The sequence below is a fragment of the Castor canadensis genome, chromosome 5 (assembly GCF_047511655.1).
Source record: "Castor canadensis chromosome 5, mCasCan1.hap1v2, whole genome shotgun sequence".
In the NCBI taxonomy this organism is placed as follows: domain Eukaryota; kingdom Metazoa; phylum Chordata; class Mammalia; order Rodentia; family Castoridae; genus Castor; species Castor canadensis.
In genome coordinates, this window is record NC_133390.1 from 7,915,611 (window position 1) to 7,987,086 (window position 71,476).

General features: G+C 46.6%; 1 protein-coding gene and 2 long non-coding RNA genes across 5 annotated transcripts in view; 2 read left to right on the forward strand and 1 right to left on the reverse strand.

The window, feature by feature from the left end:
* Positions 1-7,290: 7,290 nt before the first annotated feature.
* On the forward strand, positions 7,291-42,521 carry LOC141423027 (uncharacterized). Its single transcript, XR_012447690.1, has 4 exons — positions 7,291-7,592; positions 36,075-36,213; positions 37,803-37,972; positions 41,917-42,521. It is a non-coding gene; the product is annotated as an uncharacterized lncRNA (long non-coding RNA).
* A 7,215-nt stretch (positions 42,522-49,736) lies between these two features.
* Positions 49,737-71,476, reverse strand: part of LOC141423192 (uncharacterized) — a 26,567-nt gene continuing 4,827 nt past the window's right edge. Inside the window, exons 2-3 of one of the 2 annotated variants that reach the window (XR_012447852.1) lie at positions 64,996-65,070; positions 49,737-54,782 (exon numbers count right to left, since the gene is read on the reverse strand). This is a non-coding gene — a long non-coding RNA (uncharacterized lncRNA). Of the gene's footprint in view, positions 54,783-58,108; positions 59,480-64,995; positions 65,071-71,476 lie in introns of those variants that run through there. The other variant, XR_012447853.1, reaches the window with a different exon arrangement.
* The window catches only part of Cldn14 (claudin 14), a 19,782-nt gene continuing 5,932 nt past the window's right edge, over positions 57,627-71,476 (forward strand). Inside the window, exon 1 of one of the 2 annotated variants that reach the window (XM_074072678.1) lies at positions 57,627-58,122. The gene's annotated coding sequence lies outside the window, so the exon portion shown is untranslated. The remainder of the gene's footprint in view (positions 58,123-71,476) is intronic. The other variant, XM_020174729.2, reaches the window with a different exon arrangement.

The window sequence follows — 71,476 nt, forward strand, 5'->3', positions numbered from 1 at the left end:
CTGTGAAACACCTGCTACGTTTTTAAAAGAAAATAGCTTTTAATTCACTGAAATTTAAATATGGGCTGGGATCGCCTAGGCTTTAGGGGCAATTAGGATAGCAATATTTTCAAATGAATCAGGATACCAGGTAGTCAACCTTCCACAGGGCAACCTTGGATGACTTTGGGTCACTTATTCTTTCAGCCAGTCAATAAAAGTCTCTTTTACACTAAGTATAGGCAGGTCCCTGGAACAGAGCAGTGACGAATGCTAGAGGGAATTTCTGTCCTCATAACAGATTGCAGTCTGCAGTGGGGGGAGAGACTCCAGAGAATCCACAATGGTACCAGACTTCAGAGCATCATGTGCACTCAGGAGGAAAACCAGGCATGGATAGGGTAGGAAGGGGAGGGCAGCATGAGGCCAGGGATGACAATTTCAAGTAGGAAGGTGACCAGGGGAGGCATCTCCAAGGAGGTGACACCTGAGTGAAGACCTGTAGTTGGTGAAGTCTTTTATTCAAGTCACTTTTAGCTCAGGTCTTCATCTGGGGACAGGTGACTTGCTCTAGGGCCCTGGAACACAGCTGTGCTGGTCAGCTGTAGTTTTCTGGTCACAGCTCCTTCTCTCTGCTCAGCCTGTGGCTGGTACATCCCCCAGAAGCCATTCCTGTGCCCGCCCCCTTCCTCCCGCAACCAGAGGTCTCTGGTGGAAAGCAAGAAAAGAAAAATGTCTTCCAGGGCCTTTGTGGGGTGTTCTGAGATGGCTGCACACCTGCCAGTCCGTCTGTGTCTCTGTGTGCCCCCTGTGTTGGGGGGGCATTCCTAACCCGGAGCCCTGCTACCTCTCCTCATCAATTTACCCTTCAGCACCAAATACATCTTTCTCGTTTTACAGAGGTTTTTTTTTTAACACATCTACCACTTTTGGCTTCAATAAGGATTCCCAGTAGCTGAGCTGAGCTATGTGTGTATGTGTGCATGTGTGTGTAATGAACACCTGAAGGGGTTGAAGCCCTCTCCTTTTACTCTCCAATTCTGCTCAACTGACAGAAATTGTAGCTAGATGGACAAGTTAAAAACCAAAACCAGACAGGATTGCTTGAGCAGGGTGACACATGAAGTGAGATCCCATTCTGTCCTCCTGTGCTGATTGGCCTGGTCCTTGTGGCATCATGAAGGGCTTGGTGATTAAAAGGAGGGAAAGGAACCAATCACAGGCCCTGCTCTCGGGTGCCATACACCTAGGAAAGCCATAATCATCTCCCACTGTCATGGGAGTCCAGAGAAGGGACATCCAATGCAGGCTGGGGCTGGGGAAGTCTTGCCTTTGTGGAGAGAAGCAGTCCTCATCCTCCTCATGAGTCAGCCCTGAAGGGTTCCCCTGGTCCACACATCATCTTGGAGAGTCTCTTAGCTCTCCTGGGCTGTCCCCTCCACCTGACCAACCCCAGGGACCCTTGACACCTTCACACCAGTGATCTACCTTCCTCCATTGGGTAGGGGGATAGCAGGGAGCACTGAGACTTGGTCTACGTCTGGCAGAGACCTGGCCACATAGCCTTGCAGGGTTACTTGTCCCACATCTCAGGTCCCTCCTCCAGGAGCACCCAGCTGGGCTGGCCCGCCTCTGTTACATATGGGTCCACACAGTAAGCAGATACTGAACCCCACAGGCATGCAACCTGGACACATGGCATGCTTCCTGTCATCCCGCCAGGAGCAGGCACTGCTGTGTAACCACACAGGTCATGCAGAGATGCCTCTCCCCAGGTGCCAGGAGGAAGAGGCCCTGGGCCAGGACAGCCTGTAACAAACAAGGAGATTCAGCCTGCTAAGGAGTTGGGATACTTCCTGGAAAGTGGGGGGAGGGGAGAATAGATGCTAACCAGGCAAAGACCCAAGAAACAGGGTGGGGAAGAGTGTGCCCAGATAAAGGGACCAGCAGGTACAGAGCGCCCAGGTGGAGGAAGCACAGTGAGGAGGACTGGAAAATGGCCCAGGGAGCTGGAGTTGAGCTGGCAGGGGGAGCAGGAGGAAGAGGAGGCTGAGAGGCAGAGAGCCAAACCTACTGCTCCCCTCCTCAATCCATTTTAGGGATGCAAGTGACATGTCAGGTGCCCAGCAGTGAGAACTGCTCTTTTTGAAAGAAGTACTCATTCCCCACTTCTGTCACTGTTTATGACTTGTCAAAGCTGTGTCCTGTGGAAGATCAGACAGAGGCTGAAGGGCCCTGTGGGTGCGTGGCCACCAGTCAGCAGGTACAAGACTCTACCTGGGGTCTCGCACCCGGCCCCACCTACCTGTGGCACTCCCGGCTCTCCTCTGCCCACTGCCACATCTCTGCCTGGTTTGGGAGACCCACAGGGAGCTCATTAGTGTCAGAGGCTGGCCGGGGACTATCTCATTCAGTGTCACGCCCCTGCAAGCCATCTGTCATGTGGGGTCAGCTGCGCCCCTCCACCTGTTTCTAATTCCCTTAAAGGCCCAGGTTCTGCCGAGTGTCCTTGGTGCTTGCCAAGTGACTCTCTTAGCCTCCTCACACAACCATTTGGAAACTTTTTTTCTTAAATTTTTCTGATCCTTGGAAAATTTCATGTGCTCCATGTTATTCAAAGGCACTTTTTTTCCTTCTGTACTTGAGTTTGAAGTGAGGGCTTTGAACTTGCTAGGCAGACACTCTACCTCTTGAGCCACACCCCCAGCCCTTTTTGCTCAGATTGTTTTGGAGCTAGGGTCTCACTTTTTGCCCAGGCCAGCCCAGACCTCGATCCTCCTATCACAAGCTTCTTGTCATAGCTAGGATGACAGGCATGTACCTCCACACCAAGCTCTTCTCCATTGAGATGGGGTCTTGCAAACGTTTTTGCCCAGTTGGTCTGGAACTGCAGTTCTCCCGATTTCAGGCTCCTGCATAGCTGGGATGACAGGGACATGCCATCAAGCCCAGCTATTGGTTGAGACGGGGGTCTCGCTAACTTTTTGCCAGGGCTAGCCTTGAATCTCAATCCTCCCAAGGAATACAGGCATAAGCCACTGGCAGCCGGCTTGAAATGTACTTTCAAGTAAGTAAGACCTGTATGCGTTATAAGATACAAGAGACAGAAATGGATTTACAGTAAAAAGGTGACCCCATTCCCCTTCCCTGGGACAATTTTGGTTCACTAGTCCCTTGATGATATTCTATCGTGGGTACCCTGAATGCAGTATAAACCACAAAATCCATGATACTTAGAACATTTTTCAACTTGAAAACAGGTTTTGCTTCAAAGTCATTTTTCCTAGGAATATTCGTACTTGAAAAACACTCATTTTCACTTAGCACACAACCTTAGCGCCATTGCCAATCAGGGCCAGATCACTCCTGGTGTGGGACCAGCCTGTGCCTTGCAGGATGTGGACAAGTGTGCCTGAATTCACTCACCAGATGCCACCAGCCACACTGTCCCCACTCTGTTGTGATAACCCAAAATGTCTCCAATAGTGTCAAATGTCCTGAGGATGAAAGAGAGGCAAAAATCATCTCCAGATGAGAAAGTCTGGTTTATGGTGGTTATTTATAAAGCCTCTCCACCTCATTAGGAAAAGGGTCAGGGTACTTAACAAAAATCCCAAACTCCAGTGGGATTTAAAATAAGTGTTTGGCTATAAGTTGAAAATTATTGAAGCTTGATGATGGATATAGATGGGGGTTCATTATACTTCATTTGCTATCCTTGTGTGTTTGAAATTTTTTTTTAAATAAAAAGGTGTTTATATTGCTTTTGAAATTTTTCATATAGAGAAGGGAAGTGTTTGTGTTGAGGAAAGTTTGATGGAAGGGGAAGGAAATAAAGACAGTAGCTAGGAGGTGGAAAGAAAATATTTGTGTTAAGATTGGGCACTTTTTTGCTTGGGTGGATTTGAACCTGCAGTTCCTCCAGTCAGAACGCAATTAGTTAGAAGCATCATGGTGTCTCGTGATTAAAAAAAAAAAAAGAATAAATAAGCCAATCACTCAGAACAAGTCCAGCTATTTCTAGTCACAAGCTCTGGAGGAGACATCACAAGGCAATTGCCCTCATGTATAATGTCACACACGACTTTCATTCCTGGAAGTGTTGTACCAGACTCAGTGAGGGGACCAGAGAGGTGACATTCTTGACCAATATTCTTTGCAAGTGGGTCAGTAAGATAAGAGTGGAATACAACTTAGGAAAAGTAACTCTGCAAGGAGTAAAACTAATTCACCCCCAGATGCAGGTCTCTGAGGGCCTGGTTGAATCCAAGAATGAGTGCCTAGAGGTTGGCTGACCTCAAAAGTATTATTTCTTTCTGAACTTTTAACAAGTCTCCAGTTACAGTCTCTGTTTTGGGAAGGCAGCTGTTCAGGGGACTCTGTGGAGTTCTGGCCCTGCTGGCTCCTGTTCCTGCAGCTGGAGGGAGGGTGGAGGACCTCATGGAAAGGCTGACTATCCTTAGCGAGGTCCTGTGTCCACAAAAGCAAGTGCTCCCTTGTACCTCTCCTCCACCCAGCTTCTGCATGGTGCTCCGAGGTATTCCAGCAGAACTTGGCCTTTAAGACTGAATTCCACACTAGGAGAATTTGCAACTTAACATATGACAACGAAGTACTGACAGAGCACGCTTCTCTGATAAGTGCAACTTCCTATTGAGAAATAAACAGTCAAATACAGAGTGGGGGCAGACAGAACTATTTCAAAAGAAATAATGACCTATTTTTTTCTGAGTATCTCAAGGAGGTAGGAATGAGTCTTGAATGGTCCCAATCCTTGCAGACTTGGGCAACTACAGAGAAGTGCAGATACAAAATTGCCCCATTGGTTAGGCAAATGGCACTCCTTTGCAGAGCAGGGGTTAGTGAGGATGTACATTTGATGCTTTCATCTATCTGCTGGAGGGATAAGAGGACCCTTTGGCTCCAAAAATACTGTGTGGACTCATGATGCCTGGGCACGATACCTACTTTATATGGAGGAGGATCTGTAAGGAGCAACCCCAGAAAGATGGGGGCACCATAGACTGAAGGCCCCTTTCCCAAGCCAAGCACGGAGTCTTTGCATGAACCCAGAACCTCATTTCCCATCAACCGTGAAAATCCAAGGTGCTTTAAAAATACTGTTTGGATCTCTATTTGTTAAAAATCAATTCTTAACCCTCCAAAATCTAAGTAACTCCTGTCGCTCTGATGTAAGTGGAGAAAGTGCAAAAAGCAAAGCAAAAGTGCCCTGCCTCCCTCCTCTCTGTGGGTCAGAAATGCTTCAAGTCCCCAGGGCCCCCTGCACTGGCACGAGGCCGTGGAGTCATTTCTTTTTCAATTACAGAGAGCGATGCAAGCTTTTTGCTTTCTATCCACAAACACTACAGCACCGGTCTGATATTTACAGTCCCCCTAGCAAGCAAAAGGCAAACTGGCGCCCGCTGCAGTAGCTGGGATTAATAGCACCGAGCATTGTGGTTTTGTTATTAAGTTACTTTCAGCAATTAGTAAATTTATTGTCCTAATTGTTTTCACATGGCTGCTCTCCCTACTTGTCGGACTTCTCCAATGTCCTTACAGTCTGAGTCTTGTCATCGTATTTCAAGGTGAAGCTACCCATCTCTCAAACCATCCAGCCCCATCAAAAGCTGATTTGCAGTCTGGTGGGTCAGCAGGAAGGAGGAGTGAGAGTTCATTCCAAAGTCCTTGGGATGGTCTGGATAAACACGGGAAGGAGACGTTTTGTTGTGGCTCAGTGAGCGTCTGAGAGTTGCCTGTACTCTGGTCAGTGCGGCAGAGTCGGAGTTTTCCCCAGCCTCAAATTGCCTATCCCTTCCTAAATTCCAGCTCCAGCCTCCCTGACCCTCCTATGGAGACAGGTGGTGGGGACAAAGATGACCTCTGAGGCCTGGGGGATGGGCAGGATTCCCAGGGCATCTGGCTGGCCTCTGTCATACTGCGGATGGGCTCTGGATGCCCTGGAGCCTTGGTTCCCTCTCCCTTAACCTATTCAGGACTCTGCTGGGATCCCTGGCATCCCTCAGCCAGAGAAAGGCCATTGTCCTCACAGATGCTCACCCTGGGAACAGGAGTGATGGCAGCCAAGTGAGGGTCTGACCAGGGTGTAGTGTGACCCGGCCACTTGCCCTGGTTTCTGGAGGACTCCACCTTCCAAGCTGGCAAGCAACACCCTGGTAATAGAAACCTGGGTATGAGGGAGCCAGGAGCCCGCATGACTCCTGGGTTCTCAGGTATCACCCACTGGGTTCCCAAATTGAAACCCAGCCACTAGTGTCCCAGTCAGAGCAGGTGACACGGGCCTCTGACTGCAGGTTCCGGTGACTCAGTTTCTCCAGCTAGTCAACAGTCCCAACAAATCATGCCCTGTCTCTCCTCTGATTCTTTCTCTCTCTTAGATTAAGAATCACCTAAAAACTGAGATGAGAGCTAGGAGAAAGGCCCCAGAATGGGGCTGGTCCTCTGCTTTTCGAGCACACTCTCATGTGTATTAGCTTCTGTTTGGCCTCATCGCACATCTGGAAAGGGGACTAAGGACATAAGCTATAGAGCAGCAGTACAGAGCAGGGTCTTAGAGCCAGGCCCTGGGTTCAAGTCCCAGCTAGACCATTCTTTAGCTTGGCCTCAATTTACTCTTTCATAAAGTGAGCACAATGAGACCAATGTCACTGGATGGCTGTGCGGATCACATACTGCAGAAGCGTTAAAGCTCTTAGCACAGCACCTAGAATACAGCGTTTGATAAGCGTTACAGCGACTAGTTTATTAGATTAGAGGGAGATCACAGACCAGCTCTCTGCCCTTGGCAGTCCTCTGAACACATGTGGTGTATTATTTTTTCTTGCTTGTTTTCTTCAGGGGAGCAAGGACTTGCTCATGGCTGTATCCCACCCACTCCACTCCCACACAGTGCCAGCACATAGTAGATACTCAGTAAGTTGCTGTTGAGAAAAAAAGTGAGTGAAAAGAGCAGAGGGGGGAGGAGCAGCTGGTTGCTTTGAGTGCTTGGGTTTGGAAATCCCGCTCCCTCCCTCAGTGTGTCCCCCTCCCCCAGCTCCTACCCCAGCAGCTGGGGACCTTGCTCTCCCTGGAGTTGGGGAGAATGCTTTCACGCCCCTGCTCCAGGCCCAGGAGGACCCCCTCCAGGTTGTGCTGATTAATCCTGGTGCACTTGAACCTGAAATTGAGTATGTGAATGTGTGCCCAGCAAGAAGGCAGTGCATTGTGTGGTGCTGGCCAGGGTGTCGTTTCTGACATGAGTGACATTCATTCCCCCGGGCAGGAACGGCCACAGCACAGGACAGGGGAGGACAGCCACAGCACAGGACAGGTGCGGCCAGGGAGGGACCGGGACCCACAGCAGTAATTCCACTCCCAGCCTCAATTATTCATCCCAGGCTGCACTGAGCTGAGCACCACTAGGGCGCTGGCTATGCATGGCCACCTGCAGGCCCCCACCTCCCCAGCAATCTGGGGGACTGTGGGGGGAACTCATCGGTCAGGCTGGGGCCTGTCGGAGGAGTAAAGTGGCTGAGAGGATCGAAGGGCGACACTGGCCCCTAACCAGAGGCCCAAAACACAGCCATGACACTGCGTGAAGCCACCCAGGACAGGTGAGTTCCCAGCCAGTGGGGCTTTCTTTTACTCCCAGCCTGGGGGACATTGACAATGGAATGTGGTTCAGGGCCAGCCCCAGGAACCCACAGCACTGCGAAGTAGGTGGTGGCATGAGAGGGGACTCTGGCTGTCAGTCACCAAGGGACATCTGATCAGAGGACAGAAGCAAAGGAGTTTGTGTCTTCCTGTACTTGGGATGTGAAGGTGAAGGGCTTTCTTTCCTCTATAATTCCAGCTGTTCAGGAGGCTGAGGCAGGAGGATGGCAAGTTGGAGCCATAGTGAGACCCATCTCAAAGTAAATAAATAATTAACTAATTAAAATGTGGCACTAACAGGGTATGGTGTGGATGCTCTCATTTGTGAGGCTTCTACTTCCACGGCCAGGAAAGTCAGAACTTCCCTGGCAGGGAGAGGGGCTGAGAGGTTTATTTAAAGCTTGTGGAAAGTCTGCAGCTAACTCTTCAATAGTTCTGACACTACGTGCGTGTGCGTCCACACATACACGCTAGAGAGAGCAGATCACAAGAGATCTGTGGATTAAGATGAAAGAAACTGTAGCTAAGATAGTACATAGCAAGAGAACCACCAAAAAAACACTATTAGAACAAAACCAAGGCCGGGGTGGTGACACATGCCTGTAATCGTAGGCGTGGATCGAATGGTTCAAGGCCAGCGAGGGGAAAAAGTTAGCAAGATGCCTATCTCAACAAATAATCCAGGTGTGGTGGTGTGCGCCTGTAATCCCAGCTACTGGGGAGACGCAGGACTGTGGTCTGAATCTGAAGCTGACCTCAGGCAAGAGTTTGAGACCCTATCTGAAAAATAAACTAAAGCAAAAAGAACTGGGTGGTGTAGCTCAAGTGGTAGAGTGTTTTCAGGGTCCCGAGTTCAAAACTGCAGTACCAAAAACAAAGTGGGAGGCTAGGGGTATAGCTGAGGTAATAGGGTACTTGCCCTGAGTTCAAGTGCAGGCCACGCATCCCCTCATGGCAGACTGTCACTGGTGTCTCCCATAATCCGTTCTGCTGTGCATCTGGAGAACCGTTTGTGAAGTTGTCTGAGAAGGTTTTTGTATTTTGTGTAAAATTGTTATCAACAATGCAATTCCACCATATTGATCATGGGCCCTCAGAGAAACTAAGCTGCAATACAATGCTTTCACAGTAGAGAACAAAGTTTTATTTCTCCAGGTAAGCCACCATGCTTCCTTTTATTAGACAATGAGCATTGTAAAACTCACCTTTCTCTTTTTGCTTTGGCCGCTGGGAAGCTCAGGTTTTTTGCTTGTAATTATAGCGGTTTCTTTTTAAATTATGATTATTTCCATCCCTTTTGTGTATTGACTTTTGAGCTCTCACATACACACCTTTTCAATAGTTTTCTTGACTTTTGTTGCAAATCATTTCAACCATCTTTTAAAAATATGTGCAATCACCTGGGCATCAGTGGCTCATGCCTGTCATCCTAGGTACTTGGGAGGCTGAGATTGGGAGGATTGTGGCTCAAGGCCAGGCCAGTTAAGTAGTTCATGAGACCCCCATCTCCAAAATAACCAGAGCAAAATGGACGGAGGTGTGGCTCAAGCAGTAGAGAGCCTGCTTTGTAAGCACAAAGTCCTGAGTTCAAATCCTTGTCCTACCAAAAAAATAATAGATAATATATACATACACACACACGCTGGAGGTAAACGGTCACAGCTTCATCCATGATGAGGCCTCAGTGAGAAGCAGACTGACTAACCGACCAAGCACAGAGCAAAGCTCTCAGCTTGCGACCTCACTTCTCTCTGGAATGGGAATGGGTGCCGTTGTTTGCTTAAGCCAGGAATCTACAAGTCCCCTAGACTTCCCCTGTCCTCTCAGCCCTCATATCCAACCGTGCACCAAGTGTCGTTTCTACCTGCAAAGTGGATGTGGCATGTGCCCGCCTGTCCCTCTCCACGGCCACCATCCTAGCTTAAGGAGTGCCTGCCTCTCTCAAACCGCCCACTCTAAGCCACTCGTCACACAGCCACCAGGGCAGGCCTCTTGTTCATCCACTTAAAATGAGTCTGTGGCCTTCTGTTCACTGAGAATAAGTGTGCAGCTGCTTGTCACCTCCAACGAGGCGTGACCTCTTGGGTCACTGTGCAGCCCTCCCTCCTCCTGGGCCCACCAGAGCCTCACCTCCCTGGCTCTGAGCCTGGAGCTCTCCTCCCCATGCCCCCCTTCTCTCCTTCAGCACTGGACCTAAAGTCACCAACTCTGAGGTGGCACTGAGCCTCGATCACCTCTTCCTGCAGGAGGGCAGGGTCTCAGGGGTGGGGCTGCCCAGGGCCCAGCATCCAGGAGAGAACGCATCCATTTACTTCCTGTCTGGAGCCAGTCCACTTGTACTTGGTATATGTGTGTGTACACGTGTCAGCGTACACACCGCTGTACACAGGACAGACATGCACCTCACACCCAACACACACCACACACAGCACGTGTACACAACCTTCGTATACACCACACACGCCACACCACACACCACACTCCATAGCGGTTTGTTTGCCTGTTTCATTCCCTGTATCTGATCACACCTTAGACACCCACCCTAACTTATTCCCGGATGTATAGTTTCAGGTCTGTCCCAGGGCCTGTCACATAGTCGGTGTCACTTACAATTGGGTCTTAAATGTCCCCCAAAGGCCATGGTCGAAGGCTTGGCTGCTAGCTGGCAGCGCTGTTGGGAGGCAGTGGGAGCTTTGGGAGGTGGGGCCTAGCGGGAGGAGGTTAGGTCACTGGGGGTGTGTCCCTGCAGCGATGTTGGGACCCAGCCTCTCCCCTCCCTCTGTTGACTTCCTGGCTGCCAGGAGGTGAGCAACCTCGTCCTCCACGCCACCATGGTGCTTCTTCCACGATGTGCTATCCCGTCACAGCCCAACCCAACAGGGCCAAGCGGCCATGAACGGAAACCATGAATCAGAAACCTTTCTTCTCTGAAGGTGATGCTCCCTGGTGTCTCGTCACAGGGGCAGAGAGCGGGCTGACACAGGTCTCAATACATGCTTTGAAAGGAATGAGTAAATGGTTCACAGCGTGTCCTCAGTGTCCCTTAAATCCATGTGGGTAGCAGCACCGGCTTTCCCGTCCACAGGCTTCAGGGGGCCACAAAAGCTGCCCAGCTCAGGGAAGGCTGCCCTTGGTTTTCTTTGTCGTACTATGGATGGAGCACTCAGGGCCTTACGCTTGCTGGGCAAACACTCTCGCACCTGAGCCAGGCCTTCTTCCTTTTGCCTTTAGTTTGCTTTTCAGAGAGAGTCTCATACTAACTGTGCTCGGGCTGGCTTTGGGCCTCAGTGTTCCTACCTCCACCTCCTGAGTGGCTGGGATTATAGGCGTGCACCACCACACCCAACCCTAATACACCTGCCTTGGTTTTTTGTCCAACCGTTTGAAAGTAAACAGTGAGCGATCATGCTATTTCACTATTAATTCTTCGTGAGGTCTGACCCAGGTACATTCCCCCGTATATTCACAGTACCAGAAGTCACTTCAACTCCAGCAACTCTTTAGCTCTTATTCAAAATTTCCCACCCAGTTGCATCAAAAATGTCTTTTTATAGCTTTTTAAATTTTTAGTCACAAAAAGGTAGAGTTTTTTTTTTTTAACACACTCAAAGGTGAGCGTGTTGGTTGTTATGTCTTTTTTGTCTGCTTTAATCTAGAACAGTCTCCCTGACTTTTTTGTTATGTCTCTGGCTTTTGGAAAGGCATGGCCCACTGTCTCACAGTCAGCGCCCGTCCTGCGGGCAGCAGATTTGGTTTTAGTTACGCAATGCTACAACCTTACTTAAGTGAAAGTGGTGCACCTCTGCCAACGGTGAGTTTCGTCAGTTATGCTGCTATGCGGATTTATTTATCTCTTGTACACTTCTAGAAAGGATTTGAGACAATTTATGATAAGATCAAAAGTCCATCGGATAAAAGAGAAAATGTTTTTTAACATGTAGAAAGATAGCAGGTGGAAGGAGGGGATAACTGTGTCACAAATTAATGTCATTAGTGTAACTAAACATGAAATTTAACTGGGTTTTCTGGCTGTCAGAGGAAAGAAATTAAAAAGAAAGTCAAAAACTCATCTTCAGGAAATATAAGCTTTGCTCACATTAGAATTATAAAAATAATTTGTCCTATGTCTCTCAGACAAATGATATCAAAGAGAACAATGAGCAGCTTTTTGGCAGTACCAGCAGTACTTTTTGGCAGTACTAGCGCTTGCTAGGCAGGTGCTCTACCACTAGAGCCATGCTTTAACTGCTTTTTTTTTTTTAAACCTTTAACTGCTTCATAGATGATTTGGGAGGATTCTTCATTAAGCTACTTCCTTAACACAGAAGGTCAAAGGCAAGGATGCAGTGTTAAAATGTAACAGACTGGAGTCACTTTCCATGAGCCTAGCCAAGTGAGCTGATTTCTTCCTCTAACCTTATAGGAACGTTATAGGAGAGTTTTTTTTTTTTTTTTTTTTGTAGTACTGGGGTTTGAACTCAGGTCTCATGCTTGTGAGGCAGGCCCTCTGCCACTTGAGCCACTCCACCAGTCCAGGAGGACAGAACTTGACATGGCTGGATGTGGTAGGCCACCAACCCTAACTCTTGACCTTGGTCTCTGCTGGCCTCTTCTGAATAGGTCCTGGGTTCAGGACCGTGGAAGAGAGCCTGACATGGAAGATTCAAGGCTGGCCCTCAGGAATGGAGCTAAAGCTTGTGCTGCCCCTTCCTCCCCCAACCCAGAGAAACAGCCCCCACCCAGTAACCTCGGTGCACAGAGGGCGACACACTGAATTTCCTGGCTTACGATGACTAAATGATGCCAGCTGTCGGGTGGAGGGGGTGGTGGGGAAGGGGGACGGGGACACACACAAGTGCATTTCCTCTTGCCCTGGCTGGAAAAGCTGCATCCAGCCCATCTGAAGGTCGTGTCGTGGCACTGACCCGTCAGGGGCTGGGGATTGGTCCCTTCTCCCTCCCTGACACCAGCCAGCACCAGCCTCAGGTGTGTGAACAGGGCAGGAATGAACTCAGAGCTGGTGACCTCATGAAGACAGGACACAAGGCTGGCATGTAAGGTGACGTAGAGGCTGCTTGCTGGTGTAGGATGTCAGGGGTGTCAGGCCACAGGCCTGTGCTGTGTTGAGGCGTCTGCGTTGTCATCGTGGTGGAACAGTGGTGTGACATGGTCACCCAGCCTCTCTCCAACACATGTCACCTGAGTACTATGCATGTGATAGGGAAGAGAACGGGAAGGTTCCCTGACTAAGCCACATGAAGACATGCTGCTGAGTGCCACTAGCAGACATCTGTGTCACCCTGAACTCAGAGCCTTGAAGGTCACAACCTTGCTCCCACACAGGAGTCTCCTGCTTCATCATCCATTCTCACAGGGGACGTCTCGATGTCAGCAGATGTCACCCTGGCCTTTGCAGCTTGCCTAGAAAGCAGGGATGGTGCTGTGAGCATCACTCATTGCCCTTGGTCAAGTGGATTTTTTACACTAAGCTAAGCCATTGCAATTTTTGTGTTTGGTTCTGGCTCTTAGCAGCTAATTGGGTCTTATGATTTGTCACCAATCATGTGTTCTGTGTGACAGGTTTCTCTTGCTTAGTCACACCCTTGCTATTTTCCTGGTGGACCCAAGGTCTACCTCACTAATGTTCCTTCCTTCCTTCCTCTCTGTCTCTCTCACTCTCTCCCCCTCCCCCCCTCCCTCTCTCTCTTCCTTGTGGTATCAGGATTTGAACTCAGGGCCTCGCACTTGCAGAAGCTCTACCACTTGAGCCACGAGCCCAGTCCTTTGTGTGCTGGTTATTTTGGAGATAGGGTCTCACTTTTGCGCAGGCTGCCCTGGACCCTAATCCTCTTATTTTAGGTTTCCTGCCATAGCCGGGATGACAGCCATGCACCATTGCAGCAGCTTTTTTCTGTTGAAATGGGATCTCACAAACTTATTTTTTTTTTTTTCTTGCCCAAGCTGGGCAACTGGGATCCTCCCAATCTCAGCCTCCCAGGTAGCTTGGGATGACAGGTGTGTACCACAGCATCCAGCTATTGATTGAGATGAGGGTCTTGTGAAGTTTTTGCCCAGCCTGCCTGGGTGATCTTCCCAATCTCAGCCAAGTGGCTGGGATTACAGTGGGCACCACAGCACTAGCTCAGCTCTCATTTTTAACAACTCTGTGCCACTTCTTACTTTACTTCTTGGTTCTGGACACACAAGCTACATCCTAACTGTAAACCTGAGCATCTGCTGAGCGTGGAGTGATCGGCCCTCAGGATGGGGTGAGTGGGTGCCCAGAAAGTCTCAGCAACATCGTATCCCAGGGGTGCACTGCATGCAGCTCTCTCTCACTGTGTGGCCCTGAGGCCCCCGGCCCAAACAGACCACCCTGCTGCTCTCTGAGCCTCCAGGCTCTGGCTCCAGCACCTAGTCCCACACTTGCCAAGGGAAGGTGCACCCTTCCTGGGCTGATCCCCACTGCATGGCCTCCGCCAGCCCTCCAAATGTGCTCCCTGTAGATGACTTGTTATGCTCTGGGATTTCAGAGCGTGCTGAAATTACTTGTTTTACGGCTAGGAGTTTTTGGTGCAGTACCGCAGATGGTAAGTGAAGTGCAGGGGTCTCTTGGTGATCGTCAAATAAACCCTCCATCAAACAGGAGTGTCGTGACTCAAAGGGGAGATAGCGCTCCTACATGAGGTCAGTCTCCCATACAGATGTTGCCAGTTGAGTCATTTGGCAGCTTAGTAATTTTATAGGGCCAGAGGGCCAGCTGTGGATATTTAAAAGGGGAAAAAACCTTTTTTATCTCAAGACAAATATATTTCTGATCATAACTTAAATATTTTCTTTAGTCAAAATGCTGGTTTTCCTCTCTTGTCAGAGTCTCCATCGAAGCCCTGCCTTTCTTTTTGTTGTTCTACCCTTCCAAGTTAGTTTTCTCATTGGCCATCCTGCAAGCCTTCAAGCTGAATTTCACTTTTGAGATGTTTTGTAAAGCTAGCGTTCTGTCCTCACAGATGAGTCTTCCTGCTTTGTAGAAATAGTTCTCCTGAGGGCTGGGCATTGCTCTGGGGTTGGGACTGACCTATGCCAAGGTCAGGCAGTGGCTTCTGGGTAGAAGGTAAATCTTTGACTCCCAACTTGGTGTTCCTTTGACTATGCCACACTCAGGCCTTGTTTATAAGAGGGTGTTTTGTGGTTGATCGTTTGGGGTTTTTGTTTGCTTTCTCATTGGTTTTTTGTTTGGGCTTTGTTTTGGGTGGCATTGGGGACTGAAGTGAGGGCCAGTTGCTTTACCACTGACGCCACACACCCAGTCCTCTTGCTTTTAGTTTGTTTTTCAGACAGGCAGGGTCTCATGATAACTCCTTCCCACCCCATGGCAAACCTCCATCTCCCAAGTGCTGGGATTATAGGTATGAACCACGATACCTAGCTTGCTTTATTTTTTGAAACTGGGACTTCCAGATTGCCAGTGTGATCTGGAACTCTTGGGTTCAAAAGATCCTCCCATCTCAGACTCCTAAGTGGCTTGGATATAGCCTTGGCTGAATTTTGTTGAAAAAAAGAAAGTACTTCAACATAGTTTTCCATAGTTTCCTGGAAAACTGAAGGTCCACAAGGACTTTTCCATAAACTACTTTATATACTTCTTCCTGTGCCTATCAAAAAAAAGCCCTGAGAAACCACGACATTCCGCATTTGTAAAATGCAGAAATTAGACTGGGTGAGCTCTGGGTTTTATGGATCAGTAACTGTTCTCCAGAATCCACTTGACTTTGAAATACCAAAGCTAGACGCATATAGACATAATTCCCTTATATGTCACATGTTACAATGAAAAGTAAATCAGATCTTAAAATGTATTTTAATTATGTAGTAATACAGAATATATGCTCCTTAATAAAAAAAAAATAAGCATTAAAAAATAAAAGCTGAGAATGTAATTCAGTGCTTGCCATGGAGAAGCTCTGGGTTCAATCTCAGCCCTGAATTACAAAGTTGATTAAAAAAGAAATAAATAAAAAGTAAACAGTGCAGAAAGATAAAGTCCACTTTGCTCTCCAGTCCTGATTCTCTTGTGTCCCAATTATTGGTCTGGGTGTGTGCGTGGAGGCCTTTTCTTAAGGTGCATTGATAGGACTGGGGATGTAGCTCGGTGGTAGAGGACTTGCCTAGCAAGTCCCTGAGTTTGATCCCCAGCACTGCAAGAAGAAGAAGGAGAAGAAGAAGGAAGAGAAGAAGAAGAATGAGAGGGAGAAGGAGAAGAAGGAAGAGGAGAACAAGAGGGAGAAGAAGAAGGAGGAAGAGGAGAGCAAGAAGTAGAAGGAGGAGGAGGAGAATGCAAAGAAGGGGGAGAAGGAAGAGGAGGAAGAGAACGAGAGGGCGAGTGACAAGAAGAAGGAGGAGGAGGAGAATGAGAGGGAGAAGGAGAAGAAGGAGGAGGAGACATCTAGGAAAAGGAGAGGGAGGAGAAGGCAAGACCTTCCCAGGTGTATCTGAAGCATCAGTGCCTCCTGTTACCCTCTCTGCCCTTGACCTCTGTGAGAGTGGACCAATCACACCATGATCTTCTTACCCTGCACTTATACCTGCTATGGCATGGGCTCCCCTAGTTACATTTTAGTCTCCCGTGGCTTTCCCCTGATTCTCTGTGTTCATTTCAGCACCAGTGACTTCTACCAGGCTGCCCCAGTGTGGACAGGGACCTCACTCATGTTTCTGATTACCCTGCACCCTAGCCTTGCACCTGGCACACAGTAGGTGCTTACTAAAGCCTGGTTAGCCTGCCTTGGGCATGGCATGTGAGCTTATCTAAGGAAAGGTGAGGACCTGGCGAAGACAGAGTTGCTGTGGACTGGCCTGTGTTGGGGTCTTGTGCCTTAGTGCTCCCAACACACTCCTTTGCTTAGGGACACCCGGGCTGCTCTTCTGTGACTGAAATGGAATCGTGAAAGCAGTTTCCCACAGCACTTCTGCCCCTGTTAAAAATAAACCAAGCTCTATCAAGGAGGGTTGTTTTTAAAAAAAAAAATAAAGAAAATATTTCACACCCCTCCCACACCTGCTTGTGAGCTGAGAATCTAATGCAAAGACTTAATCTTTAACAGAAAGGCAGGGAAGCATAAACAAATTACAGAAATGCTAGCCATTTTATTTGTCCGGTCTAAACCCATTGCCCAGGAGTTGCCTGCTGGGTCCATGAGAAAAGGAACAGGGACTGTGAGCAGGACAGCTAGCGGTGACATGAATGTCACACAAAACCCACACCGTGGGATCTTGCCTGCATGGCACTTTCCTTTACTACATTTACTTACTATGTTTGATATTGCTGATTTTATTTGACTGACACCTTACAAGAAGAAATAAGTAAAAGATTATAGGGAAATCCACATCGATTTCATGTGTCAGATGATGACAATTTTTTTTCAATTAACAAATATGAGTAAATATTACAGAAAGTTCTCCATAGTGGCTCACTCCCAGAGTGCCGCACAGGTTCCCAAGGAAGGCAGTGATGAAGGACAGGTGTGAGATGAGGACCTGACTTTTTCCCTGCAGGAGGAGCAGGCCAGACAGGAAGAAGCAAAGCAAGCTGTGGACTCTGCGCGTTGGAAACCACCGTCAGACAGAGGCATGCCTGGGCTTTGAGACTTCCGAAAACCTTTTGTATGAAAAGATGGATCCTTTCACACGTGATTCATATGCCTTGCCTGTAGCTTTCTGCTCAAATTCTTTGTAGTTCTAGTGAGGAGGAAGCATTTCTTTCTAGCCAGAACAGCCGTCTGGATGACTGCAAATGAGTTTATGAGAAGCTTGCGTGACTAATGGGTAAACTCAGGGGCAGGTCACCTTCTTCATCTGAGCTCTGTCTCCTCAGCCTGGTGAATGGAGGGCCAGGCAAGGTTGCCGCTCACCCTGCAGCAGACTCTGCCTGTGGTAGAGACCCTGAGAGAAGGAAGGAAGGACCCATTTCCAGAACCTTCTATCATTTCTAGAACTTTCTACAATTCCTCGACTCTTCTGCCTCCAACATGCACATTCTTTCACTGAGTAAAAGCAGCTTGTCAGCAGCCAGTGTGAGGCCCAGGGAGTGTCACTGACCTCCAGGACAGGGACAGATGCCCCAAGCCTAACAACTTACCTCTGTCCTTCTGTGAGAACAAGGTGAGCAGAGACCTATAGCCCCACAGGACAAGCAGTAAGTGGGAAGTAAAACTGGGTTTCCTTCCTTCTGAGAAGGGAAAGATTGGAATCTTCCAGAAAGAAGAATTTCCTAGCCATTGGTTTCCCCAAATTTCAGACGTTAAAAGCGTGGAATGAGAGTCATGGGTTCAAATCCTGCCCGGGCTGTGGGACTTGGAGAACTTCACTTTCCTCATCTGGAAATAGAACAATAAATAATAAATAATAATACAATAGATACAATAGAACAATAAATAATAATAATAAATCAGAACAATAGCACCAGCAGCACAGGGCCTCAGTGACAATCAAATGACATTAACAAGTCGTGCTGCCTGGCACATGTTAAGGATGGGACAATTCATCCTCTATTTATGTTATCATCGTTACTCGCTTATCTTTAACAATAATTACAAGGGAATGGGCAAAAGGTGGTGTTGACGACATTGTGTCAAACATTAAAGAGTGATAACTGCTTTCTAATGTTATTCGTCTGTTTTTGGTGGTGCTGGGAACAGAGCCCAGGTTCTCAAGCAGGTGCTCTACCACTGAGCTATGTCCTCAGCCCTCAGAGAGGGGCTAAAATGACTTTGGACAAGAATTGCGTTTAAGTCCATCCAGAAGATAAAATTGGACTTTTTCTTTTTTAAAATGCTCCTTCATTTCTGTCTTAGATCTGGTGCTTACAAAAGGGACTTTCCAGGTCACCTGACCAAAGCCAAGATTTCCAGGGAGCGTTCTGCCTAAAACCAGAACTCAGATATTTTAAGCAGCCAAAATAAGTTGTTTTATCCTGAGCAACAGAAGAATAAGCAACTGGGAGGAGAGGGGGGTTCGAAATTAAATTTAAATGCCCTGGTGACAATCCCCTTTTCCTGCCAAACACAGTGACCTGCTGTTTCTCCTCTTTTCTCCCTGGAGACTTAGCAAATTACTGCATGGTAAGTCATTTATCTTTAGTGCAGGTACACAAGGACATAACCACGTATTATTCAAAACAGGGAATTCACGTCACATTATTCTCTGTTGGTGAGTAATGAACGGGAAATGGAAAATGTCACTGCAAGGCGGACTGGCCACCTGGTGGAAGTCTCTCTATGGTACACCGGCTGATCTGTGTGGAAGAATTAAACCAACACAGTCCGAGGCTGCTTTGCTCCTCGGGGAACTTCCATTCATGCATGGAAGGAAAGCAATAAAGTCCAATTATTCTGGATGCAGCTACACAAGGCGTATGAAAATTATCTCATGTAGGGTAACTGTGAAGCTAAGTATTTTTTAAAATAGCCATCAGTCACTCCTAGTAACAAAATCAAACAAACTGATCCCCTCTAAGGAACGACCCATTAATCAAAAGATGGCGGTGAGAGGTAGCAATTTTTCATTATTCCACGTGTAATATTTTAAATCCAACATGCTGACAAGGTGGTCGGAGTACTTGCAATGATTGTGTCCAAGAAGGACAGCCAGTCTTCATAGTGTTGGATGTTACCTACTCATCATGGAGCCCTTCTTATTTGGAGAGCGTGGTGCTTATATAGTTGACAAGGACAATGATAAGAGAAATCTTGCCCGTCGATGCCCGGGCAAGGTTGGAAGGTTGGCACACTGGGCCTGCCACACAGAGAAGCAGGTGAGTGGATGACTTCTCCCGGCCACACAGAGCTGCTCCTACAGCAGTGAGGTGGGCTGCACTACTTGACCAGTACTGGTAAGGCCTGGAGGGTAGATAATTACCACTATACAGAGAGAAATTTGTCTTCGGTCTGACTGGCTCAGCCTCATGAGTGTGAAGTGCCAGTGGGTTGCTTGGTGGGATTTCAAGTTTATTTATACAAACACAGCTTTAAAAATAATGATAGTAAGGCCCTTCATCTGTTTTTATTTTCTCCACCTCAGTGAAAACACAAACATCCCAGCAATCCTACTGGACTTCCAGATCCAAGTCAATAAGTGCCAGTCTTTTCCAAAATCCAGCTTTTCCAGGAGCTGTGTGAGAAGTAAAAATAAGAATTCGTGACTGAGACACAGCCTCCCGGGCTCTAGTCTGGTTCCAGTAGCTGGGTAGCCTTGACCCAGCCAGTCCACCTCTCTGGAGCTCAGTTCATGGCAGAGCAGTGTACAATGTTAGATCTTTGATTCTGGGCCAAGCCTGGCCTGCTGCTTGTTTTGTAAATAAAGTTTTATTGGAACACAGCCACGCCCATTCATTCATGTATTCTCCTTGGGGCTATAACAGTGACCAAAGCTAAAAATACCTCCTGTCTGGACCTTTACAGGAAGTTTGCTGACCTGGGCTGATTACCCGGCTCCAGGGTCCTTCTACTCCTGAAATCTGTGACTCTGGAGGGAGGAAAAAGTGTGAGGCTTTGAGGTACCTGAGTGATCCTGGGCTGTGGCCAGGAGCCATGCTTTGGAGGCTCACAGTGGATAGTGTGGTGGGCAGGGAGAGGGGCTCAGCTTATGCCTTAAAGACACCATAACCCTGTAGCAGTAGAGAATTCTCAGTGCTCCCCACCTGGAGGACAGCGGCACAGCTGGTGAAGTCAGATGGTGTCGGGGCTGCTTCCTCAGACAGCCCCGGCTAGGCATCACTCCAGGCATCTGACATGTGCCTCTCACCTGTGGCTGCCCTCTCCAGCCTGCTGTTCCCCAGCTCAGGAAGTCACCATTTGAAGTTTCTGCCAAGTTTACAAAACTATCCCTATCCCTCCAGCCTCTATCAGTGCTGGTCTCCCCAACCTTGGCCTGGGTCTCCTCCACCATCCAGCTGCCCTCACCCAGGAACCTTCTCTTACTCTCTGTTGCCAGCTCCCATCTGCTTCATCTTTAAAGACTTAGTTGGAAGCCAGATGTGGTGGCCCACAACTGTAATCCCAGCTAAGGCCTAAGAATCAAAAGTTCGAGGCCACCCAGGGCTACATATCAAGAGCCTGTCTCAAAAACCAAAGGAAAAGAAAGCAAACCTCAGTTTGGTGTTCACCTTCTTCTCCATGAAGCCTGATGAGGTTGACACCCCTTGTTCTGTGCACTTCCATTTGGGCTGCATGCAAGACCACACATCCCTTTTTTTTTTTTTTTTTTTTTGTCTTCTTTTTGGAGTACTGGGATTTGAACTCAGGCCCTTGGGCTTGCGAGGCAGGGTCTCTAAGGCATGAGCTATGCCCCCAGTCCTTGTTGCTTTTTAAGTTATAGTTTCAGATAAGGTCTTGAGTTTTTTGCCCCCCACTTAGCTGTAATTACAGGCATGCACAACCACACCTGGCAAGGACCGCACATCCTTGAAATCAGAGCCTCTGTCATACTTAAGTTTTGAGTGGGGAGTCAGCATTGACTGGTGACAGTGGTTTGGCCAGCTCCATTGAAACAGGCCTTGGCCTTTAATTCTCTATGAGAGACCATGGACTGTCACAAATCACAGCACCTACATGGGTGTCTGAAGATCAATAGAGCAGCTCCCATGGGCCTCAGGTGATGGAGAAGGGCCCAGAATGTCAAGGACAAGTCAAGGTGGCCCAACAGCTGAGGGTGGGCCAAAGTCACAAGAGCCTTGTACAGATGCACACATCATAGCAGTTACCAGGACACTAGCCTGCCTCCCTGGACCCTCACATATCTTTGTCCCCAGCCCTGTACCTCTGTCACAGCCCAGTGCAGAGGATGTTGGTAGAAGCTCTCCACCCCAGTTTCCTCCTGTCTTCTCAGGTGCCTTCCAGCTCTGCTAGAGAGTGGCCAGTGTCTGCCTCTGAATGTCACACATGAATACCAGATGGCAGCATTTGGCTCAGTGGGCACAAGCCCAGCAGGCCCTGCCTCTGCGATCCTGCCTATCAGGTGACCACACTACTATCCCCTCACTCTGGGCTCCCATCAGGGTCCTGTGTTGCAGAGGCTCCAGGTCTGTGTTACTTGAAGGGAGGGGTCACCTTTCCACTGTGACAGACATCCCTCCTCCCCCCATTTCCCTCACTCAGGTTCAAGTTGGAAGCAGATGAATGTCACCTGCAGCTTGCACAGGTTCCTATGCCTGTGTAGGGCACTCCGTCCCCTGTTGTCACCAGTGTCCTCATTCTGTGTGTGGCACTGGTACTCAGACGGGAGCAAGCAAGGAGACAGAGTCTGCTGTCTGGGACGTTTGCTCAGGAGAGCGGGGCTGTGGCAACAGGCAGGTGGACAAGCACTACTTGCTTCTTGTCGGTGGGGTGCTGCCTAATCTCACTTTCCACCTAGGGGACTTCCTAGATTATCTTCGTAATAATGAGAGTTTAAGTAGTCCCGAGTGCAATCTCTTGTTTGTCAACGTGCAGATCACCTAAACTACTTACCCTAAGGATGTTCCTCCATTCAGGAGCAAGGTGCCTCACGCCTGTAATCCTAGCTATTTGGGAAACTGAAATCAGGAGAATCGTGGTTCAAGCCAGTTTGGATAAATAGTTTGTTAGACCCCGTCTCCAAAATCACCAGAGCAAAAAGCACTGGAAGTATATCTCAAGTGGTACAGTGCCTGCTTTGCAAGGGTGAAGCCGAGTTCAAACCCACCAGTCCCACCAATCAAAAAGAGAGAGAGAGAGAGAGACTGTTCCTTCTCCCATCTCTCTCTCTCTCTCTCTCTCTCTCTGTCTCTGTCTAGAAAATGCGCACAAGAGTGACAGACTGCTGCTCTCCATGTGACATTTCCGTGGGCACTCAGGCTCCTTCACATGCTTCCTGGAGCTGGGAGAGTCAGGAAGAGGAACAGCAGGACAGCAAGCGACGCTGGACAGAACTGGGGTGGGGATGACCAATGCTGAGTGCCTGGTTGGTCTCAGGTTTAGCCTCTGCAGTGACATGACGCTGGCTTGCCTGTGTGCCTGTCATCTTCCTTCTCTTAGAAAAGTCCTCCATTCCTGGGAAAGGCCACAGCCACTGTGAACACGTGGATCTCGGCTGGCTGATGCCAGGGCATTGAAGACAAGGACATGCAATTCTTGCTGCTCTTGCCTTCGTCTGCAGGACAGATACACCGACAGCCAGGCACTCGGCACATGATTTAGGTGAAATGGGAGGAAGTCATCTTCAGGGAAAACCCGCACTCCCCTCAAAATTACCTTGAGCACAAAAAGGCCGAAGTTTGGGAAAAAGAGAAATGTCAGTATTTCCTTCAAATTTGAAATTGTGGCTTTAAATTTATGTGTTGAACTCCAGGGACAGACCGAGGCGTCTTCCTGTGCTGTCCTCGGGTTACCCTCCCTTGAGTGTCTGCATCCCGTTCTCTGGAAGGCGCCATATATCACAGGGTCCTCCAACTAGACAGCAGGGCTGAATGTGGGGACCTTGAGCTGCTCTGGTTCATGGGCTTTGCTGGGCTGTGGGCAGGAATGTTTGCAAACCCCCAGCTCCTCCTGGGGACCCCTCAGGGTCTCCCAAAGTTAGTGAGGGCAAGAAGAACATTTGCACCTTGTCAAGAGACACAATTTGCACTGGAATTTCTCTGAGTGCAAATTTCAAGACAGACTCTGAACCCACCAGGTAGTAACATGCATTTTTGGATACAATGAGGCCTGGATTTTAGCAAAGAAAGGCCGGACTGGCTGCATGTGGGGTGTGGCTGTTCTAATGATATTAGACAGGAAGAAATGATGGATTTTAAGACCAGGCTCAGTGAGACACTGCTGTAATCCCAGCTAGATGGGAGCATAGGCGGGAGGATAGTGGTCTTTGACCAGCCCAGGCAAAAACACTAGACCCTATATTAAAAGCTTTTGAGCTGCTCAGGGATGTTGGTGGTGTGGCTCCGTGGTAGATCACCTGCCTAGAGAGGGCAAAGTCCCCAGTTCAAACCCCAGTACTGCCCCTGCAAAAAAAAGATGCAGTTTGTAAAAAAGAAGTGCCAGGGACTCTGCTGCTATCATTTTGCTAATAGGTTTAATTCACAAAGAAGAAATCAAACAGTATTGCTTGAGAGTTTTGGTCTTTATGATTAAAGTTCAGACTTAAGTAAGCTTCAAATAATAACTCAGTGGGGAATGTTTGGCTCACGTGTTGTCACTGATAAAAAATTCTAGAGACTAAGGACACACTGCCAGCCTCTGGCCTTCTTCTGTAGAACACTAAATGCTTTCCCACACTGTTGTTCTTGGGAAATCACAAGAACACTGCCATTTTCCTTGAGAAGTGAAGGGCAGAGAACTGGGGTAAGGCACACATTCTCCCTCCGCCACAGTGACCACTGGCCTTGGGCCTTGCTCCATCCCTCCCGAGACATCTGCCCACACAGATGTACCTCAGTGTGTACAATACGATTTCCTTGGCAAAAAAATTAAATTTTTTTTTAAATCCCAAGCTGTCTACAGGACTCAATTTCAGGATTTTCCTGAAATGTGAAAATCGGTGTTTTTGCCATGAGACGGTTCAGCAGTGGCTGAAGTTACAAGACTCTATGTCAGAACCCCTATTTGTGAATTAATTGGATATTCAGCAGACACTTAGCTCCCTGAGGGCAAGCAAGGTCAAAGAAGGCCACCTTTATAGGCTTTCCATTGTTCCCTGCCTTCCACTCCATCCCCTAAAGCCAGAAGGAGCCACAGGACACCTCCTGCTTCTCCTGTGGTCACCTCCCTTCTGGCCACTTTGACCTGACAACCCCGATGCTGCCTGATGGTTTAAGAAACGGCCTCTACAAAGCAACCTCCACTTTCAGATATTTTTGTGGCCATGGCCAAGTTTTTAAATCTTCCATACTTATCAAAAATAATAGCTGTTTTTTTTTTCCCTTCCTTTCTAAATTGACAGCTTTTTGAGAAAGTCTGGCTTCTCCCCAAGCCACTGCCATTTTTGGCTGTCTGCTCTGCACTGTTCACAAATTGAAGTGAGCAGCTGCTCCTGGTCCAGTGTCCAGCCTTGTACTGGGTCCCCGTGACCATGGCTCTGCCAGGAGAACTGAGGGGAGGCCATGTTTTCAGGGGTACACAGGCTCTGAGGGCTGGAAGTGGCCCGTTTGTTTCCATTGTCTGCCAGGTCCCACGGGAGCACCTCTCTGTGGGACCTGTGTGCACGTGAACAGATGCTGTGTGGGACTGGCCTGGCCTTGGGACCATAGTGGCTTCTGGCCACCATGAAGGTAGAGTCTCAGTCTGTTTCAAAAGATGTGTTCAAGGTTTACCCCTGACACTTGTGAATGTGTCCGTGATTTGGAAATGTGTTCTTGGCAGACTTAGTTATCGCAAGGTCAGACTGGACCTTACACCACTGACCTGGAAGAAATTGGAGCAATGCAGTTACTAGCCAAATAATGCCAAGGATTGATGGCAACCACCAGAAACTAGAAGGCAACTCCAATGCCTGCAGAGGGAGTGTGGCCCCAGCCCACACCTTGATTTTGACTTTTTATGTTTTGGTAGCACTTGGAATTGAACTCAGGACCTCACTTGACACCTTGATTTTGGACTTCCTCCTAAACTGTGAACGAATAAACTTCTGTTGTCATAAGCCACTGTGGTAATTTGTGTCATCGATCCTGGAACACTGGAACACCATCTTTGATATTCATGGCTCTAGTTTGGGGATTATCCTCCAAGGACTTTAAATATGGAGAATGGCAAATGCTCACAGGAGTGCTGAGATGAGAGGTTGGAAGTGACAGAGAAGGTGTTCCAACCAATGGCAGGTCCCTTTCCCTGTGGCAAGAAAGATGACTTGAATGAGCGATAAGTTCTTGTTGTCATGACAAAGGAAAAATGCCTCAGTGCTACTTCCATGGTTTACACGTTTACAATATAAGAATGCAGTTACTTTGTATGTTTAAGAAATAATACACAGGCAGGTGCAGGTGGCTCACACCTATAATCCTACCTGTTTGGAAGGCTGGGATTGGGAGGACAGAGGTTCAAAGCCAGCTTAGGCAAATAGTTCTCCAGACCTCCCCATCTCCAAAATAACCAGAGCAAAATGGACTGAAGGTGTGCCTCAAGACGTAAAGTACCTGCTTTGCAAGCTCAAACCCTAGTCCCACCAAAAAAGCAGTACATGAAGACTGGGAATGTGATTTAATAGCAGAGTGCTGGCTTAGCATTCATGAGGTCCTGGGTTTGATCCCCAGCACTGCAAAAATAAATAAATAAATATATATATATATATTTGAAACAATCTTTAAAAGAAAAAAAAAGCTACATGTAGCTAAAAATGGGATGTGTAACCAATGTGGATAGTATCTTCCTGTTTAGTAACTGAGTAGGAAGTGAGGTCTTTGTGATGGTTAACCTTGACTGTCAACTCTGTTGTACTGAGAAGCACCTAGGAGATTGGTAGAGCACACCTCTGGGTGTGTCTGGAGGGCATTTCCAGGGAGGGTTAACTAAAGGAGAAAGGTCAGCAGTGAATATGGGTGATCCCATCCCTTGGCCTGGGAGCCTAAATGGATTAAAATGAGCTGGAGGAGTGTCTCAAGTGTTAGAGCACCTGCCTACAAAGCAAAAGGCCTTGAGTTCAAATCCCAGTACCCATCCCCCAAAAAAGAGGGGAGTGGGAATGAGAAAGCCAGCTAGTAAAGTCATTCTCCCTCTCTCTCTGCTTCCTTGCTGCCACTCTGTGAGCTACTCAGCTCTGCCACACCTTCCCCACCATGATAGGCTGACACCTGTGAAATGGTGAGAAAAATAAATAATTCCTCTCTTAAATTGCTTCTATCAGGTATTTGATCACATTGACAAGAAAAGTGACTAATGCAGCCCTCGTGGTATGAAGGTGGATTGGGAGGTTAGAAGTTGGGCCCAGGGCTTGGCTCTTACTGCTTTGAGCAAGAAACCAGAGATGCTTGGCTTTTGCTGATGCTGATTAGTTGGGAGAGAACTAGTTCAGAAAAGAGAAAGGAAAAAAAAGTAGATTTTGCTAGTGCAGAGGCTGTGCTGGTTGGAGTTACGATGTCTTCCTATGTGAAGGAAATGCCCAGTCCCTGGTTGGTTCCTCTGTACTAGAGATCTCAGAAATGGTTCAGTGACACTATGAACTGTGTACCTGATGGTCTCCTCCTCCAAGTTCTGGGTAAATTGGGACCGAGACTCTTTTTTTATTATTATTATTGTTTTATTATTCATATGTGCATACAAGGCTTGGGTCATTTCTCCCCCTTGCTCCCACCTCCTCCCTTACCACCCCCTCTACCCCCTCCCTCTCCCCCCCACCCCCTCAATACCCAGCAGAAACTATTTTGCCCTTATCTCTAATTTTATTGAAGAGAGAGTATAAGCAATAATAGGAAGGAACAGGGTTTTTCTGGTTGAGAAAAGGATAGCTATACAGGGAGTTGACTCACATTAATTTCCTGTGCGTGTGTGTTACCTTCTAGGTTAATTCTTTTTGATCTCACCTTTTCTCTAGTTCCTGGTCCCCTTTTCCTATTGGCCTCAGTTGCTTTGAGGTATCTGCTTTAGTTTCTCTGCATTAAGGGCAACAAATGCTAGCTAGTTTTTTAGGTGTCTTACCTATCCTCACCCCTCCCTTGTGTGCTCTCGCTTTTATCATGTGCTCAAAGTCCAATCCCATTGTTGTGTTTGCCCTTGATCTAATGTCCACATATGAGGGAGAACATACAATTTTTGGGACCGAGACTCTTATCTTTCTATCGCTCCCTACTTCGTCTACCAAATGTGTGTCTGGACTTCAGTGATTATTTGTTCAGTTAAATTCTGTGCTTGTTGAATGAAAGTCCTGGTGAAGGAAGGGTTTTGGTTTCATCATTTATTGAGACGAAATACAAATTTCTCCAGCGTAAGAGGCCCAACAGGATGTCGTGTATGTAGGGAGGAAGATTTGTTTTAAGTGATTGGCTCATACACTTTTGGAGACCGGAGTCAGATGGGGGATGCAGAGGCTGCAGACTCCAGGAAGAGTGTGATCGGAGTCCAAAGGCAGGCTGCTCAAGGGATTCTCTCTGGTGTGCATGGGGTTCTCACACTTTGTTCTATTCTGGCCTCTAATGATTGGATGAGGTCCACCCACATTATGGAGAATGATCTGCTTTATGAAAGTTCACTGATTTAAATGTTAAAGCATACAGAACAATACCTTCATCCAAAAAATACCCTCACAGAAACATTCAGAATACTGCTTGAGCAAATATCTAGATGTCGTGGCTGTCTTCATCAGTTTTGTATTGCTACAATGGAATACCTGAGACAAGGTAATTCATAAAGAAAAGAAGTTTATTTCTCAGCATCCTGGAGGCTGGGAAGGCCAAGAGCACGGAACCAGCATCTGCTTAGCGTCTGATGAGGCTTTGGACTGCATCAAAACCTGGTGGAGCACTGGGAAACCGAGCAAGGGTGCTTGCTTCAGTCCCTTCCTCTTCATACAAAGCCCCTAAATGCCATCACGGGGGCCCCGTCCTCATGACCCCACCTAAATATCTAATTATCCCTCAAAGTCCCCACCCCCAAATACTATTAGCATATGATTTGGGTATAAAGTTTCTAAAACATATTCTGGAGGGGGGAGCATCCATCCATAGCAGTGGCCCAGCTAAGTCAACACGTGTAAATCACTCCCGTCATTCTCTCGTCACTATCTCTCAATGGGTGAACCACTCTTACTTAGGGTACAGCAACTCTTCTCCACGTAAGACTGTTCCCAACACTGCTCAATAGTTCACACCTTACTCCCTGCCCACTGAGCACCCAGGGCTGCCCTTGGCATTGCAACAGCAAAAGCTGTGCCCACACATTCTTCAGCCCTCTCCTTGGGGACTGGGTCTACCCAGTTGGAGACCCACTGGTCTTCATGGCTGTCTGTACTAATGCCGTAAGGGGGGGGTAGCTTTCAGAAGAATGGCAGGCTTCTCAGGTCTTAATGCTCAGATAGCACATGGACACTGCCTTCATCTAATCTAGGGGCTGGCAAACTTTTTCTGTCAAAGGGCCAAATGGTCAATAATTCAAGTTTGGAGACAATGTGGTCCCTGTAGTGGCAGGATGAAAAAAGCCATGGACAGTCCATGAATAAATAAATGTGGCTGTGTTTCAATAAAACTTCATCTGTGGACATTAAAATTTGAGTTTCATATAGTTTTCACATTGTGAAATATTCTTCTTCTTGTGTTAGTCACTGTCATGTCTGTGACAAATGTGATTTTAAAAAGTCACGTAGCACAAAATTTACCATTTTAACCGTTCAAGAGTACAATTTGGTGGCCTTAGTATTTTCTCATTGTTGTGTCTCCATTGTCACCGTCCCTCTGTACCCGTTAAACACCCCCCCTCCCCACAGACCCTGATAAACCCCGAAAACTGCCATTCTACTCTCTGTCTATGAATTAGTTTGTTCTAGAAACTTCATCATATAGCATTCATCCTACGTCATGCTTATTTTCCTTGGCACGATGTCATGGTTCACTCTGTTGTCGCATGTGTCAAAACCTCATTAGTTTTTAAGGTTGAATGATGTCCCATGGTACACGACATTTTGTGAAGGACTTATAGGTTGTTGCCACCTCTTGGCTATTGTGGATAGTGCTGCTTTGAACCCTGGCATGTGAGTATGTTTGAGTGCTTGCTCTGCGTTCTTTGGGGACGCAGGAATGGAATGGCCAGGTTGCACGGCAGCTCTATACATAGCTGTGAGGACTCTCCTTGCTGTTTTCCACAATGGTCGCCAAACGGTTCGGGTTTCTCCACATGCTTACCAATGATTGGTATTTTCTGGAAGTTTGTATGCTTTGTGGTTTTTTGTTTTGTTTTGTCTTTTTCTTTTTTTGGTGCTAGGATTGAACCCAGGGCTTCATGCATGCTAGGCAAGAGTCCTACTACCGAGCTACATCCAAGCCCTGCTTTGTTTTCTCTTTTGTCTTGGGGTTTTTTGTTTGTTTTGTGCTACTGGGGTTTGAACTCAGTGCCTTGTGCCTACTAGGCAAGCACTCTACCACTTGAGCCATGACCCAAGCCCTTTTTGCTTTAGTTATTTTTCAGATGGGTCCAAACTGGCCTGGACCTTGGTCGCCCTATTTATACCGCCTGTGTAGCTGGGATGACAGGCAGACACCAACATGCCCAGTTTTTTCTTCTTCTTCTTGTTAAGATGGGTTCTCTCAAACTTTTTGCCCAATATGGCCCCCAAATGCAATCCTTCTAATCTCCACCTCCTGAGTAGCTCGGATTATAGGCCAGGGCCACCATACCTAGGCTCTGTTTTGTTTTGTGGCCACAACCATCTTAAAGGACACAAAGTGAAAATTTCTTCATGAGACTTCAGCTGGACATTTGCAATCCCTGAAGCCTTTTCACAACATCTAAGTCACTTTAGAGTTCCGCAGGTCACAGTTTAAAAGCTCAGTCCAGGGGTTCTACCCTCCATTGGGGTTTGCATTGTAGGAGTAAGGCTTCCTTTACTTCATTCCAAGAAGTGAGTAAGGTGATCCATTTCAAACTGGAGACAAGACCAGGGAAGGAAACAGATACTTTTGATGCAAGGACATCTGTTCATAGCCATCCCCTCCTGGGGACTTAGCCAAATGGGGGATCACCCCTCTCCCTCCTCTCTCCTTCCCTAACCTTCCTCTCCTCCTTTCCCCCACCCCCACCATGCAGCTGCAACAAGACCATTTCTCTGCTCTTCCTTCAAGCTCTAGGTTCAACATACAGTGAGAGCCTAGACCATCCTAGCTGAAAATGTCTTACATCAGCACCCGTTGGGATCAGTGGGGTTTAATTCAGGTAGACATCTACATGACAGTGCAAACCATCTTGGCTCCTGGTGGATCTGGGAACACCTGCAGGGGTGGGGTTTCTCCCCCACCTGGCAGCCTGGCCCTGGGCTCTGCTCCCTGCAGCCCACCGCAGCTCTGCAAGGCCACAGCTCTGTTCAGCGCAGCAGCTGTCAAAACCTCAAGCTCAGACCAGCTTCCAGGAAGCTGCTAATGGTCTCCTGCCCACTCCCCATGAGAGCTATGGTGCTTTCTGTACCGAGGGAAGGCAGTTTTTCTCTGCACAGCCCTGCTTTGTGATGGCTCCAGGCACCAAGCACAGCTCCTGCCTCTAAGAATCCATATCACACTCACCAGGACCAGGCAGAGGGGTCTATTGTGACTGTCTCCTACTTATTGACTGCTGAGCTTCCAGGGCAGCAAGCACCATCTCAGGTTGACTTCTCACCTCCTCAACCACAGAGGGCTCAGGACCCCTCCATTCTGAGGTCTCTTCTAGTTCCCAGGGGGCCCTGAAGACCCAAACTTTACCTTAGATTCACCAAAGTGGCCTGAGGTCTCACAATCAAACAGGGCTTGGAGACTGATAGGTGAGTTGAGGTGATATAACAGATAATCCAGGCACAACTGGTTTAAGCAGAAACAAAAATGCATTGTCTGACAGGAGCAGAAGTCCTAAGGTAGGGTTCCTCCAGGGTAGGTAGTTTTTTCTTCCACTAATTTCCTCAGTTTGGCTTGGAAGCCAGGGTAGCTAACAAAAGCACAAGATGGCTGCCACCTTGCTGGCCATCACATTCAGAAACCGCACTATCCAGTAGAAGGAAGATGAGGTGCTTTAACTTCCTCTTTTGAAAAGCAAACAAGCTTTACCCAGTAGCCCCTTGACCATCTCCTCAAATCCTGTCTGCATCTACAAATCATGCAAAGAGATGGAGCCATCATGATTTTGTGTTATCCCACACTGTGCCCAGTTCAACCTACAGGAAAATGGGTAGATTGCTGAGCAGAATGACAGTCTGTAAACAAGGAGGAAGGGGACAGTTGAAGAGTTTGTAAGGTGGTAGGCAGACTGGGCCACCATATTTACCTTGGGGGTCACTCCTGCGCATAGAGCTCGTATTTGTTTTGATATTATGTTTTTCACTCTTTTACTTTTTTGCATAAGAAGCATGTAACTAGTTTCTTGTATAAGTAACGAATTCAATACAGAAGTATGTTGAATAAAAATAGGAAAGATGGGCCCTTCTCCAGTCCCCTGCAGGCCTTTGTATATAGACATATATGTTCACACATGTGTGTGCTTTGCTTTAATTTCTACTACATGGCATCTTGTCCTGCTGCTGGCTCTTCCCACTTAAGTGCCACATAAATCCATTTCATTCACTTTGGTGGTGAATACTATTCCATTGGGTGGACATGCCTTTGCTTTGCATTCTAGCTAGCTTTTCGGTCGTGGCCTTATCCTCATAGCTAGAGCATCACCATGCTGAGGACATATTTTTCTATCTCCTGTGGTTTCATACAATATCTTCTTACAAATGAAAACCAAATAATAGCTCCTGATAGCAAAGTTGTCTCTCTCTTGCCACATAAAATTCCTTAACATTTCTGACTGTCTCAGATGGAGCCCTTCTCTAGCTGGCAGAAGGAACACAGTATCAAAAGCTACCATTTTGTCACTCTTTTGTCTACCAAAGAGAGGGGCAACTCTTCTAGCACAGGAGAGTTGTTAATTTTCCATTCTTCTTCTGGTAATTTTTTCTGGGTTCAGAATGGCATACCATCTCTATCTCCCTGAGCAAGGCATGGGCTCAGAGCACTTGTGTACTTGCAAACTTATACGTTATCTCTCTGCTCAGCAATCACGGGAGCATCAAACAGAGTCATTAACAGCAGTACTTCCTGGAGAACCATTTCAAGGGCTACTAATGGTGTTCATAGACGTTGAGATGGAACTGCTACCCATATGTCTACACCTACATTCTTAATAATCCTTTCCAGGTTTCTTGAGGGAGTCAAAACTACACAAAACAGATTACAACTAAACCTATTCTGGACCTTTTGGTGGGGAGAAATTACTAAATATGAGACCTCAAAACAGACCAACCAAATTTAAGACTGGGATGAACTTCTCAGAGCAACTACTTTCGGAGCCCCAGATGTTGGCTTTCAAGCCTGTTGATAACGTCAATGACTATCATCTCAGGTCTCAGTGTGGCTCCTTGTACTTCAGAATCTGCCAAGCTTCCTGTAGACCCCCAAAATTACAACTGTGCAGGGGCAAAGAAAAGGAACACATGGCTCACACATGTGCTCCTGGGATCTGGGAGGACTCTCAGAGATTGGGCCATAACAGAAAGCCTGGAATAATGGAAGGAAATCAAACAATAGAAGTGAGACCAAAATTAGTATATGTCTCTTTGCTGCTTGCACAGAGAGGACATTTTTGATCACTCACTTTAACTAATAATGATTATGAGAACTCCAGTCTCTATTACTAAGAAGTCTACGATTGGATTGGGGAACCAGTGCATCCATGTATGGAAAGTTAAACAGCAACACAGGCAATACGGGACTGGGATTGAGTAAATGCCACTGTGTTCAGAGGGAGAGCCCACTGAAAGGGCGGTGCTTCCAAACAGGACAGGTCAGTGAAGAAAGGGGCACATGAGCTAAACAGGGCATTCTCTCTTTTTTTAATTTTTATTTTATTCATATATACATACAACGTTTGGATTATTTCTCTCCCTTTCTCCCACCCCCTCCCTTACCCCCCCCAGCCCCCTCCCTCTCCTCCCCCACCCCCTCAATACCCAGCAGAAACTATTTTGCCCTTATCTCTAATTTTGTTGTAGAGAGAGTATAAGCAATAATAGGAAGGAACAAGGGGTTTTGCTGGTTGAGATAAGGATAGCTATACAGGGCATTGACTCACATTGATTTCCTGTGCGTGGGTGTTACCTTCTAGGTTAATTCTTCTTGATCTAACCTTTTCTCTAGTTCCTGGTCCCCTTCTCCTATTGGCTTCAGTTGCTTTAAAGTATTTGTTTTAGTTTCTCTGCATTGAGGGCAACAAATGCTAGCTAGTTTTTTAGGTGTCTTACCTATCCTCACCCCTCCCTTGTGTGCTCTTGCTTTTATCATGTGATCGAAGTCCAATCCCCTTGTTGTGTTTGCCCTTGATCTAATGTCTGCATATGAGGGAGAACATACGATTTTTGGTCTTTTGGGCCAGGCTAACCTCACTCAGAATAATGTTCTCCAATTCTATCCATTTACCTGAGAATGATAACATTTCATTCTTCTTCATGGCTGCATAAAATTCCATTGTGTATAGATACCACATTTTCTTAATCCATTCGTCAGTGCTGGGGCATCTTGGCTGTTTCCATAACTTGGCTATTGTGAATAGTGCTGCAATAAACATGGGTGTGCAGGTGCCTCTGGAGTAACCTGTGTCACAGTCTTTTAGGTTTATCCCCAAGAGTGGTATTGCTGGATCAAATGGTAGATCAATGTTTAGCTTTTTAAGTAGCCTCCAAATTTTTTTCCAGAGTGGTTGTACTAGTTTACATTCCCACCAGCAGGGTAAGAGGGTTCCTTTTTCCCTGCATCTTCGCCAACACCTAAACAGGGCATTCTCAAAGGAAGAGGTACAAATGGCCAGTAAATACATGAAGAAGTGTTCACCTTCCCTGTGTATAAAAGAGATGCAAATCAAAACTATACTAAGATTTCATCTCACCCCAATTAGAATGGTCATAATCAAGAATAATAACAGCAACAAATGCTGGAGAGGATTCAGTGAAACAGGAATCCTTATACACTGCTGGTGAGAGTGTAAATTAGTACAACCACTATAAAAAGCAGTATGGAGATTCCTTAAAAAGCTAAAAATAGAACTGTCATATGATCCAATGATATCACTCCCAGGCATCTACCCAAAGGAACGTAAGTCAGGATACAATGGAAACATTTGCACTTTGGTGTTTATCTCAGTACTGTTCACAATAGCCAAGCTATGGGAGCAACCTAGATATCCTACAACTGACGACTTGTCCAAGAAAATGTCATATATATATATATACATATATATATATACATATACACTGAGTTTTACTCAGCTATAAGGAAGAATGACACCCTGTGGTTTGAAGGTAAATGGATGTAATCAGAGGGCATTGTGTTAAGTGAAGTAAGCCAGGCTCAGAAAAGGTCACAAAACAAACATGATCGTACACAACCTCAGATGTAGAACGCGTTTGTACCAGTGGAACTGCTCTGTGGAACTCGGGAGGAGGGAAAGGAAAAGAGAATAGCAGAGCATCACAATATTGAAATACATCACTGTGCAGGTAGAGGATATAAGGATATGGATTGAAAGCTGTTGACTAATGGGGGTGGGAGGGAAGGGGTAAGGGAGAGCATGGAAGGGGTTGAACGGACCAAGGTAAAGTGTACCATAGTGTCGACATATCGAGAAATCCCTTCGAACAGTGACTGTGGAATTAATAAAGAAAGACGGCATTGTAAAATAGATACAGTGGGGGGGAGGTACTTAGGGAAGAGGGGAGGGTGAATGGAGGAGATGAAGGTGAGGGAATATGGCTGATGGTCTTCATATACTTATAGGAAATAAAACAGTGAAACCTCTTGCAATTGCTTTAAGTTGAGCCGGGAGAAAGTTGGGGGATGGGGAGAGACAGTGGGGGTGATCTAACCAATGTACAATGTAAGCCTATTTGGAATTGTCACAATGAAATCCCCCCCCATAAAATGAATATATCCTAGTGAAAATGAAGAAAAAAAAAACAGGGCTGGAAATCTGTCTATCATACTCTGAAAAGAGCATGCTTGACAATGCCTGCTCACTTATAAACACAAGCTGCTCTCTCTAGAGTTCAGCCTGGATTTCTTTGCTGACCTACAAGTGTCTTCATCTGTTGGGATTGTAGGGGTTCCTTCTGATTGCCTCCTTCTGCATTTCTAGCATTTTCCTCACCTTGAAAATCACATTGATGGTCTTGCTTCCCCTTCTCTGTATGCCCATCTCCTCACTCCAATTTGTTGACAAAACTACTACTGTTACCACTTGCTAAAAAGGACTAAGAGGGTTTGTAGCTAGGTCAGGTCCTTATCTGAAAGATCTGGCTTGGGGGGGAGAGGGAGGGGGCTGGGGGTAGGGGGGAGAAATGGTCCAAACAATGTATGCACATACGAATAAACGAGAAAAAAAAAAGAAAGAAAGATTGGGCTCAGTAACCCTGAGCCAAATCCTGCCCTGTTACTAGTGTCCCAATATCCATTGTAGGTGTTCCTGAAGACACATATTTTCCCAACATTGGGTGATACAGCTACAGACCTTGGGATTCAGAAGAGAAAGATGAAAAGTTCCCAGGAACTTGGAGTTTTCTTTCATTACAGATTACTTTATTTTAGCTGAAATGTGGACAAAACCCTCCTGGTATGATGGGCTTTGTTTCTTTCCAAGCCTGGGCAGGGGCAGCGCCAAGCCCCTACTCTCCTAACTGAAAGCAACTGCTCCTAATAGTTTATGGTCTGGTCCACTTCAGTTTCTCATTTGTCACCTTTGCAGGGGCTGCAAGGCCCAGCCATCTGGACACAAGCCAAGAAGTCAAGGACTGTTGAGGCCACAGTCTCCACTCTTTTACTGACACCAGAGACCCCCCCAGCTCAGCCAAACCATATGGCCTCTTGTTCGCCTGATGTATGAGGTGGGTAGAATGCCTTTCCCCAAAAAGAGGACTCTGAGGGACTAATTAGTTAAAAATCCGTAAACACGCATCATATAACTATTATTCCAGTTTCAATTCAAAGCTGAACTGGCCAAAAAAGGAAAGAAAATACTGACAGTACCCCCTGAGCACAGCTGCCTCTGCGTTTCCATTATTTCCAGTGTGGCTGGTGGGAGAGTGCCCCTGGAAGCTCTGTGCTTGGTTGGTTCAGAGCTGTGCCCACCATATTTAAGGATGAGGTCAAGAATCCAGTGGAGCTCTGAACGTAACAGGACTCTGGGTGTTTGCTCCAGCAAAGCCTAGACAACTCCCTTGAGACTCAAGGGGCTAATTCATGAATACAGTAGAGCCTTTCCAGTTATTTGGGGGTGTGAATGTGGTTGATAAAAAAAATTTTGGTGTCCGAGGTGTCAATCTCAAGCAATACCCTGTAGACATTGTTGGGAAGAGAGAATTTCTGTACACTAAGGGCGTCAATGGTGACTCTCCCTCTTCATACATAGCTTCTTCATGGAAATCTTTCAAGAGATGCTAAAATTCCATCCCATCCTCACTCTTACTTCCCTGTGGCCAGCACCATGTCCAAACATCTATCCTTCTCCCAATTCAACCCAAAGTAAAACAAAGAGCCACACTCACTTTCCAATCCCAAGGTGAATTCCGCCTGCCTATGGCTTCCAATCTGAGGTCCTTCCAAGATGCCTGACACGGGAAATGCCCATCACAAGGGAGAGGACAGCCAGTCCTTCACCTGTAGTGCTCGGCCTTTCTCCCGCCCAACTATAGAAAGTCAGGACGTAACACAGTGAGCACAACAGTCATGCTAGGGCCAGGTGGAGGCAGGCTAATAAACTGACACTGTTTAAACTGCTGGATTTAAAATATTTGTTCAGTATTTACTTAGAGGAAAGGCCTAGTTCTCTACGTAAATAAAGGGAGGCCCCGCAGAAGGAAAGGCCCCAGGGCAGTCAACCACAGCCCTTCCCTTACTTCCAGAGAATTCATTTCTGGCACTAAATTTGCAGCCCTCTCTTAGTTAAACAGAAGTCCCACAATTAATGGCACCCACCTGCTTCATGAGGCAATGTTCTAGAGCAGACCGGGCAAAGGTCTGACCACTAACTCCAGGTCCTTTCATCGGTCACACTACTCCCGCTCAAGGGGGCTAATGAAAGGACTGTTGTCTCTCCATCTTGCTACTAGTTTTGACAATGTAGCAGCCATTCAGCTGGTCCACCCTGGCTAAAAGATGTGACTTCTTTCCAGCTGTACTTGGGAATATTCTGATGTTCCTGTAAGGGGTGGCTCTGGGTCTGCATGCCCCCTACCAACCACCCCTAGCTCACTGGAGTCCCCCGCCCCCCAGCATATCTGTCTGACTGGACATGACATAGAAGGTGCACAGAAGTTAGAACGGCCTGCTTGCTCTGTGAGTCTTCAAAGCTTAGCTCTTGCTTCCTCTCACGCACCCCTTTCCAGTCCTCTTGGTCATCTGCCCAGCTTTGCAATGCTGTTTATGATGCCTGTCTTCTAAATCCTAAGTAATGGTCTTCTGTCTGTCCCCATAGCTTGCTGCACTTTGCCCTCCACCTTGTCCACCATCCATGAACGCAAGTAGAGCTTCGTGGAAACTGGCTTTTGACACTCTGAGTAGTGTCTTCCTTTGTCTCTTTCAGACAAGTCTAGAGCTGTCACTTTTATCTACAACTGTGGATCAAAATTGTTCCCAGAACACAAAGTAAGTGGTAAAAAGACCAAGGTGGAATAAAAAAATGTGCTTTACAGAGCATACTCAATTCAGGACAGCACTGAAAAAACACTCGTGGGTTTGAGAGGATTTGTACTACAACTTGCTGGGCTTCAAAGTAGACAAGACAAACTCGCGCTCGCTGGCTGAGTGCAGAGCGTTTTGTGTGTGTGCATGTGTGTATATGTGTGTACACATAAGTACGTGTATATATGATTATTTGCAGGTACACATATATTCATACAACTTCTAAGAAAAAATATTTCTAGGCCAATGGTGCCATAATGAAACTGCACTGCACAGGGTGGAGTTAAACAGGAAATGTGTGCAGCCAGTTTGTGAAAGTCAGCAGGGCTACTGGTGGCCAACACCCTAGCTCCGTTAACGAGGCAGGGCCAGGCAACCATTTTTTATTTAGGTAACCAGCCCCATCTCCTTCCTCCCATCACTGCATTTCCACATTAGTGATTAAACACTTGGGCAGTTGTCGCTGGGCTTTTTCCCTGGCAATGGCATGATCCCTTGAAGACTTGGGCCCTTGCCACACATTGCACTTGGTTTTACGGGGCCCCCTGAAACTGGTTATTGCTTGTTCCTAAAAATATTCACCAGCCATAGGTGAAAGCAAGCTAGAAGCTGTGCTTTTATTTTGCCCATGTCTCTTAGCTTGGGGTCACTACTATTTGGAACAACACCTTGTTTCAGGTTATGTCTAAGTGATATTTGTTGGCATTTCTTGTACCTCTTAATGCTTGGCAGTAGGCACCTTGTCCCAGAAGAAATGAATGCATATTTTACTTGAAATAAATCGAAACACATAGAAAGCTGCGATGGTAAAAGTAAAAGTCCTCCTCTCAATTTTGACCCTTGGCTCCACTCCCTAGAGGTGACCATTGTAAATAGCTTCCTGTACAGCTTTCAGAAGGTTCTTACCACCATCAAAGTGCATACACTTGACATTCATTAGGTGTGGCTCAAGTGGTAGCCTGGCAAGTGTGAGTTCAAACCCCAGTACCACCAAAAAATAATGTATATGCTTCTTTTTTTTCACACAAATGGCTCATTCTGTACCCATTGTACTTCTCCTTGATTCCTTTACTTCATGTGTGTAAAAAAGCACCAAACCTCAGTCCAGTAACTTCCACTCTATCGTACAGATGTACCATAAGTTATCCAACTCATCTTTTATTGAAGAGCTTTTAGGTTGTCCCTAGTTTGTTTATCCACTTAGGAAGAGTCAGTGAGTGTAGGATATTATAGTACATGTGTCTTTGCTAGCGTTAAAACTGTAGGATGAATTTCTAGCCAAGAAACTGCTGCGTTAAAGAGCATTCACAGTTTACATCTTAATAGATACCACCAGACTGCTTTCCAAAAAAGCTGTGAACAGTACGACAGCACAACAGTGGCTGTTTTTCAGAGCAGCAAAATGGCCAGCTCACAGTTGTCCATGAGTGAAAATCCACAGCGCCTGCAGCCTCCCTTCCGTCAAAGCCAGCTGACTCGGCTGGAGCTTAGCCTTAGCCGGGAGGAGCTGACTGGGGAACTCCAGCCTTGCCTTTCTTCTGAAGACACAGCAAGTCTGAGTGACTGTCACTAGTCACCTGAGTTCCTATCACCCCAGGGCCAGTTTGGCCTGCTGCCGTGTGTGCACGCTGTGCAAGAGGAGCCACGTGGGCCTGGTGTGGGGGTCTCTGAGGCTTTGCAGGGCTCTTGGCTCTGGATGAGTGTGGGCTCGGAGACTGGGATTTCTTGAGCTGTACTGTCCTTAGGGTTTCTTTTGACTTCTTTGGACCGCTATCCTTCACAACCAAAGTACTCCTGTTCTTTTTCTCTCCATGAAGCCAACTAGAAAATTATGAAGGGGACTGACTGGGTAATCGTTCTGGGGTTCCCTCCTCTCCCAGTCATATCAGCAGAGCTTTGAAAGCTATCTGGGTAAAGGGCCTCTCTTCTGAAATTCTAGTCTGCTATGGGTGGTACTTTTGTAACATACTAGAAAATTTGAGCTACTAGAAAAACAAACTATACCTAGCTCTCAGGAGGAGGAGGCAGGAGGATCACAAGTTCAAGGCCAGCCTGGGCTACATCTATATGTTGATTTTTGCTGTCTCAAAAATCTAAATAAATAAGTAAATGGCTGAGTGTGGTGGCTCAGTTCTGTAATCCCAGCTATGCAGGAGGCAGATGATGTCATTTACGTCTTACTGGAGACATGCCAGGTTGAGTTGCAGGGTCTCAGTGCTTCCCTGGAACCTTCCTGGGCTTTCATTTGGCCTTCTGAGTCTTATCATTTTTCTGGGAGAGTGATTCCTACCCCACAGGGAAAATCTACGTCCTCATTTTCAGCCATGGAGGGCCTGGATTAACACTGGACTGGGGACTAAACTCAGGCCCTGTCCTATCCACCAGCTCCCTTTTCCACCCAGCTTGTCCTGTCTCAGCAAGCAATGCCTCAGGTGTGCTGGGAAACTGAACCCACTAACTTCAGATTAGAAGGCGCCATCTTCTTTCCTGCAAGCATTACTTTTTATTTTGGTGAAGTCAAACATTAGCCTTCCTATCCACATTGCTGTCTGCTCTGCATAACCTGCTGCAGACTAGCCATGAGGTACAGGTGACCCGTGAGATTGGGGTGTGGATAAAAGAGAGGCCCTGGTTTCTAATCAGACTTTGCAACTTTTCAATTGACTTTTTATGATATACATCAGGTACGTCATAACCCAGAGAAATAATGAGTCAAAGATCCTCAAATTATGAGGCTGTTTTAAGTTTTTTGTCTTTAAAAGGGACAGACTATTTCAACTTCAAATTGGTTTTCAGATTTCCTTCAGGAGCCTGAAGTAGCAGATCACACCGCCATCTAGTGGAAATAATTGGACTAACAGCCAGAGCAGAACAGGCCCCCAAAGAAAATACAGTAATTTTTAAATACTGGATTTTATCCACTGCGAGACTCCTATTTTTCCCCATTTTTAACATTTGAAGTTGAGGTGTGGCTCATATCAGCCCCACTACAATTTTTTTCTTTATCAGTGAAACTTCATCTAACAATTGACTTCTTAATTTCATCAAAGTGGAATTTTTATGACACTCTGAAGGATGTTTTTTACTCAGTCACTTTTTTTTTTGGTGAGACTGGGGTTTGAATTCAAGGCTTCATGCTTGCAAAGCAAGTGCTCTACTGCTTGAGCCACACCTCCAGTCCATTTTGCTCTGGTTATTTTGGAGGTGGGAGTTGGCCTCTAACTTCGATCCTTCTGATCTCAGCCTCCCAAGTAGCTAGAATTACAAGGAACCTATTAGTTCATTGTATGTATTACACTAGTTGGATTTGTTATAGTTGCATGATGGTCAAAACTCTCAATTGTAATGCATAAGGCGGGTTTTCTTCTTCGTGATACACTAATGCATTGATGCTAATGAGACCTACCTCCGTGAATTTACATATCTATATTTGACTAAATCCAACATTTCTCAACACTGGCTGTGAGTTGGAGTCATCTGTAGGATTTTCTACACAATCACTTCCCAGAACATACCTCTCTGAGATCCAAATTCTTTGGCATAGGAGTGGGGCCCATGCATTAAGAATTCTTCAAAACTTTGCAAGTAACTAATATGAGCCTGGGTGAGAACTTTTCATTTAGATCAGATGCATTCAAGATTATACACGTTTCAATAAAAATGCTAAGCATACAAGTCTGCTATTCTAAGTTCTAACTCTACTAGTAGAAATACCAAGTATTTCTGTCAAATATTCAGTGGGAAATATTCAGGGTTTGGTTTCACAGTTGACTACTAACATTTGTGAATGCAGAGAAAGTGCCCATTAAAGCAGTAGATAAATTGAATGGAAAAAAATTCAATGGAAATTAGCTGCTAAATACATTCATGTTAACTATGTCCAGCTCCTATTTGCTTCTTCCTCACAGGATATTATTTGAAGTGAATACCACAGTAAGATCAGGAATGTTGATGAAGTATAAAACAGCAGCTGTAAATTTTACAAGCTGTCACAGTGACGTACCATAACCCTCTGAAGTAATGCCTATGGACTGGAGGACAGAATTCTAACACATCATTTCCTGGACATTTCTTGACTGCAAGTGGACTCTGCTAATTCCAGGATGGACCCCTATGCATACCACAGTGATGGATTAATTGTTCTTGACTTTAGCACTCGATTTCACATCAGACCATGGCAGGGGTAAGAAGAGTAGTTCATGAAAGCCACTTTGGAGAAAAAAGGACCCTGGCTACTTCTAGGCCCTATCTCTTGCAAATTTTGTAATTTTGGACAAATTACTAAGCTTATCAAGGGCCTGTGGCTATCAGAATTAACAGATGCAAACACAGACCACATAATGGATTACCATTGCTGTTTCTCATGGTGGTTTCTTCTGACTGCTTTTAGTTCATTTCAGTGTTTGCAGCACATGTCAGGGAGAAAGGAAGCCCATTCTGGCCTGTCCTATGTAGCTTCTACAAACTGGTGTGCAGGACCCAAGCCAAGGCTCCAAGTTTAAACACTAGACTTAACCCCTTTTGCTTTCCTTAGATTAAATCAATAAATGAGCCTTTTTTTTTCCCTCTAATTCTGGGGATTCAACTCAGGGCCACTTGAGCCACATGCCCAGTTTTTTGCTTTTAGTTTGTTTTTCAAATAGGTTCTAACTTTGCCCAGGCTGGCCTCGAACCGTAATCCTTCTGTCTCTGCCTCCAGAGTAGCTGAACAAATGAGCTTTTAAATCCGTAAGACTTTGTTTTGATCCAATGTTCTCTCATGGACATAGCAACAAAGTTCTCATGTGTACTTGCTTCCATGTCCTCCTTCCCTCAGAAACAACTGCCCTCAAGGGCCAGGTGCTAGCTGGGAACATGTAGGGTGTCCCTTCAAATAGAGAGAACCACGAATCCTTTCATTTAGGCCCAAGCTGCTGAAAAGAGAAATGAACAGACTCTCCACAACCACCCCTGATTTCAGTGGTGACTTTGTGGGTGTGGGGCCAAGGGACTGCATTATGTCCACACAGAAGAAGATATAGAAGGGACCTTCTAGGTAGAAATTTGGGAGTTTTTGTCCCACTCACTATAGCCCATAATTTCCAGTTCAGTTTCAGTCTCAGCCCCAAATATCCCACTGACTTCAGGAGGAACTCATCTGCACTGTCAGAATCCACCAACACCCACCCCTTTGAACATGACCTCCATGCCTATATGCCAGCGGTCTTGCTCAGATCTTCACCTGTTTCCACAACCCACACAAGTAAGCAAGCGTCCCATCGTGCTTACGCTTCTCTGAAAAAAGAAATGGGCCAGGCACAGAAACTCCCGTGTATAATGTATTTTCATGTCTGTAGCAGGTCGCTGTTAGCAGGTAACTTTCTTTGCTTTTCGTTCTGCTGATCTAAACTGGGAATTACATCTAAGAAAAACAGGGACTAGACTTAGCGAAGTCCTTTGACCCTAGGAAAGCCATTGTTTTGTCTTTCTTCAAGGCAAAGGAGGAAGGCTGGGGTGAGGTGGAACAGTTTGGGAGATGGCAGGTCACCAGCCAAGCAGAGAGCGATCACATCACTAAGGATACGTGCCATGGAGAAGCAGTGTCTGCTGGGTCACCTTGGGTGACTGACTAAACTAACTGTCCCTGAGTTAGCTTTTTCATCATTAGGAAAACTCTGTGTGGATCGAATGGCATGGGGATGGTGGTTGGTTATTGGAGACATCTGAGGCTGGAGAGTAGACAGCGACAGGGATCAACAATTTACTATGGAAAGTTGTTGATTTCTCAAAGAGAAAAGAAAAAAAGGGCACAACATAGGAGCTAAAAGAACAGAACTTCTTGCCCTCCTGGTTGTGGGTCACGAGGTAGCTGGACCAAGCCATCCCTGCGGCCGCAGAGTCTGAGGCAGCCTCGTGTCCAGTCTGACCTCAGGTTAGCTCCAGGCTGAGTGTGGGGTGGGGAAGCCTGATGCAGCCCTCCCTGTGTCAAATTTCACCCGCCGGCCCCTGATTTCTACTAGATCGGCAGTGAGGCCTCTGGACACAGGGCTGTGTGCGAACTCTCAATAAACAGACTAAAAGGGGGAACTTTGCAGCTAAGCCAAGGCAAACACCACCATGAAAACCTATCCTGAGTTGCCCCTAGGTGTTTCTAAAAGCAAAGCAAACATCATAAAATGAACAGCACGCTCTAATTCTCTGCCTCGGGGGGACCAGAATGGAAGGACAGACCGTCTCTGTCTTTGTGGCTGGGGCAGGCATCTGGGCTCAGTGCTGCTCACAGGTCACTCTGGGGACTCCCAGAGTCTCCCTTCCAGCACCGGTTCTGTGAGAACATCCCGGCACACTGCAACTAATAACTGAGGGCAATAACTTACTGCCAGCTGCTTGCCTGGGGCTCTGAGAGCTACCGTAAGCCACTGGCTCTCCCTTCAGCTCTGCTGCCCCTTGGGAAGGAATGTCATCTGATCACCTGTGCTTCTGGATCCGTGATTCTCACCTATACCAGGATAAGGATGTCTGGATTGACCTCTTCCCAGCTCTAGAGGTCAGGGGCCAGAGCCCTGGAGTGCACATTTCCACGACCTACTCTGCAGACTCTGGGGTAAGCAGGCTTTGGGCATCCTTAGACTATGAGCATGGATAAAGGACTCTCTCCTAATCCTGCTTGGTTTCTATTAATATCCTGTACTGACTCACTCTCTCCTAAGAAATTCTCTGTAGGAACGCAGCCCATAAGGCAAAAGGGCTGCATTGTGCAGATGTTCAGTGAAAACTTACTGACTGTTCTCAGCTTCTGGATGGTGCTGTGGGGGCAGAAGCTCAGATACACCATGGTTTTGACCTTCAGAAGGCCTAAAATCAGTCAGGCACTGGTGGCTCATCCCTGTAATCCTATCTACTCAGAAGGCAGAGATCAGAAGAATCATGGTTCAAAGCCACCTCGGGGAAATAGATCGTGAGACCCTATCTTGAAAAAACCCTTCACAACAAAAAGGGCTGGTGGAGTGGCTCAAGGTGTAGGCCCTGAGTTCAAACCCCAGTACCACACACACACACACACACACACACACGCCCCTACACACCCATATACACAAAGCCTAAAATCTAGCTGGAGAGATGGCTTGTTAATGAACTGGTGAGGCACAGGTAACTGAGGTGGGAAGGACTCCTTCTATGCCACCCTCGAGTACTACAAGCAAACAGATTGCTGCCACCCAGCAGCAGGGAAAGACCTCAGGGAGTCTTCAGTGGAGCAGGCCGAATGGAGACCATACTAAGCCCAACATGCAGAGGAGAGGGGATGGCCAGGCAAAGGGAGGAGGAGGAGAGCAGTCACCAGGGCGGGATGGTTGGAAGGGCAAAGGCTGGAGATGGGTGGTGGGATCCCCATGAGCTAGTAGGATATGGGAGTTGAAAAGTTGTGTACAGTAGTTCAGACTTGATGAAATGGGGAGGCTAAAGGATTTGTTAGCAGAAGCACAGCAGTGAAAGAAGGGCCTTTTCCAGATCAGAGGAAGCCACTAGGATAGATGCAGACTCAGCACCTGCAAGGCCAGGTGCTTCCACCATGATTTCCATGTCGGAGGAGGCTTGGGGGAGGGTCATTGGGTTGAATGATGGCCCCAAATTCATGTCCTTCCCAGAACCTCAGAATGTGACCTTTGGAAATAAGGTCATTGCAGATGCAATTAGTAGCATTAAGACAAGACCATTCCGGAGTAAAGTGGATCTTAATCCCAGTACAAGCAGGAAGGGCAGGACAGCCTGGCATAGTAAGACATCCTTGAGCTGGGATGAAGACCCAGGCACGTAGGCATTTGTATCTGCTTCCAACGGCACTGCCAGATGACAGAGGGCCAAAGAGTAGCCCTCACTCCCCAAGTCGTATTCCCTGCATCTCTTCTTCCCTCCTCCACGAATTTTCTAAAGATATCACAGGATACATACTCAGTAAAGGCCTCTAAGCCTCCTCCGGAAATTAAAGGATTTTTCTGGTGATTAAGTATGTACCAAATGATTATTAAGAGCGGGTCTTGTTTTTCCACTTTGGTATTGGGTCGTTTCAAAGGGAAAATACAATGCCCCCATTTTCTTCACTAGATTATAGCCTGGACTTCCCCTATAAATTCAAAATTGGAGAAAGCTGAAGGCAGAATGGCTCATTCATGTGAAAACCCTAAAGGCAGTGTCCCGTGAGTCATGAGGCTCACTGGCTCCCAAACAGCTGTGTACTGTTCTGCCTGCTTTCCAAGGCTCACTATCACTGATCCATCTCTCTCTACCTTTCTTTCACTGTCTTTCTTAAGACCATCACATGGGCATTTCCCATCTGTCATATCTGAAGCATGCCCTGAGAGTGGGTAAATGAAGGTGGAAAAGGTGCTTCAGCCAGGTGGATAGATGACAAAGGGTCTGGGTGGCTAAATGACAAAAAAAAGGGGGGGGGGGCTAATGAGTGAGCCACCTGGAAGAAAAGGTCAGGAGGACCCTTCAACCCTGGGGCAGGGGCTGAGGGTTGGTACCCCCGGAGCCCTTCAGTGGTCATCTCCATGTAGGCCTGATGCCGTTCACACAAGTGAACAGAGCCAGCTGGCAAACCCAGAACTGAGACTGAGATGGTGTCTAATGGAACTGAAGGACCCTCTGAGGAGCGCCTGTCTTCCCACAGGCTACCTGGCACCACACCCATTCCTGTGCAGGATGAAGGAAAATGCTTAGCTGTCAGTCTTAGCCATTTGAAGGCCAGTACTCACAAGAGGCTTGTGAAAAAAAAGAAAGAGAAAGAGGAGGAGAAGGAGGAGGAGAAAGAAAGGAAGAGAAGAAGAAGGGGAGGAAGAAGTGGAGAGGAGGAGGGGAGTTGAAGAAGGAGGAGGAGGGAAGAAGGATGAAGAAGAAGAGAAGAAGAAGAAGAAGAGGAGGAGCAGGAGGAGGAGGAGCAGAAGGAGAGAGGGGGAGGAGGAGGAGAGGATGAAGAAGAAGAAGAGGAGAGAGGAGGAGGAGGAGGAGAGGATGAAGAAGAAGAAGAGGAGAGAGGAGGAGGAGGAGGAGAGGATGAAGAAGAAGAAGAGGAGAGAGGGGGAGGAGGAGGAGAAGATGAAGAAGAAGAAGAGGAGGAGGGGGGAGGAGGAGAAGATAGAAGAAGAAGAAGAAGAAGAAGAAGAAGAAGAAGAAGAAGAAGAAGAAGAAGAAGAAGAAGAAGAAGAAGGAGAAGAAGAAAGAGGAGAAGAAGAAGAAAGAGGAGAAGAAGAAGAGGCGAAGGGAGAAGAAGAAGAAGAAGAAGAAGAAGAAGAAGGAGGAGGAGGAGGAGGAGGAGGAGGAGGAGGAGGAGGAGAAGAAGAAAGAGGAGAAGAAGAAGAAAGAGGAGAAGAAGAAGAGGCGAAGGGAGAAGAAGAAGAAGAAGAGGAAGAGGAAGAGGAAGAAGAAGAAGAAGAAGAAGAAGAAGAAGAAGAAGAAGAAGAAGAAGAAGAAGAGGAGGAGGAGGAGGAGGAGGAGGAGGAGGAGGAGGAGGAGGAGGAGGAGGAGGAGGAGGAGGGAGAAGGAGAGGAGGAAGAGGGAAAGGGAAGAGGAAGAGGGAGAAGAAGGAGGAGGAGAAAGTATTCTCCCGTGTAGTCCTGCAAGTCCAAAAGCAAGATGTCAGCAGGGCCACTCTCTCTCTGTGAGCCCTAGGGGAGACTCCTTCTTCATCTCCTAGGTTCCGATGGCTCCCAGCACTCCTTGGCATCCTTTGGCTCGTGGCAGTGCACCTGCCACCTCTGCTTCTATCATCACATGGGCTCTTCCCTCTGCATTTCCCCTCTTCTTCTAAGGACATATTAAAATATAAACCATATGTTATTAAGGCCGGCCCTCAGCTCAACTAAGGACACCTGCAATACCCCTACTTCCAAAGAAAGGTCACATTCTGAGGCTCCAGGTGTACGAGAACTCTTCTGTGGGCATTATCCAGCCCAGGGCACATGATGATGAAATCACTGTTGCTACTCCACTGGTTCTAGACCCAGGCTCCAACCTGAAGACTGAGGCCATGTCTCAACTCCTCTCCGTGAACGGCAGCATCAGCATTTATTTAATGTGCAGAGTGGCGTCTGTCATTCAGGTAGCTGCATTTTCAGTATGATATCATCAGACTACAGAACTCAAGCAAAAAAAAAATCATAAATTTACTCTTCTGTAACTAAACACAGTTTCCGTCTCAAGCCTTCATTCCACCTCATAATTGTCACGCAGTTCTTAAGCCTGACAAATGGTCTCAGGAGGCTGAGGCAGGAGGATCATGAGTTCAAGATCAGCCTGGGCTACATAGCAAGACCCAATCTCAAAGAAGAAAAAACCTCATCTGATTCAGTGTAAAATTGGTCCAGTTAGAATTTCCACCCCTCCTTCTGTAAGTGGGGTGTAGAGCCACAGCCCCAGGAACTCATGTAGCAGCTGGTGTCTAAAAGAGGTCCAGGCAGCACCCAGATCTCCCGAGTGGCCGTTGGTGGGACACAGGTGTCTGTGGGGTCTTTTATTTCCTGGGGTCTTGAGCACAATCATCCTTCCTATTAGTCTGCCGAGGGCTGTACCACACACTTACTGGCTTTAACAGTGGAAATTTGTTTCCTCAAAGTTCTGGTGACTGAAAGTCTAAGACCAAAGTGTCATGGGGCTGGTTCTTCCTGAGGCTGCCTGCCTTGGCTTGTAGATGGCGACTTTTCCCTGTGACTTCACGTGGTCGTCCCACTATGTGTGTGCCTGTACCCTGATCTCCCCTTCTTAGATAAGGACACCAGTCAGGTTGGATTGGGACCCACTCCCATCCCCACCCCCATATGACCTCATTTTATCTTGATGACTTGTCTTCATAGACAGTCACATTCAGGACGTGGGGTAAGGAGTTCAACGTAGGAATTTGGGGGGGTGCAATTTGGCCCATAAAGAATCATCTTTCAGTACCAAGGAGGCAAAAGGGCAGATTCACCCACCACTCAGGAATTCAGAAGCCACATAGCTTCTCCTTCTCCTCCCCTCTCTTCTTCTCCTTCTTCTCCTCCTCCTCCTTCTCACCAGGGTCTTCTTGGTGAGACCCTCCCTACAGGTAGCAGAGGGGACTTGAACTTGTCATTAATATTCTCTCCACCTTCTCTCATTGAAACAATCTCCTTTGATTGAAACAGGCTCTACCAGGTCAATATTTGTCCATAGAGTCAACTCATCAGTGCTGTTTCCTCCTGCCCACCATCATATCCAAGATGGTGGAGGGTGCACAAGAATGCTCATGGTTCCCATGGGATACGGACAAGTCTCCTGCTCTGTGCTAGTCCCTGTACTGGCCTCTTCTTCAGGCCACTGGGCTGGTGCTTGTGAGTGTGCTGGCATGTGTTCCCCCAGAATCAGTGGTCTGGATCTGCCGCTTGGGCATCCACTTGGTCTCCCTGATGAAGAGCAGGGACTGAGGGTTGAACTTGGGGGTTCTCCCATGTGTGATCCTCCCAAGGTCTGGTGGGATTCCCACTCCATTCCTGGTCAAGGTGGGTCCCTTGAAATGACTGCCTTCTAGGCAGACTCTTGACTACATGCTAAATCCACTTTAGAGACATTTGAGAACCCTGGTCCCCTCTGTGCCACACAGGGATGAAGAGAGTTTGGAAACCTCACTTGTATTCATCCATCCCACCTTCCTTCAACCATGCTGGGTTCACCCAGCCCCACCTGCACCTCCATTTTGAGAAGAGGCATCTCCTCCAAGGATTCATAATGGGGAAGCAGAACAAAAGTTCCCTCTCTAAGATGTTAGATTGGGGGTGTAGATCTGAACAAATGTGTGTGACACTCCCCTTCTTCAGCAAAAGACCCTCCCACACCAGCACTGGGGGACTTGATCTTCCCCTAGTCCTTGTGGCAGAGACTTGTATTCAGTGTCCTGACTTTTCTAGATTACAAGACCCTCACAGATCAAATCTGCAGGCCTGGTCTTACATAGTAATAGGAGCTAAAGGAAGGTTGAAAATGACACTTGCCCATGCCTGACTTATGAGAACACTGTCTCGATGAGAACATAAAACCACATTGGCTATCAGATGCCAAAATCCCTAAGCTTTCTGGCCATTTCTCCTCCATACCCTACCTCCCAGGGCAGCTAGAAGAGCAGCCCTCTCCACTGAGAGACCTCAGCTCAGCTGGAACTTCCTCAGAGCCCCAATCTGTGGAGCTGAGCCTGGGCCAGGAGGCAGGATGAAGGCCCTTTCTCAGAGCCTCTCCCAGAGGCTCACTGAAAGGCTGCTCTCCTTCCTCCTTAGCACCAGAAAGTTCCAGTCTCCTCTTACATGGAAGGAAAACAAGTCAGCAAACAAAAAAGACAGACTCAAAAAGTGTTCTTTCAAAGTCATTCTGTCTTACTGCTGGGCCTAAACTCCTAACTTACAGGCTAAGCATCTAATGGAGTTCTCTTCTCTCCCCATGGAGCTCCAGCAACTCAGAGTTCCCAGCTAGAAAGGGGGACTATCTGAGTTTTGTCATCTAGAGACCCTTGAGGCCAGAACTCCAAAATTAAAGTGTCAGAGTGTTGTGCTCCCTTGAAGGCTCCAGGGAAGGTCCTTCTTGCCTCTTCCAGCTTCTGGTGGCTTCAGTCCTTCTCCTTGGCACTCCCTGGCTTGAAGCCTCTCTGCCTCTGTCCTCCCCTATGTCCTCTCCTTTTCTTATTGGGACACCAGCCACTGGGTTGAGGGTCCATCCTAATCCAGTGTGATCTTCTCCTTTCTCAATTACATCTGTGAAGACCCTATTTCCAAATAAGGTCACATTCTGAAGCTCTGGGTGGACATGAGTCTTGAGGGGGACACAGGGACTCATCAGTAAAGCTTCTTAATACTGTTCTTCCTGAACAGTATTAAATGGACCCCAGGCACAGCATGGGTTCTCGGTTGTCCTCATCCATCCTCCCAAATATACCATATTATTTCAAAACTGTATGTGCTTTCACAATGGCCTTACACTTGACATTCAGAAGTCACTTGCCTCCTGTAACATTGGCAAGCAGCATGTGAACCAGCCCTCCACTCCCCCCTTTCTGGAACAGCTCTGCCCTTGATCTTTTGCTTATTTGTTTATGTCTCTTCTTATTCCAACCAGGGTTGCGGGCAGATGGGTTTTATTACCAGACTACGTAAACACAGTGAGATCCTGTAGCAAATACAGTCTTCTGAACAAACATAAATTGCCATGAAGCCAACATGAAAAAACCCCAAAGCATTTGGCAATTAAAATGAATAGGTTGAGTCTGACATTGGGCTCCCTTTCTGACTTTCACTGACTCACTGAAACATGTCACACTCCTGGCTGTTCTGCTTCTCAAAGCTTTGTGTTGCTTCTGGTTTTCTGGTGAGTCTCCTTATGGAAGAGGCCTCTGGGTAAGAGGGAAAGTCCTGAGCAGGTCCTCATGACAGCGATTAGTGCTTCGCTCGGGAGCTCCAACCTTAGAAAGGACCCTCTGTGAATGAAGGTCATCAAGGTGTCTGGGGACCTTTGTTCTTGGGCCAGGACTGTGCTCAGCAGTCACATGTGCCCTTAATGAGTTTGCTGGATGAGGGATTAGGGAAACCACTGCCTCATGTTTTGTACCAAAAGTAGTGAAGGGCACTCAGCCTCCTAATTTAACAGAACGTCAAAGAGGACCCTTCTCTGGCTCAAAATAGTTCTCCATTTTGCCTGATTTACTGAGAATTTAGAAAGGTTTGACTTTGCCCTTTCAAAAGTTATTTCAAGAATAAAACTCTGTGTGTCCAGGTGTGTGCACATGTGTGTGTGCCTACATGGTTATGCTTGTACAAGTATGTGTGCATATTTTGGGGGAAGGGCACAAACAAACCTACTTTTGTGTATCAAATTGAATACCCAGTGCATACCCCTCTTTTTGGACAAGCACCTGATGGCATCTGAGTGAGTCTCTCTGATCTGTGGCAACTAATGTATCTTGTCACGTGTCACACCAGGCCTCTGCAAAGTCATCCTGCCCCTCAGGTGAATGGGGCACAAGCTGGGACTTGGTGTGGAGAACAAGACCTTTCAGAAAACCATGCTTGAGACCCACACTCATTCACACCCTGGCTCCTGATCAGGTGCTCAGTGCCTGGACACAGAGCACACCTCAAACTCACTTGCTCAGAACAACTTCCTTTTCTGATGGCTCAGGAAGGGTTGGCTACTCCAGGTTGTCACCAAGTGGAGGGAAGAACTTGGGGCCTGGCTCGAAGGACAAGGGTGAGGTCCACCCTTATGACTGGCGGTGAGATCAGACAAGATGCCTGACAGTGATAGCAGCAACCTCCATGCACACACAGCCGTGGGCATCATTAAACAAAGCACTTGGGAAATTACAAGGTCTGGGGCACACTGGAAGGGTGACATTGACTGTCACTAGACCACTGTGTTAAGGAGGTAGCAATCAGGTAGCATCCAGGACAGGTTTGGCAGGCAGATGACTCAGCAAAGTTTTCCCAGCCCACCTGATGGGGTTGCTGCACACCAGGCCCCACCGTGGGTTACACAGCCACCTCTTCCTGTGGGTCCCCTGTCAGGCCACGGGAGCCTTCCCACAGCACCGGCGTCTGTGAGAAAAGAAAGGCTTGCTGCAGGAAGTTCACTGTTTCATGGTCTTCTATCCCACCGTTGTCCATCCTCCAGGGTAGGCTGGGGTGTGGATTTGCCATTTGGCTCTCAGCAGTAGGTAGAATGGAGGTAGGAGGTAGAATGGGGAGGAGGATATCTATTCCCTTGAAGCTCCTCCCTTGTGCCCTAATGGACAGCTATAAGCCACACTTGGTGGAGTTGTCCAACTCAGAATGGCTAATTCCAACCCAATGTGTTCTCTGTGTATGTAATTTGTGGTGAGTTTAGATCTCGAATGTCTCCCAAAAGCCCATACATTAAAGGCTTGGCCCCCAGGATGGCACTTTGGGGACATAATGGAACTTTATAGGTAGGGCCTAGTGGGAGTTTTTCAGTCATCCAAGGCATTCCTGTGAAGGTGATTGTGGGATCTCAGGCTCTTCTTCTTCCCCTTTCTTTCCTATCCCAGACAGGAGGTGAACAGTTTTGATCCCTCCACCACCCCACTCCTCACCATGAGGCACTGCCTTTCCACAGGGCCAACTGACCATGACTGAAACTCTAAACCTGTGAGTCAAAGTAAATTTTCCCTCTTTTTCAATTGATTATCTCAGGTATTTCATTACAGTAATGGAAATCTGACTGAAGCAAATATACATAACATAAAATTTACCATTTTAATCATTTAAGTGACTAGTTCTAGGGCATTAAGAATACTCACAGTGTTGTACAAGCATCACCACTATCCATCTCCAGAGTTTTTTCATCGTCCCAAGCTGAAACTCAGCAGTCATTAAGCAATACATCCTCATTCCTTTGTCCCTCCAGTCCCTGGTAACCCCCCATTCTACTTTATGTCTCTATGAATTTAACTATTCTAAATATTTGATGTAAGGAGAATAATATAATATCTATCTTTTGTGATTGGCATATTTCATTTAGCACAAGATTTTCAAGATCCACCCATGTTGTAACACATATCAGAATTTCCTTCCTTTTTAGGCTGAAGAATATTCAACGGTGTGTGAACCATGATTGTTGATCTGTTAATCCATTCGTGACACAGAGGCTGTTTCCACTGTGGCTATTTTGAATAATGCTGCCACGATAGGAGAGTTCTCCACTCTCAATTCTCTTGATCTCTTTATATTTTAAGGCATGGTTTTTTGGATGTTTCTTTTCACCAGATGGAACCTTGGAAGTTAGTAGTATCTGCAGCATTCAGAGTACAAGAGAGCAATTAGCAAATACAGGACCCTGCTGAAATGTCTGATTTTGAGACTGGTGTCAGCTAAGCTGTGGGCGCCAGGTAAATACAAGTGAGGTCAGATTTTACAAACTGCCATTCCAAGCCCCTGGCCCATGTTAACTAACACACTGCTGCTGGGATCAAGCCAAAGGAGCTTCGGCCTTTGAGGATCAAAGCACAAACAGGAGCGGGCTTAATTCATTTTCTCACTGGTCTACTAAATTCATTTACCTTTAATTAGCTTTTCTATTTTCTATTTGGAAATTTCACAAAATTCTGTGTGACTATAAGACTAAGAAGCCCTATAAGTCTTTGCTGTCCCTGACAGATCACTTCAAGAAATGGGAAAATATCATAATCCATAATAATATATTTGGATTAATATCAAATAATATTGTATTTGATAATAATCACATTTATTTGATTAATAATATCAAATCCATAATATCTGAAGAAAAATGAGGGCTCTCCACGGTGAGCTGTGTGGCTTCTAGACAGTGGCTTGGTTTGCCTTTATTGTCACTTTGTTGTTACTCATTTCAGGATGAGAGGGCCTGGCAGGACAAAGGGGTAGTTTCAGAAAATGAAAGAAAGTGTAGGACTGGGGAGGCACCCTGCTTTTGTTTTGTATTGGAAGTGAACTTGACTGCTGTTGTCATTGGTACAGTATCTTCTGCTCTTCTGATTAGCAGGAATTTGGGTATCACTGGTAACAGTTGGGATCTTTCTGTTCCTCTGAAAATCATAATTTCATTCTATGTCATTGCATTAGTAGTAACCGGTGAGGCACAGATATGACTAGCTGTTACGGTCTGAATTCTGTCCAGCGAAAAGTTAGGATGAAGCCATAACCCCTGGTTCTTGTGAATGTGATGTTATTTAGAACTAGAGTCTTTGCAGACATAATCAGTTAAGTCAAGATCACTGAGGTAGCCCTGCTCCAATATTACTTGGTATCTGTAAGAGGAAAATGACACATGAAGAAAACTGCAAACTCAGAGATGACTACATTTTTTTCTTTTTACGTTCCAGGGGTTCGAACTCAGAGCTTCACTCTTGCTAGATAGGCGCTCTATCACTTGAGCCACACCTCCGACCTCAGCAATGATTACTCTTTCTCCAAGTCAATAGCCCTGAAACTTGGTCAACATATTAGTGTCTTGGGACTGCCATAACAAAGCCCCAGAAGCCCAACATCAAGGTGTCATAGGGCCATGTTAACCTCTGAGACTCTGCAGAACCCTTTCTTACCTCTTCTGGCTTCTGGTGGTGGCCACTGATCCTCAGTCTTCTTGGCTTACAGCTTCTTCACCCTGGTCCCTGTCTTTGTTGTCACCTGATGCTCTCCCTGGGCCTCTCCCTGACCTTTTAACCAAAGATGGAGGAGCCCTGTCCAAGGCTGACCCAAGCTCCGTAGTTGCAGTGGACAGAGAAGAATCCTCATTTCCTTCACGCTATGTTTCCAGTGAGGTCTCCAAAGGGGGTGCTGCCTCTGGACCTCACTAGACACAGATATACCTTGTGACCCCAGACAGAGGATCAGGAACATTCCAAGGCCCAGCCCAGGAGTTCCTCCTAAGGCAGGTCCATGGTTTGAAAGCACTGATAACCTGGGTCAAGTGCACTCCTACATTTGCCTGAAGGCTGAGATGCAAAGCCAGCCCAGCTGAACTCCCTCTTGACACCTCTGACCCCCGCAGAGATGGCTGAGACAGATGCAGACCTAGAGTCAGACAGCAGCCCCTGACGGTGCACAGACCAAGTGAGTAGCTGATGTTGAGTTGAGAGGGCTGCAGCAGGATTCGGGGTAACCTATGCTCAGAGACGGCACCGGGAGACCCTGTCTCTCTCACTGGCCATCCTAATGCTCACAGAGACTGGAGTTCAATGACTACTGGATATTGATCCGAAGATCCATATCTTTATGTTTAGACTGAGTCCCATGATGTCCCTGTGACTTTGTCATCCAGCCAAGGAAAGGCCATGTAATCAATCCATCGAGAGGCACAGGCTACAGACCTGTGAGCTTTTATACTTTAATTCAGAACTGGAATGATTATCCCAAAGAAAATCAAGACAAACGATGGTTTAACAGCATGTCCACAAAACATGGTATCGTGTCTACCTCACTCATTGTCGAATGTAAGACTCCTGGCTCTGGTGGCTCACTCCTATAATCCTAGCTACTTGGGAGGCTAAGATAAGGAGGACCGCAGTTCAAGGCCAGCCCAGACAGTTTACAAGACCCACCTCCAAAATAATCAGAGCAAAATGGACTAGAGGTGTAGCTCAAGCGGTAGACTGCTTGTTTTGCAAGTGTGAAGTTCTGAGTTCAAATCCCAGTCCAACCCCACCTCCAAAAAAGGTAATATTAATGTAAATATTTTTAAACAATTTAGCTTTTATATTTTCTTTCTTCAGGAATTTCCTAAGAATACAAGATGAATGCCAAGAAATCAAAGCCAGTTATAAATTAAATGTATTTCCTGTAACCAAATCATCTTAAAAGCAAAATTGTTTTAAAAATTATCTCCAAAAATATCCAGTATAGCTAAGAGTGGTAGCACATGTCTGTAATCCCAGCATTCAGGAGGCTGAGACAGGAGGATCTCGAGTTCCAGGCCAGCCTGGGCTACATAGACAGAGCTTGTCTCAAAACAAAAATAATGAAAAAAAATTTCAGCATAAAATTGTGGCTGGTATGGGCATATCTTACTATATATGCTAGCACCCCCTAGCAGGTGCCAATAGTCTTAAAATATTATTTTTTAACAGAAGCAGAAATTCTATCTCCACATCAGCTCATTCCTTCAAGCAACTGCATTTCGGCTGTGTAAATTCTTTACACCCCGAAATGGGGTGGAGGGTGCCGTCAGGTAAAAGTCTGCTGTGACTTTAAGTATCTTGTCATAGACAATGAAGTAATATATATGGTGTGAAACCTCTAAATAGAAGAGGCTCTGTGCTTGGGAATGACCCTGAACTGAAGGGGTCTTCACTGATGACTGCAGAGAAGAGGCCAAAACAAAAAACAAAAACCAAAACTATGCAGTGTTGGACTGTGGATGGATTCCCCATCACTATTTAACAGACTCTGGACTCTGCTGCCAGCTACCAGCACTGCCCAGACTTTCCTCATTCTGTCCTCCACCATCCTATTGCCAGGGAAGCAGGGACCAGGCTTCCGGTCCACGCCCAGGACCATGTGCCCATGCCAGAGTTCTACCACAGCAAATCAAAGCCCCAAAGTCTGATGAGTACTGTGGTAGACTCCCAGACACCCAGACTCTTGGCTATGGGGCATCTGGTGGAATCAAAATGAGAAAGGGACAAAAATGCAAGTCAAGTTCAAGCAACAGCTGTCAGCACACTTCCAAGAGTCACCCATGGCACGGACTGGAGGCAGTCCCAACTGCCAGCCCTCTGGGCTCTCAAGTCCAACATCCCGTGCCTCCCTTCTGCCTTAGACTCTACCTTCTCATTAAACCATGTCTCTTATTTCCAGCTCGTGGCAAATTATCCATCATCCACACTGTGCCTTTGACCCACCAGGTGGGACCTTGCACCCACAGACATCACCTGAATCACCCACCACTGCAGTTGCAGCAAAAATAAATAAATAAACAAATAAAAGTGCTTCTTGCTCAGAATTCTCTGGCATGCACCCAGAGCCATAGTAACCCAGAAACTGAGTTGCTCAATATGAGAAAAGTTCAAAGCAATGGGGACAACTGTCAGGTGAATGGCTCAGAGGAGGACATGGTCACAGAGGTCAGGAACTAAGGGCACAGGAAGGGACTCACTGAGGGCTTTTAGTCATTGACAGGAAACAGGTGGCTGTTTAGAGAAACCACCAAGAGGACATGGAGCAGCAAGTGTGAAACAGCCAATGGACCTGAACAGGGAACTCAGCCAGGGGGCCGGGCTGGACTGTGGACTAGGGACAGGCCTCACCTGCCTGCTACAGGAGCGTTTTAGGAAGGGAATGACCATGTTCCAAAATGGAGAAATGACATTTCTGGTTGGTCTTGAATGTCTGCCTCAGCTGGGCCACCTCACATGGTGCACGAGAGATTTAACCAAAGGGCACGTGTGCCCACGCAGACTGTGCTCACAGAGCACATTAATTGTCTAGACAGTCTTCTCTCAGCTACTTTGACCTTGGAGCTTCCAGTCGGTGGAGGAGGGAAGGCAGGAGGACCACCACAGCATCTCTGGTGCAGCCTTGCTACCCAAGTGAACTTGTGCCAGCCGGGTTCCAGACCATCGAGTGGATGGGACTGAAGGTATTTTACGTGTGAGTTTGGGGGGTGGCTGGGGTTGACGCTCTTTTGTCTCAGAAGCTTTGAGACTCAGGGACCAGGTGTATGGGTGGTCATGGTTGGAAGCCAGGACAGTGACTTGGGGAGGGAGCATTCATTCTCCAGGAAAGCTAATCCTTATGACCCCTGCAGGAAAGGCAGCTTCCTGCTGGGTCTAGGGTCCCGGAGAACTTCAAGGAGTTAGGAGTGAGGGCAGCTGGGCTCCTAAGGAGCCGGGAAGGATGGAAATCGGTTCCTGAGTGTCTGGGCAGAATGCTCTCATCACATACTGGGCCTCAGTTTGGCAGTGAGGACTGAACCTGTGTTTTGGGGGACCCCATCTCAGCTTGGGGAGCTCATTGTCCCTGCCCACTTCTATCTGTTCTCACTCCCTCATTTCTCCTGCAAAGAGGGTCAGGCAGAGTGTTCGGAGTTTCAGACTTGGAACATTATCTTCTTCACCCCGTAAACTCTGCTCTGCGTCCCCCCACTCCATGCACCCACACATTAGCAAGGGAGAAAGGGCAAGGAACTTGTAGCTCTCTCTTAGGGTAAAAATGATACCGAAGAGGAAAAATTCTGTGCAATCTGATATGTGAGCTAATTCTTCCACTACTTTGAACCTCACCCCCCCAACAGCTGCCCCAGTCACCCCAGGACCTACAAGAAGGACCCCAGGCAGAGTCAAAGGGAAGACAGGGTTATTAGCACCTGAGAGCTCCCCAAAACCTTAAAGGCACTCAGGATGCTGGCTGTCGGCTGCACATTCCCGCCGAGAGGTTCGAGTCTCGAATTTTTCAAGGCCCCCAAATCTCGTAAGCCTGGGGTTAGTTCTGAAGTCAGGAAAACAGACGATTGCCCAACACCACAGGCTCCCGGCATCTTGGCCTGTGTCTGAAGCTGCATCTGGGCTCCACGCTCGCTGGTGTCTGTCTCTGGTTGGTTCCCTGGAGTGCGGATGAGTTTATCTGTGAGGATGATAAAGTCTCAGTAGTACACACGGCTCCCATTTGCTGGAGCCTCCTCTCCTGGGCTTTCAGGTTTCCATATACATTATCGTAGTATCTTCTACGTGGTTCTGGAAGCAGGTGCCTGAGGTAGCTAGCCAGGTGAGTTACACAAGCCTGAGCAGGTTAGTCAGAGTGGAAGCCAGCACCAGACTCCATCCTTATCTGGGTTCCTCTGATCTGCCAGTCTTCTAGACTTACTGTGTCTGACTTACCCATCTGGACAATGGGCTCAGTACCCGTAAGGCATCTACTGAGAAATCCACACAAGAAGAAACACACATTCTTCCTTAGTACTATGAAAATTTCAGAAATAAGCATTTCCTGTCTTCCAATTCATTTCTTCCTAAGAGAAAGAGCAACAAAGCTGAGTATGTTCATTTTTGTTTTGAAAAAGCCTTTTCTTGCTTGTATCGGAAAAACTCCCCTGTTCCACAGAAGTGCCAAGTCAAGTCTTGTACCAAAGTCAGCTTAAGATGCAGGCTGTCAACCCTGCCAGCCCAGGAGTGGTTCTTGGAGCTTGGAAACCCAAACTTCCCTCCACCCGGCTGATCTTCATATGTCCCTCTCAGCCTGTGACTCTGCACAGTGTTTTGCAGGACAAATGGGTACAACGGCCACAGGGTTTTCAGTGGGTGGCCAACAGCAACACTGAGCAGGAATTTTCCACCTAAGGTCATTTGCTGGGGGGGCTACAGGGCCTAAGCGGAACACTCTCCTCCACCTTTCCCTGCTGGGTGACTGTAAAAGAGACGAGAAGAAACAGTACCCTTGCCTCTACCACTTCACTCTGAGGCTGGGGTCTCACCACAGTGGGGGAGGCTTGGAGTAGAGTGGTCTCTGGGGTGAAGATCAGGCCACCTACACACCCCACAGCTTCCATGGAAGAGAGAGGAATGAAAACAATATTCAGAACCCCAGATCTGTTTCCTCTGGCTGACACTCTTGGGCACAGGGACCAGCAATAGCTTTCTTTCAGAAAGGCTCCTCTTTGGTAGATATTTACAGGGCATCTGGCTACACTTAAGAAAAAATAAACACTTGAAACCATAGTTTTTTATTCAACAGAACACTGCAAGAGTGTCTCCTGGTCCTTTCAACCTAAATGGACTCATCCATTTAAGAAGGGGAAAATTCAATATCCAATTCCAGAGCCCATCCACGCAGGCAGGGCCAGGTGTGTCACCTGGAGCCTGCACTCTGAAGTGCTCTGCACTTGGCAAGATTAAGAATCTTGAAATTCTTAATAATTTCTGAACAAGGACCCTGCATTTTCGTTTGCACTGGGTTCTACAAATTCTATAGCTAGTCCTGAGCAGGCAAAGGTAACCTATGACACCCAGTATGCTTCAGAGAAAAGTGTACAGCCTGGCGACTGTGCACATGTCTGAAGGACAAGCTAGAACTGCCAGGTGCTGCAGGGCCTTGACCTTCACCCAGACTTCTGCAATCTGCAGTCCTAACCCTGATCTGTTAACGCTAAACTTCTAAACATTACATATACCAAAGTATCACTGGCTGAGGCCAAAGCCAAGAGTTTGTTGGGTTTGGTTTCTGTTTTTTTTTTTTTTTTTTTTCATCCATGAAAATACAAATGGTCACAGGGTAACTTCTTGGACAAGGTTAGCATACAAGGTAACCTGAATACCCAAAGGGTGAGGGGCCAGGAGGAGGTGGTATGAACAGGCTTAGGTGGGGTATTGGGAGGGTGGAAGCCAGGTGGTAAGTAGAGGAACCCCTTCTTCCTAGTGCTTCACTGTCAAAGAGGAATTATGAGGTATAGGATCAAGAAGAGGTTTTTGAGGCAGAAGGGAGTGTGAGAGCCAAAGGCTTGTGGGTAGATTAGACAATATGCAGGGGACAGGGAGCAAACCAGGCCAGACACAGTTGACCGCCTTTCTAGGGAGCCCAGAGAGAGCCCAAAGTCAGCAGGCAGGCCCAGTGGAACAGACATTTTGTTCCATGATTCTGTTAAACATTTTCGGATTCTTTTAAACAATTGGCAGGCCCTTTAGAAGGCACATCAGTTAAGACAGTATTTCTCAAACCTGGATACACATCCAAATCAGCTGGCAGGGAGGGGAGCTCAGAAATTCCCATGCGTGGACCCCCTCTCCCCTCCCCAATCAATGTACCAGATTCTCTGAGGGTGACCAGCACATCTGGGTCTTTTTAAAGCTCTTCAAGGAGGGAAGAGAACCACTGGATCCTCCTTACTTGGAACACCCAGAGTTGAGCTGGCAGGACCTGAGCCACCCCCAGACTGGGAGGGCCAGCCACCTCTCCCCAGCCACACGCTGGAAGCTCCCTTCTCTACCCTGCAAAGGCAAGGAAAGAACTGAAAAGCAAAGAGACCAACTCCCCATTTATCTCTTCTGTCCAGTTGTCTGGGATCACACACATAAGTCAGCAATACGTGCATTTTGCTGCCAAAGTCAGACATAATTTGTCCACCCCCAGCGTCTCGACTCCTGGCCTCAAAGTGGACAGCTAGCCCGTGTCTTCATTACTCCCTTGCTTCGCAGAAAAGAACAGGTTTTTGGATATCAGGGAAAGAGAAATGGCTTATGAATAAAAGACACGGAAGACTGATTTCTGGGACCGATGTGTTTTTCACATGGCAGTCCAGCAAACATCAGACAGAGGGACAGGACAAAGACAGACCGAGTGTTAGGATCACCATTGTCTCAGATTCCCATACCTGTGTGCCTTTGCCCAGCTCTAGTTCTCCTCCCCTCCAGTTCACAGGAAAAAAGTGGAGCATCAGGGAGTCCACGCTTACACCAAGATGAGACATCTAGAAGGAAGTCACTCTGAGCCATTCATAGTGGGTCCCTATAACTGTCTTCCACCCTCCCAGGGTCCCACCATTCCCATGGTCTCACTGACAGCCATCACCCTTCACAAATACTCCAAGTGTCCTGTCCCTGTCCTGCCTTCCTGCCTCCTGGGAAGCTGCCCTAAATGTTCTTCCCCACCCCCCCACACACACCTGTCATCTGTTGCTCCTATCACCTTTTCACTGTCTCTGCTTATGGCCTCATCCCCTCCTTCCCAGCTGCTCCTCCAGGGCCTCCATTACAGTCATTCCCCTGTGTGCACACTGGCCTCCCTCAGCCCCTCTGCCTTCACTATTTCCACCTAGGAAAATCCCCACTGAGTTCAATCCAGCTCTCTGCCCACTCAGGTTCCCCAGCTCAGCCACCTGTGCTGGGGACAGCTGTCCAGCCCACCATCCAGTGGCCAAAGTCCTTTGTGTACCTTTGTGGCCACTGACCTCACACAGGCACCAGGGCTGGCCAGCTTCTGATTCCTTAGCTTGGTCCAGTTCTGTTCACTGCTCTGGGCAGCCACAGCACCCTTGCCTCCAGCCCCTGCCTTCCTTCTGGAGACAGAGCCTTGCTTCCTATTTTGCTGACAAAACTGGAGCTGCCAGGCACACTGCTGGGTCACATCTGTAATCCTAGCTACTCAGAAGGCAGAGATCAGGAGGATGGCAGTTCGAAGCCAGCCCAGGCAAATAGTTCTCGGTACCCTATCTAGAAAAAACCCATCATAAAAGGAAGAGCTGGTGGAATGGCTCAAGGTGTAGGCCCTGAGTTCTAACTCCAGTACCACAAAAAAAAAAATAAGAGTCATCCTAGTATATCCATGGGTGCTCATGACCACATCTGCTGACTCCTGCGCCAGTCTGGAATGACTGTGGGTGCACCCTGGTCCCTGCTGTCCCCTCCGGGGCATCTCTTCAACATGTCAATGTTTCCTTTCTCCCTAGATCATTCCCAAAGGCTTATAAACATGCTTCCAGTCCACTTTTCTGTCTTCAAAACAACAAAACCAAAGTGGCTGATGTTCTTGGCGACTTAGTTTTGTTGTTGGGATGTTGTTTTGGGGACTGTTCGTTGTTTTGCCTTGGCGCCCTTTGGCAATCTGGGGAGCCTTATGCATCTCAGCAGAATGTTTTTGAACGTATAAAATAATACACAGGATGGTAATTATGCTGAAATACAGCTCTCAAAATATCTTCAGGCAATTTTGTTCCTAGTCATTTCTGTGCGTCTCTGTTAATGGACGTATTACATCACGTGATCTGGCAGGGGTCTTGTAAATACCGTAATTTTGAAATAGCGACACATGGTCAATGATCTCAGATCACTGGCCTAGCTGTGTGGGTGATTTCTACAGCTGACAGAGTCCTGGACACTGGTCATGTTGCAGTAGGTGTCTGCCTCCATTCATAATTAAAGGAAAGGCTAATTACAAATGAGAAGTCAATGAAATAAAAGAGGCAACTTTTTTCCTGTCCAAGTTGCAGATACCCTGAACTTTGTGGGCTGTGGACCCTGTCCTCTCATTGTTGCCCCATTTTCTGGTTCCCCTCGGTGGTCCAAGTCTTTGAAAGAATTCTTTGGCCTTGTTCTTTCCTGCCCCTCCTTCCCTGTTCTCTCTTGAACCCAACCAATCACTCCACCGAAACTTACTATCTGATTTCTTTCTAGTTACTAAATCCAAGGATCAAGTCCCAGTGCTCAGTTACTTCATGATCTGATTACTCAGCTTGGTGCAGTGGGTCACTAAGGCCAAAGTGGAGCTCTGTCCTCACTCACTGCCCTCCCTCTGGGCTGACTCCTGCATGCTCACTCCTTATGTTTACCTCCACCTCCTCCTCAGTACCCTGATCTGTGATGTTGGATGGTTCCAGCCCTTAAGCCCTTCCTTTCCTGGCTGTACTCACTCCCCAGGGCCTTTCATCCTGCCTCATGGCTGTCAATCCCATCTCCACACCAATGGTCTCAAGTGGACTTTTCCAGTTCCATTCCCTCCCTGAACTCTGCCCTTATGTATCTAACCAAGGTTGTCCCCACCTGAGTGGGGACAAACAGCTCAAACTAAACACATCTAAAGCAAATGCCTCTTTCCTTCCCTTCACTCTCTGTAACAGTCAGGGTTCTCCAGAGGCTGAGCGCCAGTAAGATGTGTATGGATGCGTGTAAGGGACTGGCTCACATGATCATGAAATTAGCAAGTCCAAAATCTGCAGAGTGGGCCAGCAACTGCAGATCAAAGAAGGCCCAGGCCACAGTTCCAGTTGGAAGGCACTCTGCTAAGGAACTATCAAAAAAGAAAAGAAAGAAATCTTTTTTTTTTTGAACGTTAGTGTCCTCCACAAATCCATGTGTTGAAGCCGTAACTCCCAATGTGATGTTTGAATATGGGGCCTTCAGAGGTGGGACTGTAGCCTAAGAAGCAGAGGAAGAGAGAAAGCTTTCTCTGCGCATGCACAAAAATGAATCACTGAGCACAGAGAATCCTCATTAGGAACTGGCCGTAACCTTGCTCTTGGTCTTTCCAGCCTCCAGAATTATGAGAAAATAAATCTCTCATCTGTGGCACTTTCTAATGGCTGCCAAAGTTAACTTTGGCGACACTGGTCTTTTTGTTCTATTCAGGCTTTGAACTGATTGGATGTGGCTCTCATTACAGTGGGTAATGTGTTTTGCTCAAAGTCTGCTGATGTAAACGTTAATTTCACCTCAACCACTGTCACACAGACACAAAGAATAATGTTTGGTCAAATAGCTGGATAACCCCGTGGCCCAGGCAAGTTGACACAGAAAATTCACCATCATAGCCTCAAACTCAGATTTTGACATCTGTCACAGTCTTCACCATCCCTAAAAATGTCAACTCCAATTTTCCAGCATCCCAAGGGAATAAGCTTGGCCACCTCTTTCTCACCTCACAGTTTAACCACTGGCAAATCCTCCAGGCTTGACCTTCCAGATGTATCCAGAAACCAACCTATTCTCAGCACCCAGCTTTGTAGCTACGGCCTTGACCTAGTCTTCCAAAATCTCTTACCTGAAATATCACGGTAGCCTCCTCTTCAGACACCTTGGACAAGTTACTTAACCTCTATAACCCCAGTCTCCCCATCTGTAAGTGAGGACAGAAATATGAACATTGCAGATTTGTTTAAGAATTAATAAACACCAGGGAAAACACTTAGCACCAGTTTGGTATGTCATAAACAATAAATTTAGCTGTGATTTTGTTTTTTTACTCTTATCAATAGTTAATAGTTTTTGAGTACCTGGACTCAAAATGAGCTTACAAAAATAAACTTTAAATCATCATTAATGAAGGCTATTGACCTACAATTTTCTTCAAATGTCCTTGTACTGTCAGGTTATGGTAGCAAGAGCATAATAACCTCCAAAAAAGTTGGGAAATGTTCTCTCTTCATCTAATCTCTGAAAAGAACTGTATACCAGTACTATTTACTTATTATTATTTTTCTTTCTTTCTTTTTTATAGTACTAAGAGTTGTACCCAGGGCCTCAGCAGGCACTCTACCACTCGAGCCATGCCCTCAGCCCTTTTTACTTTGGTTATTTTGGAGATAGAGTCTTGCTTTATGCCTAGGCTGGCCTAGACCTTGATCTCCTGTTTGTGTTTCCTGTGTGATTGCAATGACAGGTGTGCGTGCAGTCATGCTCAGCTTTTATTGGTTGAGATGGGATCTTGAGAACTTTCCCCCCCAGGCTGGTCTGGAACCTAAATCCTCCGGCTCTTCGCCTTCCAAGTATCTAGGATTACAGGCTTGAGAAACTGTACCTGGCTTCTTTCTTTCTATGGTTTTTTTTTTTTTTTTTTGGAACTCAGGGCTTTGAGCATCTTAAGCAGGAGCTCTACCACTTGAGCCCCACCCCTGCCCCTGACTTCTTTCTTAAATGTTTGTTAGATGCATTCTTCATTGGATCACAAAGATTTTTTTTTCTTTTATTATTCATATGTGCATACAAGGCTTGGTTCATTTCTCCCCCCTGCCCCCACCCCCTCCCTTACCACCCACTCCGCCCCCTCCCTCTCCCCCGCTCAATACCCAGCAGAAACTATTTTGCCCTTATCTCTAATTTTGTTGTAGAGAGAGTATAAGCAATAATAGGAAGGAACAAGGGTTTTTGCTGGTTGAGATAAGGATAGCTATACAGGGCATTGACTCACATTGATTTCCTGTGCGTGGGTGTTACCTTCTAGGTTAATTCTTTTTGATCTAATCTTTTCTCTAGTTCCTGGTCCCCTTCTCCTATTGGCCTCAGTTGCTTTAAGGTATCTGCTTTAGTTTCTCTGCGTTGAGGGCAACAAATGCTAGCTAGTTTTTTAGGTGTCTTACCTATCCTCACCCCTCCCTTGTGTGCTCTCGCTTTTATCCTGTGCTCATAGTCCAATCCCCTTGTTGTGTTTGCCCTTGATCTAATGTCCACATATGAGGGAGAACATACGATTTTTGGTTTTTTGAGCCAGGCTCCCTCACTCAGAATGATGTTCTCCAATTCCATCCATTTACCTGCGAATGATAACATTTCATTCTTCTTCATGGCTGCATAAAATTCCATTGTGTATAGAGACCACATTTTCTTAATCCATTCGTCAGTGGTGGGGCATCTTGGCTGTTTCCATAACTTGGCTATTGTGAATAGTGCCGCAATAAACATGGGTGTGCAGGTGCCTCTGGAGTAACAGTCTTTTGGGTATATCCCCAAGAGTGGTATTGCTGGATCAAATGGTAGATCGATGTCCAGCTTTTTAAGTAGCCTCCAAATTTTTTTCCAGAGTGGTTGTACTAGTTTACATTCCCACCAACAGTGTAAGAGGGTTCCTTTTTCCCCCGCATCCTCGCCAACACCTGTTGTTGGTGGTGTTGCTGATGATGGCTATTCTAACAGGGGTGAGGTGGAATCTTAGCGTGGTTTTAAATTTGCGTTTCCTTTATTGATAGAGATGGTGAGCATTTTTTCATGTGTTTTCTGGCCATTTGAATTTCTTCTTTTGAGAAAGTTCTGTTTAGTTCACTTGCCCATTTCTTTATTGGTTCATTAGTTTTGGGAGAATTTAGTTTTTTAAGTTCCCTGTATATTCTGGTTATCAGTCCTTTGTCTGATGTATAGTTGGCAAATATTTTCTCCCACTCTGTGGGTGTTCTCTTCAGTTTAGAGACCATTTCTTTTGATGAACAGAAGCTTTTTAGTTTTATGAGGTCCCATTTATCTATGCTATCTCTTAGTTGCTGTGCTGCTGGGGTTCCATTGAGAAAGTTCTTACCTATACCTACTAACTCCAGAGTATTTCCTACTCTTTCTTGTATCAACTTTAGAGTTTGGGGTCTGATATTAAGATCCTTGATCCATTTTGAGTTAATCTTGGTATAGGGTGATATACATGGATCTAGTTTCAGTTTTTTGCAGACTGCTAACCAGTTTTCCCAGCAGTTTTTGTTGAAGAGGCTGCTATTTCTCCATCGTATATTTTTAGCTCCTTTGTCAAAGATAAGTTGCTTATAGTTGTGTGGCTTCATATCTGGGTCCTCTATTCTGTTCCACTGGTCTTCATGTCTGTTTTTGTGCCAGTACCATGCTGTTTTTATTGTTATTGCTTTGTAATATAGTTTGAAGTCAGGTATTGTGATACCTCCTGCATTGTTCTTTTGACTGAGTATTGCCTTGGCTATTCGTGGCCTCTTGGGATCACAAAGATTTTTAACTACGGATTCAGTTCTTCCCCAGACCTCGGACGGTGCGTTCTCTTATGCTACTTTCAGAAAGTAGATTTTAAGGACATCTCCAAGTTATCAAATTTATTGACAAAACATTGTTCACATTTCCTTATTATCCTCCAAATGTCCACAGAATCTGAGGTGGCCACATTTGTTTATTGGCCTTATTAGAGACTTAACTATTGTAATCTTCTCAAAGAACTAATTTTGGGCTTTTTTAATATTGTTCATTTCTTATATCATTAATTACTACTCTTATTTTTCCTTTCTTCTGCCCTTGTTGGGTCTGGGATGTAAACTTAAGCCTTCCTTTCTCATACTTACACTCAAAGCTCTAAGTTCCTAAGCATTACTGTAACCGAATCCTGCCATTTCTGATGTGTTGGATTTTTATTGCTCGATTCCAAATATCTACCTTCCATTCTGGCTTTTTCTTTGATTGCTGGGTTTAGTTGTATGTTGCTTTATTTCCCAGCATTAGGGGAGTTTTATAGTTATCTTTGTGATTGATTTTTGGTTAAAGTCTGTGATTATTGTAGAATATAATTTCAACTTACACAGTCTTTGGTGAGATTCATTGACAGTTACGTTGGGGTTCTGGGTACGGTCTTTTGGTTATTGGCTTTTGTCTGCTAATAAATGTCAGTTTGAGTGTTCAAAAAATGAGGTTTAGGAGTCTTTGCTCCCACTTCCTGTGTGGGGAACAGAAAATGTTTCTCCTTTCCCCAATTGTCTATACATTATCCTGTTACACTAAAATAAGTCCCTGCTGAAACTTCAACAACAATGAAGTTTACACATAATTAAAAAAATTTTTTTGGTTTGAACTCATGGTCTCATGCTTACTAGGCAGGTTCCACTTGAGCCACTCTGCCAGCCCTTTTTTGTGTTGAGTATTTTTGAGATAAGGTCTCAGGCACTATTTGCTCAGGCTGACTTTGAACCACTTTCCTCTTGATCTTTGCTTCCTGGATAGCTAAGATTACAGGCGTGAGCACTGGTGCCCGGCTCAAACATCAATTTTAATAGCATTTTATTTAGCATTAATAAATCTTACACTTATGCTTTCAGTTAACACCCATTTGTAACCACAGCAATAAATTCAATGCTCAAATAAATAAACTTCAGAGGCTTACAAAAGTCACAGAAGAGTTGTCTTATTCATGGAGGTTTCCAGCCCAGCTGTGACAGTGTCCTACTGCTTGGTTTTGGGTTTGGTTATTTTTCTCCATTTTGATGTAAGTCTTAAAGGGAGGTCCACCAGGCTGTGCTTGATTTCCAAGGTAAAGCCTAGGCACCTTCTGAGTCACCTTACCCAAACCTGGCCTCCCCGCCACAATTTGGGTTTTTTATGGTCTATGAAACTAAAACATGTTGATTTAAGAAATCCAGACATTCAGAATGAAAAGGCTGGCCACCAATCTGAGTGCAGCCAAGCCAACTTCACACAAGCTGGAGAATTGAGCCCCCCCATAAAAACTCTTTGTGGGTTCAATGAATTTATACGCTGTTTAAATCTAGAAACCCCAGTCATTGGATCACCGTGTGGGCCACTCACTGTAGGCGGCACTTGCTCTTGAATTTCACAATTACTGAGAGTTTTCCAGAGCCTTCTCCTCCTCAGAGTCTGTCTTCCACACTTTGGAACATGGAGCTGACCACAGCTTTGTTTTTCTGTGACAAACAAAAGGCCACCAGATACACACAATGCCTGTTCTAGTAGAGGACACATCTTCTGTATTCAGACAGGAGTGTTTTTCCTATAACTTCCCGAGCTGCCACATGGCTGGTTTGTTGTAGGAATTTACTGAGGCTGCCTAATAAAGAGCCCTAAGGTTGTTTAACCACAGAAATGGATTCTGTCATAGTTGAGGGGGCCACAAGCCCAAAATCAAGGGCTGGCTCCTGCTGAGGGCTCTGGGGAGAATCCACAGCACGCCCCTCTCCCAGCTTCCCAGCGCTTCTGGCATCTGTGGGTCCCCTGGCTTCAAGCTGCATCGCTCTGAGCTCTGCTTCCATCTCCATGTGCCATCTTCCCATGATCTCGTCTCAGAAGGACACCAGTCTGGTTGGTCTGGGGACTCGCCCTGCTCTGTATGACCACTTCCTACAAAGTCACATGCACAATGACCCTGTTTCCAAAGCAAGTCACATTCTGAGGGCCTCTCGGTTAGGACTTCAATATATCTCTTTTGGGGAACACAGTTCAACTCACAGCATACTCTGTAGAAAGCTTTCTTACAAAACACTGTTACCCATCTACCATTTAACACTTTAGAAATATCCTTATGTCCACCTTTCTTTTTTTTAAGTTTCCTACTTTTGGAGGAGTCTAGGATTTGAACTCAAGGCCTTGCACGTCCTAGGCAAGCTCCCTACCACTCAAGCCACATCCCCAGCCCTTTTTGCCTTAGGTATTTTTCAAATAGGGTCTGGCTTTATTCCCTGGGCCAGCCTGGACCTCAGTGCTTCCCACAGCTGGGATGACAGGTATACACCACCATGCTCAGTTTTATTGGTTGAGATGGGGTCTTGGGAACTTGAGCTGGTCTCAAACCACAATCCTCCCAATCTGCACCAGGATGACAGGCATAAGCCACCACACCCAGCTTCTAATAATTTTTTTCTCATATGGTGGGATTTTGGTTATCCAAACTTTGAAAAACAAAAAACAATGTAACAAACCTACACAACTATTTTGTGTGGAAAGACAGCAATGAAAAGGCACAGTGTGTTTTGTTAAGTGAAATGCAACTGCTTCCTCTTAAATGTTGATGGGCTACATTTTTAAAGAATTCAAATGAAATTTAGTGAGTTGAAGAGCGACAATGCCTCCTGGAAAAGGATTTAGAATTTTTGTGGTCATGGTGGCTTGAGTTGATAGTTTGCAGCAAATCAATAGCCTCTTCCATCTTTGTGAGTTGAAAATGGCCTTTGCTGGTTTATCTTGGTGGCACTGAGGGTTTGAACTCAGGCCCTTGTGCTTGCTAGGCAGGCACTCTGCCACTTGAGCCACTCCCCCAGCCCTGCCCTGCCCTACCATGGTTTTCATTTGAATTAGCACAAGCTCTTCCCCAAACCTGTTCTCATTATGAGAAAGAGATTTTTCTTTATCCATCCAAAAGAGCTGGGAGAGGAGATTAATCTATAATTTGCCATTTGATGTGATTTTGGTAAGACATTTCACCCTGGCTTTCCTGGAAAACAACAGCAAGCCCTGTCATGACAAAGTTCTAGCCATATAACTGTCGCATCTCTGCCTCTCATGGAAAGACTACATGAGAGCCTGTGCAGATGGCACAGAAAGGCCTCGTAATTTAAAATATAGAGTTCTGCCAGTCTGAAAAATAACACAAGGAAAGTTACAGAGTTTGGAATAGTAATGAAGGAAACTTCGTTTTTAGAGCCAAAAGCCCCATACCATACTACATGGGTATGAGGGGTTTTCCAAGCTGTCACTTGATTGCTTTCTCATGTATTTGTGTAAAGATGTGCTAAAATAGCTTCTGCAAAGTACACCTTGCAGGAAAGATCCACAAAAGAAGTTTGTGGGAAAGAGATTCACTTGGAAACCGGGTTCCCAGCACAGCCTGAGGGAATACATGTCAGAGTGCCTTCATTGTCATGGGGCATACAAATTAGTTTCCTTTTTCATGTTGGGTGGTGTTGCTGATCTAGCTCAGGTAGATGAGTGCAAATCTCCCTCTAGTTAGTCTTTGTTCCCAAATTCCAGTCTTCAGGAGACAGCTAAACAACAACAAAGAGGCAGTGGGTGAGGGGCAGGGA